Source organism: Ambystoma mexicanum, chromosome 5p, assembly GCF_040938575.1.
Source record: "Ambystoma mexicanum isolate Mex_15411 chromosome 5p, UKY_AmexF1_1, whole genome shotgun sequence".
Classification (NCBI taxonomy): Eukaryota; Metazoa; Chordata; class Amphibia; order Caudata; family Ambystomatidae; genus Ambystoma; species Ambystoma mexicanum.
This window is the reverse complement of record NC_090930.1, coordinates 645,608,294-645,680,382: the sequence shown is the minus strand read 5'-3', so window position 1 is coordinate 645,680,382 and position 72,089 is coordinate 645,608,294.

Below are 72,089 nucleotides of genomic sequence, written 5' to 3'. Positions count from 1 at the left end.
CCACATTGCAACCCGGGGCATAGTGGAGCGCACATTCGGAGTGCTTAAGTCACGCTTTCGCTCCCTTGACCGTTCTGGCGGGCAGCTGTTATATGCTCCCCCAGTAGTGTGCAGGATCATAGTGGCAGCATGTGTCCTGCACAACGTTGCAACACGCCGGGGCCTGGCCGTGGACATGGTGGTGCCCCCACATCCCCAACCACATGCACGCCCGCTGCGCATGGGAGGGGAAAGGGCACGGGGGGAGGCAGCCCGTACACAGCTAGTGGCTAATTGCTTCACATAGAAATCACACCCCTGTGGAGTGCACACTGCCCTGGCACATACCATCTGACAATCAATAATGACTCAACCTGACAATGATCCTGAATGTCTGTTGAATCAACCATCAAAACCATATCAGCCTGAGATTGTTAACCTGGAAGTGTTACAATGTGTGCATCCCTACCTACACAGACACCACCAATGCAGTTTCGTGAAAAAACACATTCATGCAGCTAAAATGAATACCCACTTGCAAAATGCAACATGAGGACAGTGCCATGTCACCCAACCCATCCCCAGCACTGCCACACGACACACCATGCCATGTCATGCTATGTGCGGGTAAACAAAGTAATACCCACAACATGACACAAGTGTCACAAAGTACAGTGTCCCTAATTGAAACTCGCGACACCTGAAATGCTCACAGTAATGCAGGACCAACAACACACTTGAGCAGGTATTTAGCAATAACACTTATCAGCTACTGACCCTCAAAACTACCATTAACATGGCATTACGAATGTAAGAAATTAGTAGTCTCACCACCTGGAAATGCATGCACTCCCACCACTTCCAATTGTACAGTGTTGCCGCCATGTAGAGTTGTAGGTGCACTGCTGCCAACATGGACTCCATCTCCAAAGTAGAGGGCCTTGTGTAGACATGAGGAAAGGACCTGCAAATTAGGAGGTAGACATGGATGATGAGTTACACATCTATGCAACATGCAGTGTACAACACAACAGCAATATGCACTAGGAATGTATACACAGTATTGACTAGACTACCCACACATGTAGTGGGAGTCCAATGTCACCATGTACGTCAATGTCACTTGGGCACACCCTTTGCAAGCCCATGGAAACGGGAAGCAGGAGGGGTGTGTGTGTGACAAAAACCCAAGCATCTGAACCAAATACATGACAAGCCTGCATGTGCCCAGCCACAATGCAGCGTATGCCCACGCGAGCCACACAAGGCAACACACAGTCCCAAAAAAAAAAAAAAAAATCAAAAATGGCCATTAATGGGCTTGGGGGGGTTGGGGAGGCCACCCAGGAGGTCCGAGGACAGGGTGCACACCAAAACCCACCTGTGTGGATCTTGCAAAAAAAAAACACCTCCATGGGCTCATGGCCCACACGGCTACCCTATTGTGGGAGTATCACTGCTGTCGCTATTCTCACCCTGTGCAGCTGCATCTGAAGGTGGTGGCACTATGGGAGGCAGCCCACGCAAGGCCCTAGTCTGTTCCTCCATGGCTGCAAGCATGCATGTGTGGTAGGTCTCGTTCTGGAGGATGAGTGTGCGGAGGTCCCCATGCAACAACTCACGGGATGCCCGGACCTCCGCCCTAGTTGCCTGCATCTCAGCTGAGAGCGTACGGGTGAGACGCTCCAGCTGCTGTTCTGTCCTTCGGTTTGTTGAAGCCTCAAGCTCAACAAGAGTCGTCCTGAGGTGAAGGAGTTCCAGCCTCAGGGCTTCCCTGTGGCCCTGGGACTCTATGGAGATGGCTTCCTGCAGAGTCGCCAGTGCCGCCCGCCTGTCCCTGTTGGACGCCAACATGTCCTCTCTGTGTGACTGGCAGATGGAGTCGGTTGCCTGCTGTAGTCGCTCCATCAGCCTTTCCGGGGGGACAATGGAAGTGGCCACCGTATCCATGGCCTGAGCCATCATCTCTGATGATGCTGCCTGTTGGGTTGCCATACCGTAAATGGATTGCTCCCATGCGGTATTGCCAGGTGGCGTATGGCCACCACGTCGGCGGGCACCACACCTGTCTGGGGCAAGGCGAACTGCACCTTGCTGTGCCGGCAAAGCCTGAGGCTGCAGGACTGCATTCCCCCTCTGATCTGCTGGCCCAGGAACAGGATCAGATGTCGCGGAGTGTGACCCTGCATCCGTAACCACCAAAGGCGTACCTGCCAACACTGACATCCCCATTGAGGGTTCTAACCCTGGTGCAGGTGGGTCGGACAGAACAGAATCCCTCCCAGGAACACTCACCTGCAACGGCACGTAGGTCTCATCATCCGAATCAACACCTGAGTACAGCTTGGGGGAGGTGCAGCCAGAGACACCCCTTGAGAGCACGACCTGCAGCAGTTGTGGGTTCTCACCCACCAACACACCACGTCCCTCACTGGTGGTCGGTCGGCCCTCAGACCCCTCCTGGGTCTGCACCATCTCCACTACCCCAGCAGTATCAGGTGCGTCTTCCCCTGCAAAGACATAAAAGAAAACAAATGGAAACAGGCATTAGCACCATGGCACACAATGAGGGCTGAGAAGCAACAGAACCAGTACTTGATTGACACATGTCCCACATGACTAAAACCCTCCCATGCATGTACCCTCACTGCGTATGAAGGGGAGGCAAATGGCACACATTGATGACACCAAGATGGAAGATGAACACATTTGCTGCATGCTGCCTAGCAGTGGCATCACACATTGGCCTGTGATTGCCAGGTGAAATACACATGCCATCACACAGATGGCATGTACCATTGCTATTGAGTGAAGATGGAGAGGAGGGCAGCACTTATTCATTCAGTACAGTTCCCTCATGTAATAGCTTTTCTAATTCAAACAGGTCTGATTTTTCACCTGGAGCTGCCCGTCCAAAATGGTCCCATTGCACAGGGACATGTCTAAACAAATGATATCCAGGTAACAAAGTCACTCCACTTTACCATAGCCATGTCAGACATGTGACTAGAGGACTGAGAAATGCCTAGTAAAAGTGGTGGAATGCAAACAATCTGCCTGAATGAACAGAGAAAAATAAGAAACAATGTTGTGGCAAGGTGACACTTCAAGGGCAACTGGCGTGCTGTTGGGGTAGATGTCTACTGTTGGCCAAATGCTGCTACGCAGAATGTATTGCATGAAGCACATGGGTGACCCAAACAACTCAGGCGCACACACCCTCACCTGGCACACAAACAGAAGCCCTCATACACACACCATGCACATGGATGACACACACATGCATGTGCATTCACCGGACAATGCCTCATAATCTGGCAGATCTCCCACGCCTTGGATCTGTTCCTCCGTGACATAGGTCCCAGCGACTGACTCATGTGGAGTGAGTTCCATGTCTTCTACTGGAGACCCACCTCCAGTCACTAGAGTTGCGGCATGACTTGAGGCCAGCTTATTCTTTGCCCTGCGCTTTAGGTCATTCCAGCGCTTATAGCAATCATTGGCTGTGCGCCTCACGATTCCAAGGGCAATTACGATGTCCGCAACGGTCTGCCAGTGTGCCTGGCATTGTGCAGGTGTGGTCTTGGATCCTGCAACAATGACCATTTTGTTATCATGTGCGGACACATACTCGACAAGTGCATTCAGTTCGGCATCCGAGAAGCTGGGCTTCCTCGACGGGCCGGACTGTGTAGCCGTGTCTGGGGCATCAGCCTGTGCCAGACGAGCACTCTTCCTCTTCCGCTTGGAAGGTGGTGGTGATCCTGAGTGTCCTACGCCGCTCTGGACACTAGGGGCAGGAGCCCTGGTGGACTCTGTATTAGGAGTGTGGGATTGCACACTCAGCATGGGAGTTGGTGCAGGCATTGGCTCAAGTGTAATGGTGTCAGGGGGAATGTCAGCAGGATGGACTAGGACCGACACTGTCCTGGCTGGGTGTGTGAGAGCTGGGCTGGATGGAGCCGCAGCTGCCCCTGCAGCCTCTCCTCCCTGCCTACTTGGGGCAGCAGATGACCTTGCTGCCCCTGATCCACGTGGCCTGATGACATCAACGTGCACCAGCGCACGTGTCATAGGCCTGCTGACCTGGAAGTCAGCCATGGAGTCAGCCAGGTCTGGTGCCACAATGGGCTGGTCCAACAAGGGCTGAGCATGGATGGTGTCAGCCACATCACCCTCAACCAGGGGGGAGGGGGGGATTATGGGTGCCCTTGACTGGTCCTCCACACATGGGGGGACAGGGTCACCCTGCAGGTAACGACCAAATCCCCTACCGGATCCACCACGGCCACCACTTGTGGCTCGTCCACCTTTGCCACCCTTACGGATTCCTCGCCTCCCAATCATGGCACTGATGTTAATGTGCGTATGGGAGTGGCTGTAAACTATTGTCCTGGGCAATTGGGGGTCAAAGGGGTTGGGTACCAGATGGTAATCATACCCTAGTGCTCTAGCAAGGCTGAATGTGACCCCTGGGGAAAGATGACAGGTCACGCAACGCACAGGAAGCCCAAAAAAAGGAGATAACGTGCACGCAACCCCTCCTAGACCACGTGTGCGGAAAAATAAACCTGCAATACGCCGTGGCACCCAGTAACACAAGAATGAATGTATGCATGTCACACGCAGCCTAGAATGACCTCTGAAGGGGTAGGCTACACACGGAGCAAGCACAGATGTTAGATACGTGCGTGACTCACCGTCTGCCAGGTAAAAGAGCGTGAAAAAGAAGCGCGTGTGTGCGTTGGCAACACCCCCGCCAAAAGAAGAATTGTACGCTCTCTGAGGAGACAGGACAACAGTAGAAGGGAACGCTTTTTGAGGGAACAGGCCCAGGAAAACCAGAAAAAGAGAAAAAAGAGAAAAAGCTGTCAGAGGCAACAGGGAGTACGAACTTGAAACGCCGTGAAGTAAATCGCATGTGAAACGACAAGAAGTACAGATTTCACCCACTCGCTCTCCACGAAAAGCACGTACAAGGAAATGGTGTTCTACACGTCCCTTTTATGCAGGCCCACACGTCCAGTGTCACTTCCGCGTGTACGCGCTAGGGCCATTTCCACCAATTACACGCTTTGACACTCGGACGTGTCTTTCATTTTTTTAACACGCAACATTTCAAACGTGTGCCATATTCAACGTGCACGTGACTTCATAGACGCGCATACGCTGGTGGCCTTTGGGACAATGAATGTACAGACGTGTGATGACGCGCTTACGCGCTAAGGGCCTTTCCTCGAATTACACGCAGACGTGCTGGATTTTCACGTGCAAAATCACTCCGTATCAAGCTGGCCACGCGTTCACACACGGAAGACCACGCTCCTGCCCAGAAGGCCGAATTACTGTTCCCAGAGCCCTGAGCACGCTCCCACCTGCCATCTGCTGCTGCCTGACTGCCTGCTGCCCACGTGCCCTGACATTTGCTGCCTGCACATCAGCCAGGGGTGCTGTTGCTGTGACCACCCCTGCTGGAACCGAAGACTCCCGACTGCTTTTCCATCGCCCCACAGCCCAGCCCCAGGACCCAGTTGCCCACCCACTCCTGCCTCTGGGGTTGCCATGTCGGGCACTGCAACATCTGGCACCTTGGTGTCCTGGTGGAGCATGTCCTGGGGCAGTATGATGCACTCTTCGGAAGGTTGCGCGCCGACAAGGAAGGACGGACTCGGATCTGGATGGACATCGTGACTGCCATCAACGCGGAGGAGGTGGCAGTCCGCGACTACGAACGTGTCAGGAAGCGCTGGGAGGACTTCAGGTCCAGGACCCTCAACAAGGCCCGGCGCCTCCTGAAGGCAGCGGATGCTAAGGGGCGCCGAGGCCACTTGTCGGAAGATCAGATGAGGGTCCTGGAACGCATATCCCCAGCGCTCCACGTCCAGGTCCTTGAGAGGCAGACCGGTCTGGAGTCAAGCGGTAAGTGTACATGCATACTGATTGTAAGCTGTGCGTGTGGTGTGCCAGGAGTGTGCAGGTTGAACATGTATTTTAATGTGGGCAAGTAGGGGGGGGGTGTACAGGGCCGTGAGGGTGACACATGCGAGGGGTCTCATGTGTGACACTTGGATGGTGCTTGTGTGTGTGGGCTTGCATGGCACAGGATGTGGAGGAATGATTGTCAGGTGTGACATGGATGTCGATCGGAACACTGCGACAGTTGGCGGAGGTGTACACATGCATGCAAGTTTGGTGGTGTGTGTGCATGTGTAGTGTACTTCCTATGTTGCATGTGATGTGTGGATGAACTTTGGCTGCTCATGCTGTTGTATGTGAATGGATGGTGCTGGCTGTTGCAATATGGCTATGGTATGGCTCATGTGTGCAAGTTGAAATGACATGTGTGTTGGGGATTGTGATGCCATGTCTGAGGTTTACCAATGCCACTCATGTATAACTGTCATGTGTGTATGGGTCCATTGTACAGTGCCCTGATGCCTGTGTTTTCTTTCTCCCTGTCTGCAGCATCAACTGATGAAGAGGGTGGAGAAGGTGCTGTGGAGCACAGCGGCAGGGGTCGCACCACCAGCCGGAGACGCAAGGCCCGGATCCCCTCCCAGGTTCTGATCTCGTCGGGGAGTGAGGAGTCCGGTGCCGTGTCCCAGGCCGCAGCTGCCGAGGGGAGGTCCAAGAGGCGGAGGTTGGAGTTGGACTCCTCGGCAGCAGAAGGGGCAGCTGGGACCCCACAGTGCCCAACAGAGGAAGATGGCACGGAGTCATCCAGGTTGGTGGGGGGTTTGGAGGAGGAGGAGGCCGTGCAAGCGACAGAGGCAGGGTCTGGAGGTGGGGATTCCACTGGTGCTAGTGGTGCAGTGCAGGATCAGGGACAGGAGGCAGCACAGGCCGCCGCGGAGGTGCCTGTGTGCAATCCTGTCCCTGCTCCTGTCACTGCATCATCTTGCACCAGCGGGGATGCCTACCTCCAGACCCGTTCTCAGGGAGGGGATTGGCTTACAACACCTGGCCTTCCTCTCCCTGCGGATGTGGCTATCCTGCACCAGGTTGAGTCTGTCCAGGGTGGGGTGGCATTGCGTCAACGGGCCATGCGAGCTGACCTGCAGTCTTTTCATGATGATTCTGCACGTCTTCTCGCATGGCTCGTTGACCGCGTTGACCCACCGGGACAGCTCACCAGGACTGGATTCCTCCGTTTCCTGGACCTTGTTCCGACCCCCTCCTCCACAGAACCCCCTATGCCCCAGTCATCCTCCATGCCGTCTTCACACCCATGTGTCACCTGGATGCCCTGTGGAGCTGCCTCCGACCGTGCGGCCAGGCTGGTGGACAACAGATCCCTGCCACAGTCGGGAGTCGGACGTCCAGCAGGGGTGGCCACATCAACGACTGCACCCCAGCTGGAGGAGGATGTGCAGGCACCATCAGACAGGGCACATGGACAGCAGCAGCTGCAGCAGCAGGAGGCTGTAGGTGGGAGCCACGATAGCTCGGGGCCTTCAACATCGGAGGGGCAGCCATTGGCCGGAGGGCAGGAGGACCCTGGACGGGAAGTGTCTTCCGTGTGGCAGCGGTTGGGCCACGCCATAGATGCGGAGCGGCGGCGGGCGGAAGAGGCGCGGCTCACGATGGTCAGGGCGGAGAACTCCATGCGGAGGGCCCTGAGGCGGGCCGAGTGCCTCGAGGCAATCCGCAGGGAGTTGGAGGTGAACATGTCGGCGTCCCTGCGGACCCTCGGGGCCATGGAACAGGACCGCCTCCGGGACATAGACGAGGAGTTCGATGATGCCCTGGCCCGGAACACCACTGAGTGAGCCGCTGGACTGGCCCGCCGCCATTGTATATAGTTATTTAGTGATAGGTTTCCTTTATAGTTTATTTTTATTTGGAGTCGACGGACACTGCTCCACCTTTTGTATATAGTTCCATTTTAGATAGGTTTTTTGGTAGGTTTCATTTCTTCTGTTGGGATGATGGACCCTGAATACTTTGTACATAGTTGGACTTTGCATTTGGATATTTTTTTTACTATGAATATTTTTTTCCATGGAGCAATGGTTTCCTATTTTTTTTTTTCCCTTCATTTCCTTTTTATGGACTTGAACTTTGGAAGACATTTTTTTGGATTATCATTTATTGATTTTATTTTGAAAAGGGACAGCCAGCTTAATTTTGTTTTGTTTTACTTGTGTATTTTGTTTAATTTTGATTGCCATTACTGTTGTTTTTAATACATTATTTTGATTTTTTCATTCTTCAATGTGTGGTTTCATCTCATTGTTTTCATGCATGTCATGATATGGGTTTTCAGGTTCACTTGCAACCATTGTGTGTGTGTGAGACACATGTGTTCATTTACATTTTTTCCATTGGAGTAGTATCATGGGCGCATGTAATACTTGGTTGTGTCTTTGGGCTGTGGTGGCTGGCCATGAGGCCCATGCTTGAGGATTGTCAGGGCCTGTGGGCAGGGGGACATGAGTGGGGGCCTGGTGGAGGCTGCCCCTGCACTGCTGGGTGGTGGGGGTGGTGGTAGACATGGGTGGGGCCCTGGTGGAGGCTGCCCATGGTGGCTGGGGGTGGGGGTGGTGGGAGACATGAGTGTGGTCCTGGTGGAGGCTGCCCCTGCACTGCTGAGGGGTGGGGGTGGTGGTAGACATGGGTGGGAGCCTGGTGGGAGCTGCCCATGGTGGCCGGGGATGTGGGGGTGGTGGGAGACATGAGTGGGGGCCTGGTGGAGGCTGCCCCTGCACTGCTGGTGGGTGGGGGTGGGTGGGAGACATGAGTGGGGGCCTGGTGGAGGCTGCCCCTGCACTGCTGGGGGGGTGGGGTGGTGGTAGACATGGGTGGGAGCCTGGTGGAGGGTACCCCACAGTGCTGGGGGGTGGGGTGGGTGGGAGACATGAGTGGGGGCCTGGTGGAAGCTGCCCCTGCACTGCTGGGGGGTGGGGGTGGTGGTAGACATGGGTGGGAGCCTGGTGGAGGGTGCCCCACAGTGCTGGGGGTGGAGGTGATATGGGACATGAGTGGGGGCCTGGTGGAGGCTGCCCCTGCACTGCTGGGGGGTGGGGGTGGTGGTAGACATGGGTGGGAGCCTGGTGGGGGCTGCCCATGGTGGCTGGGGAGTGGGGGTGGTGGGAGACATGAGTGGGGGCCTGGTGGAGGCTGCCCCACAGTGCTGGGGGTGCGGTGGGTGGGAGACATGAGTGGGGGCCTGGTGGAGGCTGCACCTGCACTGCTGGGGGGGTGGGGTGGTGGTAGACATGGGTGGGAGCCTGGTGGAGGCTGCCCCTGCACTGCTGGGGGGTGGGGGTGGTGGTAGACATGGGTGGGGCCCTGGTGGGGGCTGCCCATGGTGGCTGGGGGGTGGGGGTGGTGGGAGACATGAGTGGGGGCCTGGTGGAGGCTGCCCCTGCACTGCTGGGGGGTGGGGGTGGGTGGGAGACATGAGTGGGGGCCTGGTGGAGGCTGCCCCTGCACTGCTGGGGGGTGGGGGTGGTGGTAGACATGGGTGGGAGCCTGTTGGAGGGTGCCCCACAGTGCTGGGGGGTGGGGTGGGTGGGAGACATGAGTGGGGGCCTGGTGGAGGCTGCCCCTTCACTGCTGGGGGGTGGGGGTGGGTGGGAGACATGAGTGGGGGCCTGGTGGAGGCTGCCCCTGCACTGCTGGGGGGTGGGGGTGGTGGTAGACATGGGTGGGAGCCTGGTGGAGGGTGCCCCACAGTGCTGGGGGTGGGGTGGGTGGGAGACATGAGTGGGGTCCTGGTGGAGGCTGCCCCTGCACTGCTGAGGGGTGGGGGTGGTGGTAGACATGGGTGGGAGCTGCCCATGGTGGCTGGGGATGTGGGGGTGGTGGGAGACATGAGTGGGCGCCTGGTGGAGGCTGCCCCTGCACTGCTGGTGGGTGGGGGTGGGTGGGAGACATGAGTGGGGGCCTGGTGGAGGCTGCCCCTGCACTGCTGGGGGGGTGGGGTGGTGGTAGACATGGGTGGGAGCCTGGTGGAGGGTACCCCACAGTGCTGGGGGGTGGGGTGGGTGGGAGACATGAGTGGGGGCCTGGTGGAAGCTGCCCCTGCACTGCTGGGGGGTGGGGGTGGTGGTAGACATGGGTGGGAGCCTGGTGGAGGGTGCCCCACAGTGCTGGGGGTGGGGGTGATAGGGGACATGAGTGGGGGCCTGGTGGAGGCTGCCCCTGCACTGCTGGGGGGTGGGGGTGGTGGTAGACATGGGTGGGAGCCTGGTGGGGGCTGCCCATGGTGGCTGGGGAGTGGGGGTGGTGGGAGACATGAGTGGGGGCCTGGTGGAGGCTGCCCCACAGTGCTGGGGGGTGCGGTGGGTGGGAGACATGAGTGGGGGCCTGGTGGAGGCTGCACCTGCACTGCTGGGGGGGTGGGGTGGTGGTAGACATGGGTGGGAGCCTGGTGGAGGCTGCCCCTGCACTGCTGGGGGGTGGGGGTGGTGGTAGACATGGGTGGGGCCCTGGTGGGGGCTGCCCATGGTGGCTGGGGGGTGGGGGTGGTGGGAGACATGAGTGGGGGCCTGGTGGAGGCTGCCCCTGCACTGCTGGGGGGTGGGGGTGGGTGGGAGACATGAGTGGGGGCCTGGTGGAGGCTGCCCCTGCACTGCTGGGGGGTGGGGGTGGTGGTAGACATGGGTGGGAGCCTGTTGGAGGGTGCCCCACAGTGCTGGTGGGTGGGGTGGGTGGGAGACATGAGTGGGGGCCTGGTGGAGGCTGCCCCTGCACTGCTGGGGGGTGGGGGTGGGTGGGAGACATGAGTGGGGGCCTGGTGGAGGCTGCCCCTGCACTGCTGGGGGGTGGGGGTGGTGGTAGACATGGGTGGGAACCTGGTGGAGGGTGCCCCACAGTGCTGGGGGTGGGGTGGGTGGGAGACATGAGTGGGGCCTGGTGGAGGCTGCCCCTGCACTGCTGGGGGGTGGGGGTGGTGCTAGACATGGGTGGGAGCCTGGTGGAGGGTGCCCCACAGTGCTGGGTGGTGGGGGTAATAGGGGACATGAGTGGGGGCCTGGTGGCTGCTGCCCCTGCACTGCTGGGGGGTGGGGTGGTGGTATACATGGGTGGGGCCCTGGTGGAGGCTGCCCATGGTGGCTGGGGGGTGGGGGTGGTGGGAGACATGAGTGGGGGCCTGGTGGAGGCTGCCCCTGCACTGCTGGGGGGTGGGGGTAGTGGTAGACATGGGTGGGAGCCTGGTGGGGGCTGCCCATGGTGGCTGGGGGGTGGGGGTGGTGGTAGACATGGGTGGGAGCCTGCTGGGGGCTGCCCATGGTGGCTGGGGGGTGGGGGTGGTGGGAGACATGAGTGGGGGCCTGGTGGAGGCTGCCCCTGCACTGCTGGGGGTGGGGGTGATAGGGGACATGAGTGGGGGCCTGGTGGAGGGTGCCCCACACTGCTGGGGGAGGTGGGGGGTGGGAGACATGAGTGGGGGCCTGGTGGAGGCTGCCCCTGCACTGCTGGGGGGTGGTGGTAGACATGGGTGGGAGCCTGGTGGGGGCTGTCCATGGTGGCTGGGGGGTGGGGTGGTGGGAGACATGAGTGGGGGCCTGGTGGAGGCTGCCCCACAGTGCTGGGGGGTGGGGGTGGTGGTAGACATGGGTGGGAGCCTGGTGGGGGCTGCCCATGGTGGCTGGGGGGTGGAGGTGGTGGGAGACATGAGTGGGGGCCTGGTGGAGGCTGCCCCTGCACTGCTGGCGGGTGGGGGTGGTGGTAGACATGGGTGGGAGCCTGATGGAGGGTGTCCCACAGTGCTGGGGGGTGGGGTGGGTGGGAGACATGAGTGGGGGCCTGGTGGAGGCTGCCCCTGCACTGCTGGGGGGTGGGGGTGGTGGTAGACATGAGTGGGAGCCTGGTGGAGGCTGCCCCTGCACTGCTGGGGGGTGGGGGTGGTGGTAGACATGGGTGGGGCCCTGGTGGGGGCTGCCCATGGTGGCTGGGGGGTGGGGGTGGTGGGAGACATGAGTGGGGGCCTGGTGGAGGCTGCCCCTGCACTGCTGGGGGGTGGGGATGAGTGGGAGACATGAGTGGGGGCCTGGTGGAGGCTGCCCCTGCACTGCTGGGGGGTGGGGGTGGTGGTAGACATGGGTGGGAGCCTGGTGGAGGGTGTCCCACAGTGCTGGGGGGTGGGGTGGGTGGGAGACATGAGTGGGGGCCTGGTGGAGGCTGCCCCTGCACAGCTGGGGGGTGGGGGTGGGTGGGAGACATGAGTGGGGGCCTGGTGGAGGCTGCCCCTGCACTGCTGGGGGGTGGGAGTGGTGGTAGACATGGGTGGGAGCCTGGTGGAGTGTGCCCCACAGTGCTGGGGGGTGGGGTGGGTGGGAGACATGAGTGGGGGCCTGGTGGAGGCTGCCCCTGCACTGCTGGGGGGTGGGGTGGTGGTAGACATGGGTGGGAGCCTGGTGGAGGGTGCCCCACAGTGCTGGGGGGTGGGGGTGATAGGGGACATGAGTGGGGGCCTGGTGGAGGCTGCCCCTGCACTGCTGGGGGGTGGGGGTGGTGGTAGACATGGGTGGGGCCCTGGTGGAGGCTGCCCATGGTGGCTGGGGGGTGCGGGTGGTGGGAGACATGAGTTGGGGCCTGCTGGAGGCTGCCCCTGCACTGCTGGGGGGTGGGGGTGGTGGTAGACATGGGTGGGAGCCTGGTGGAGGCTGCCCCTGCACTGCTGGGGGGTGGGGGTGGTGGTAGACATGGGTGGGAGCCTGGTGGAGGGTGCCCCACAGTGCTGGGGGGTGGGGGTGATAGGGGACATGAGTGGGGGCCTGGTGAAGGGTGCCCCACACTGCTGGGGGGGGTGGGGGGTGGGAGACATGAGCAGGTGTGCAGGGTAGTCCCCTGTTTTTTGGGCTGCCTGCAGGGGCCGTGGAGGGTGTACAGGGAACACCTGTGGGGACCCACCCAGCCTAATCGCATGTGTAACTTCCTGCGCAACCCTGTAATACACGTACCCAGCCAAATCACGTGTGATAATTCCCGTGCACCCCTGTAATACACGTACCCAGCCAAATCGCGTGTGATGATTCCCGCGTACCCCTGTAATACACGTACCCTGGCTAATCGCGTGTAAAACTTCACACGTACCCCTGTAATACACGTACCCTGGCTAATCGCGTGTAAAACTTCACGCGTACCCCTGTAATACACGTACCCTGCCAAATCACGTGTGATAATTCCCGCGCACCCCTGTAATACACGTACCCTGGCTAATCGCGTGTAAAACTTCACGCGTACCCCTGTAATACACGTACCCTGGCTAATCGCGTGTGAAACTTCACGCGTACCCCTGTAATACACGTACCCTGGCTAATCGCGTGTAAAACTTCCCGCGTACCCCTGTAATACACTTACCCTGGCTAATCGCAAGTAAAACTTCCCACGTACCCCTGATAGAAACATTACCCGCTTTGCGTTCCTTGTTTGGCAGCCCTGTAAACTGGTCCAGGGTTAGCGCAGCCCTTTGCGATGATTTAGCAATTTTGATGGCTTTTCCTTTCGCGAGGGCGTTCTTGGGGGGGTTACTGGCGCTGCTGCAGGGTCGCTGCGATACTCTGCCCACGGCTGGTTTGGGAGCCTGAAATCCATGAATGCGCTGTGCGCTGAAATCGGTTTTAGCGCACGCGCCTGGCGCAGGCAATCGCACGCGGACACTCTGCGCCAGCCGCTTGCGACACTTTCTGCGAAATTCTATGAATTACCCTGTTAGTTTTAAAGGCTAGTGGGACAGGACCTTTACTACAATTACCCTTCCAGGTGAGGAATGGAACACCATCCAGGTGATATTAGACTGTAGGTACAGCATTTCCCTGGAAGTCCTTGTTCTTAGGTAGAGTTATATCTTATTGTAAAGTTGTGTGTGTGCGCCTTCCAAAACTAAATATATCCAAAATCACTGGATTTCAGCCTAAACCAATGAAAGAAACTAAAAGATGAATTGAAATTATTTGTGAAATTACAAAATAACTTTCCTTGTGTGGCTTAAACACCTGCACTCCTAACTCTGTAATGAAGTCACTCAGGAACTCATCACACGGCTGGTGGTAATGCAGCGCAATTACTGCCGAGCGCAAATAGCATTACCATTGGGTTGTGCAGCGGAATTAGCGTTTCATCACAACCTAGCATGAACGTGCCCCTGATTCCGGCAGTAACGCTTATAGCACCTGTCACTAACAGCGCAAGAATAAGAGGTAGCTCCAAGTAAGCAACGCTAATAGCGCTACTGCCAATGAACCCAGCGCTATTAGCGCTGGCGGCAAATGTCTCTCCGCCAGAGCGGGAAGCATCGCAGCACCCAGTTTGAAAAACAGAACCCTTTAACTATCTCCACTTCCTGCAGCCATCCACCACTGCAAAACATCAAAAATGTCTCAGGAGAGGCTAAGAGGCAAGGGTGGCCGAACATCGCCACAGAAAGCCCATATTTAGCGTTGGTGAGCTTATGGTCCTCACAGATGTGATAGTGGCCCACTGTGTGGAGCTGTATGGAGCCAGTCTAATTAAGACCCGTGGACAACAGCAGACAGCAATATGGCACAACATCGCCCAGGAGGTCACAGCAGTTGGCAGTGTACCCCGTGATGATGAGGACTGCTGTAAAAGGTGGAAGGACCTCAGGGTACGGGTGCTGGGACTGCTGTCCCAACAGCGCTGTTGACAGAAGGAGGCATTGCCGAGCCACTGGTCCTCACTGAATGGGAGGAGAAATGCAGTACAGTGTTTGGCCGTGAGGGGATTGAGGGAGTCGGCAGTGCAGAGGCGGGAGCCAGCAGTCAGGAGGCAGGAGATGAGTGAACGCCCCAAATGCATGCGCAAATGCACAACCCAGCATAAGAAAGCCCTGTGGACAAGGACAGAGGTCAGCAGAATCTGGGTAGAAGCTGCGCATGGAGACAGAGCAGGGTAATGGGGCGGCACATCAGTCACCCCCAGAACAGCTATGGGCCAGGGCAGCAAGGGCACCTTTAAGTGCCACTTCAGCAGGAAGGGCAGGCAAGTGAACCAAAAAAATGCCATGTGCACCTCACCCTTACAGGCGCACCTTGTGTTAGCGGGATTAAGGTGCAACCCTTTCCTCTGATGCCGGATGAGCTCCTCTGTATCCCATGGCCTCGAGGCCATTTGTATCCCCCCACTGCCACCATCTAAGAAGGTAATCCCTCTCGCACTGAAGAATTCTTTTGATGTGCATTTGTTGCCCTGCAACCTGCAGCATTGTGTGTTTTGGGTGCATGATACCATGTTGTGGACCCACACCAGGCCTTTCCCAACATGGCCGACATCTTTGTTCACCTTGTTTCACTTTGCCTGCTCACCAGTGATTGGGCCCTTCTGCTCTTATCTCCACCAATCAGGTGAGCCGGCAGGCGAATGCTGGCCATCCTCCAAGGCCCACAATCTGTGGCCCCTTTCTTTTCCCTGTCCGTTGCCTGGCCAGGTATGTGGGCCCTACCCTACACCCCCCCACCCATGTGCACATGGAGGCTGAGTCTGAACGCCATATGCAAATTGGATCAGCTATCAGTTCCATGAAGGTCAGTTACTGTGGGAGATTTTGTCTTATTGGGGTAAATTCAGGATTTGCCGGTATTTTCTTTACATACTATTTTGGTATTAAATTGGCAGTAAACTGGACTTACGTTTGGAGTGGGTTTGGTATTACTCTATTTTGGTGATTATATATTGTTAGCTTGTGTTGGTGGTAATTTTAGTGGTATCTGACTTTTTTTTATACTACAACTCCATCATAAAACAAACATTTCCTTTCTATTAGAATGTCTTTTAGTAGCCTGTAGAGAGCCCCCAGACTTATGACACTTCAGAGAACCCAATGAGTGTATTCAGAATGCCACCTATGGTTTATGGCTGGTATTACTGTCTTATGTACATACAGTAATCTATGTGTCTAATCTGACACTCCTTTTTTCAGCATGCAAAGAAGGAATCACTCACAACACTTCCACACCTTCCTACCTTGCAGATATTTATTCACTTTCCATTGCTTGCTATTTCACATACAGTGGTAAATTGGCAAATGTGCTATCGCTCTGATATAAACATCACCTATGTGATTCCCCTATATAGAAATGATTTACAGATGCATGAATGACACCAAAGTCTCAGTCTTTGTTTTTGGTACACTCTGTATTAAATGACAATTATAAACAGCAATACATTTTACCACATGATTATTACAGCATCACCTGCAAAATATAAAAGAGAACAGTAACAAACACGCATGTTGCAAAACGAATTTAGGTTTAAACACTTTGAAAATAGAGAAAAACAAACATACAGGGCCTCATTACACGTTGTGCGCTAAAAATCTCAAATTACCGTCATGGCGCTCTTAACGTGTCCGCCCTCGCAAGAGGGCGCTAATAGCGTACCATTACGAGTACACGGACACAAGCATAGCGTCATGCCGGTAATGACCCTACCGCCATGCCGCTAAAGTCCCCAAAAAGTCTCTTACCGGCTTCGACGAAAGTGCAGATAGCTCCTCCGCCCTCATGCTGCATGCAAATAGCGGTCACCGCTATTAGCGGTGACCATTAAATTGCAGAACCGGAAACAGCGTCATCGCACAGGAACTTGAAAGAGCACGGCGGCCATCTTTAAAAACACAATCCATTGCCATCCTCTACCCCCTGGACCTGTTCTGAGCAGTTTGCAGTAGGAAATCAACAGGGACACCCTCGAAATGCCTAAGGTTGTAAAAAAAAACACTGACCGGCAGCGGAAGGAAAAATTTACCACAGAGGAGCTATTAATGCTCACCCAGACCCTAGCTGACAATGCCGCCGTGGTCTTTGCCAGCGACATGCGGCGGGAGACACTCATCAAAAAGAAGGCAATCTGGGCTGAAGTCGCCTTGAAAGTCAGTGCTGTCGGCACCACCACCCGCAATGTGCATGAGTACAGAAAGAGGTGGGATGATCTCAGACTCCGGGTGAGAAGCATCCTTGCAGAAAACCACAACATTGCCACAGCAGGTGGATCTGGTTCGCCCATAAAACTGAAAGAATGGGAGGAGACCTGCGCCAACCTCATTGGAGTGGAATCAATAGAGGGAGTCGGGACAATGGAGCATGGCGTGGCAACCACTTCAGATGGAGGTGAGTGTACACATGAAAGCATGCAATGTGAATCTACTGGTCCCCCCAAATGTGAGCCCAGAATCACCTCATGGATGGCAAAACATCCACACATGCATACAACCCTGGCCATGTCAGTGTCAGACACAAACACACACACATGCACGCATCACCAGAGACAAGTGCCACACACAACCATGCATGGATGAGCCACTGAACTGACACATCACCTGCATCCTTAACAATGAAGTCCAAATGCCCACAACTGCATTATTGATGTATACTGCATTAAGTACATAGAACTGTAACCATTGCCATCCCCCTTCTTGTCCCTGACAGGCTCACATACAGACAGTGAGGATGCTGGCAATGCATCTCAGGCACCCCCTGCGAGTAAGAAAACAAGAGCAAAGGACACAGAGGACACCCCACAACATCAAAGGGCAAAGGTAGAAGGGTCCAGATGCAGAGTGTCAAACATCGGTGGAGCGCCACTGCCAAGACACAAGTTGCCAGACCACCAACAACTGCCCCACCTCCGGAGGTTAACCTACCACCACAGATCCCAGCCACAGAGGGCCCACCCTCAGCTGCAGCTAGTTCCGCAGGAGAGGCGGCAGCCACTGCACCACTATCAGATGTGGAGGATACAACCGAATTCCACATGGAGATGCACACCCCAACCCCCCCTGGAAACCCCGAACCATCACCACAGCAGACACCTGGGTCTAATGTCACTGGCGAGGACAACATGGGAGCTTTTAGTAGCCCCCCGGTGGGTTCATCTGTTGACCTGGTTGCATCAGAGGGCACAGCAGCCACACCACCAGAACCCAACACTGCCCTCGACCTGGCCAGCATCAGCCAGCGGCAACAGGAAAAACCTGTGCTGGTTGGGCAGCATGTGGAGGAGGCTGCCCGTCTCAGGGCAGAGATTATGGAGACAGCAAGGCACTCCAGGGAGGGGATGGGGAGATTGTCCGACTTAGGGAGGTCCTCACACGGATAGCGGACGCAATGGACCGCCACTTCCCACCACCACCACCAGGACAGTCAGCCACTTCCTCATCCGCCAGTTCGAGGCAGACAAGCCCCCTCTGCCACTCCCCACGCACCACCAGGCGCACGTCTAGGCAGCCTCCCAATGCTGGTGTTGGCAATGGCCAATAGGGAGTGCATGGTCAAGCTTCCGCGTGCATGGCTGGATGGAAACATTGTGGCAGACACATGAGGAACTGTTGTGGGGGGTGGGTGGAGGGGTGTTATGGGACTGTTGTGGGGGGTGGGGGGAAGGGTGTTATGGGACTGTTGTGGGGGGTGGGGGAAGGGTGTTATGGGACTGTTGTGGGGGGTGGGGGGAAGGGTGTTATGGGACTGTTGTGAGGGGTGAGAGAAGGGTGTTATGGGACTGTTGTGGGGTGTGGGGAGAAGGGTGTTATGGGACTGTTGTGGGGGGTGGGGGGAAGGGTGGTGGGATGTTTGGGGACATGCACATTTTCTTCTTTACGTTCCTTAATACACTGGTGTTTGATCAAAACACAGGCTTGGACTTCTTCATTGTGTATGTGTACTTTATTGACGACAGGGTCCATTGTGCGCTTCCAAACAGACACCAGTGCATTACTACCCATATCCATGTGACAGTACGAAACCATGTTACTCAGAATCTTTGGTTGATCAGATGCTGTTCACAGCACGTCCATCCTGGCCATCCCCTCTGGCATGACCTGCATCCCCTTCACCTCCGTCCTCATCACCATCATCATCCTCATCAGGTGCTTCTATTTCAACGTCAGGGGGCAGTGGCACATTCCGTCTGATACAAATATTGTGCAGCAAGACACATGCCATGGTGATCTTGGCCACCTTCTCATGGCCATACAGGAGAGCGCCACCAGACCTGCTAATGCATCTAAACCGTGTCTTCAAAAGGCCAAAAGTCTGCTCGATCACGATGCGGGTACGGGTATGTGCACGATTGTATTCCTCTTTGCGCCTGTTCTGTGGGTTCCGTACAGGGGTGCAGAGCCACCTCTTCAGGGGATAGCCGGCATCACCTGTATGGGGGGACGAATGGGGTCCTGTTACTGTTCACCTCAAGAGCGGCCTGTTCATATCACACAAATTGACTTTGCATTGTGATTGAAGCACACAATTAACAGCATACATGCAAATTGTCTGTGTGACTGCAATGTGCAAAGGTGAGCTCAACCCTGCAAGTAGACATGCCCCGTTAATGCCTCCAACAGTAATTGACATGTCCTGAGTGAGGCCAGGTCTTAGGTGTCCCTCAGCTCAGGCAGATTTGGTACCACACTGTTGGTGTACTGCCATTCCAACATTGATGTTGCCATGCTGAGAGGCATAACTTCAGTGGTGCTATAGGTGCGTGGTGCAATGCTATGGCTAGGGGTGATCCCTTTGCATGCATTCAAGGGCACATTGCATTATTGATGTTGTGCTGGGCTAATTCTGTATGACTATCTTGACGGCATGTATGACATTTGTGTATTTTGTGGCATGGAATGTTGTGCAATGTGGATGTGGATGGTCATCTATGTTGTGTAGCTTATACTTTCATGTCCGTTCATCTCAAGTACATTGCGGCCTTCCCAGATGGACATTGGCGTACATCTGTATGTGCATTTGTCCGACGGACGACAAGCTACGCCCATTTCGAGTATGTATCTCCCCCCAATCACACCCAGTTGCAGTATGTATCTCTCCCCCCCAATCACACCCAGTTGGAGAATGTATCTCTCCCCCCCCAATCACACCCAGTGGGAGTATGTATCTCTCCCCCCCAATCACACCCAGTTGGAGTAAGTATCTCTCCCCCCCCCAATCACACTGCCATGTGCTTGCCCTGCTACTCACCAAGTAGCCATGAACGTTGTCCGGCTTGTCGCTCCATGTAGCGTGGGATAGTTGAGTTTCGCAGGACCATGGAATCATGGGTTGATCCGGGAAATCGGGCACAGCAATGTGTGATTATCTTGTTGGCGTCACATACCATTTGGACATTGATGGAGTGGAATTGCTTCCTGTTTCGGTAGACTACTTCATTGTGACGTGGGACCACCAATTCCACATGGGTAGAGTCGATGGCCCCGATGCAACTTGAGATGCCTGCCAGTGAATAGAACCCAACTTTGGTGTTTGCAATCTCCTGGGCAGTCCGTGGCATGAATATGTGCTCAGGTGCATGCTTCAGGAGGGCATTGAGTACCTGGTTCAGCGTGCGTGAGAATACTGGTTGTGAGATGCCATGCATCTGCCCCACTGTATGCTGGTAGGTGCCTGTGGTCAGGAAGTGGAGCACAGTCACCACCTTGAGTAGAGGGGGGATGGCAGTTCGGATGTCTATGAGGCTCACAATGTCGTTGTGTATCATGTCCACGATGCTGGTGATGGTATCCCGGTCCAGATGGTACAGGGTGTGTATCTACTCAGGGGTTAGGTTAAATGGACTGGCTCTGATCCTGGGGATTGGTGGGTGCCTCTGTGGTATGATTAGGTGCTGTGGTGGTGCTTGCTGTGCCTGTCTTGCCCTCCTCCTCCTGCGTCTCCTCTGTGCTGCCTGTTGTTGTTGCTGCTGCGCTGCAATCATGTCCTCCAGCCCATGTAATGCTGCTAGTATTGGGACCATCTTGGTGTGTGAAGGGGTGTGGTGTGCTCCTTTTGTGCTGCCACAGCCTCCATTGCCTCCACCTGTGCTGATTGTATCCACCTGTGGCAGGTGGGAACACTGCTCTGTTCTCTTAACGGGTGGTTCGCGATGCCGGTATTAGCGCCATGGCGCCGTGCCGCTATTGGCATGTCCGCTTGCCTTGTGATGCTGTGCTATTAGCGGCATGGCGTTATTTACAGGATGGAGGGTTGCGCGCAAGCGGACTGCCCGCTATTAGTGGCACTGTACTTAGCGGTGCCGCTAATAGCGGTGAGCCGGGTCGTAATTCGCATGGGGATTTAACGTTACCGGTATTCCATTACCGGTAATGTTAAATCCCTACCGCCTACCATGTAATGAGGCCCACAGTATTTTTCTTTTTCCTAAACTCCCTGCACTACCAATAAATTGCATCAACTCACATTCGTTCAGCTTTCCTCACTTGGCACTAACTCACAACGTTCAGTGAAATCTGAAGTCACCATATGACCTTGCTGTTTTTGCAAACCCAGTGCCAAACTCCTTTCGTATGTGTGTGGAGCTGCCAGCTCTCTAGACTCGTAGCTAGCGCTCGCACCCAACTGGAATTCCTAAGCTGTAGCAACATCCGTCTTTTCGCCCAGCACAAACTGAACCCTCCCTCCTGTTCATTCCTTAAGAAAATTCTAAGTCAGCCCTCTGTTGATGTGGCTTATCCACCTACAACCCCTACCAATCAGAACAAGAATGTGCCCTGTACCAGCCTTAGTTTTTCAAGACAATGAAGATTTAATTTGCAAAACAACTGTTTCTGTTTTACTTTTCCTGCTGGTGTATATTTCTGCTCTCCACAAGAGAAAAAAAAAACACTCACATAAACTGAGTCCATCTCTTCATGGAAAAATGAATTTCAAACTGTGCACGTAAAACATAGAATGCATTTCATTGTGCACCAAAAACTGCATTATAATGTAATAAGTTGAAATTAGTATATAAGTAATGGAGTTAGTACAAGGTTAATCAGTTATGCATTTCTAATGCAGTTTGCACACATGAAAACATCTAATTTATAAAACTGTTCTGACAACTTTGCCTGCTGGCTGTTACTGAAATAATGTCTGTAATTTGAAAAACTGGGCCTGGCTGCATTTCCATGCTGCATGTTGCATGCTGGCAATAAAACCCCATATATATCCTTACATATACCCTCCTTTTTCCGACAATTCTGGCTAACAAACCCATAATTGGAGGAAACCTTTTAAAATGTACATCTCTCTTTTTCCATTATATGAATCATAATTGAAATAATAGCATCTTCATAAAATGAACATTTCAAAATTTCATAACAAACCATTGCTTAATAATTAACAAAAGTAAAACAAATCCCAACTGGGCCCATTAGTCCTCATACAGATGTGCATGTATAAAGGAATATCGTACACGTATATTTGCAACCGAAGTGTCCATGTATGTTTGAATGTCTTTTGAATCATAGAGGGTAATTCAAGGAATAAATGTGCACCGAAATTTGTGGCGCAAGTTGGCACAAGCGTGATGAAGCTAGCGCACGCGTGTGAATCACACGCGTGCGATTCATGGAAAGCCTTGCACGTGTTTTACCTGGGATGTGTGCCAAATCTGCGCTAACCTTACACATCACTGCAACTTTCCAAACGCGTGCGCCACAGGAACGGGGAAAGCGCACAACTTCTTGCGCACACACCTAAAAAGGGGGTGGAACACGGAGAATGAGGAACAAGGCATGAAAATGTAGGCGTAACGTAGGAAGTACCGCTGGGAAATACACGCAACGCCCACACGCTAGTGAACAACATGTATTCATGGAATCGAATAGGGAAAACACGCGCAAGTCAAAACACATGCACAAATACGTCTGCCACACAAAAGCAGGCTGAAGCACTCCCGCACAGCATAAAGGTGCGCACAAACAACAAACAAGCATATACAGCTACGATGAATGTCCCATTCCTCGCAGTAGTGATCATGGGACACCGCAGGGGGAGGAGACTAGCCGGGCCCTGCATTCTTTTGACCAGGACCAGCCTTTTTGGGATGCCTGATGACCAGGTCTATGGCAGGTATAGGTATCCACCTCATATCATCCTAGACCTGGTCACTGAGTGGGAGGATGAACTCACATCACCCACCCTGTGCTCCATGCATTGAGTCCCTTGGAGAAGGTGCTTAATGTACTGCATTTTTAGGCCACTGGGTAATTTCAGTGGACAACTGCCATAGTCAGGGGCGTCTCACAGCCCACACAGTCATGTTGCCTACACCAGGTGTTGGCAATCATCACTGTGGCCCCCACAGTCCGCAGGCACATATACATGCCCAGAACACCCACAGAAAAGCAGGCGGTGGTCCTGGACTTCTAATGGGTGGCACACTTCCCCAAAGTGCTTGGTGCCATAGATTGCACCCATGTGGCCCTACGTCCACCTAGAGCCACTGAAAACATCTACCACAACCCCAAGCACTGGCATTCCATGAATGTGCAGGTTGTATGCGATGCCAAGGGAATCATCACCACTGTCCATGCAAACTATCCAGGGTCCACCCATGACAGTTTCATATACAGAATGTCTGCCCTGATCCGGGCCCTGGAAGCTGGAAAGTATGGTGAAACATGGCTCATAGGTTAGTACAAATGCCTCTGCACATGCATGCACACAGACAAATACACAAACCCAACTAATGACAACCATCATCACCTCCCCATGGACAGTGCCTACCCTCTGAGCACCCACATGATGACGCCAATACGGAACCCCACCACACCACCCCATGTAAGATACAACACAGCTCATATTGCAACCAGGCCATAGTGGAGCGCACATTCAGAGTGCTCAAGTCACACTTACGCTCCCTTGACCGCTCTGGCGGCCAGCTACTATATGCACCCCCAGTAGTGTGCATGATCATTGTGGTAGCATGTGCCCTGCACAACGTTGCAGCACGGCGGGGGGTACTGGTGGACATGGTGGTGCCCCCAATCCCCAACCACATGCACAGGTGCTGCTCATGAGAGGGGAAAGGGTACGTGGTGAGGCAGTCCGGACCCAGCTTGTGGACACATTTTTCACCTAAACCCCCATCCCTGTAGACTGCACACAGGCTTGGCACATACCAGGTGACAATCGATGATGACAAAGAGACAGTCAATTGTCACAACCTTAGCACCCTGAGAATGTTTTCACGGAAGAGCTACATTGTGTGCATGCCTAGCTACTTAAACATAACCAATCTGGTCTGACCAAAAGGAATATATGCAAGGTGCATATCCCACCACCCCCTGCAAAGTAGGCCATGTAAATCACTGGTATGTCACCTAAACCCTCCGAACACCCATGACTCATGTCCTCCATGCCATGTTATGGCATGCAACCGCTTAACAGCCAACCAAATGCAAAACACATGATACTATTGTCATTAAGTGCAATGTGAGAAAAGTAAACAGGCATGAGACATTCACACCTGACATGGAACCTGATGAACTCACTTTGCAAAAATCTCCCACACATACAAAAGCGTCATTATGAGTATGGCGGTATGCCATAGACGTTGTCGGTACGTCACTGGCACCGTCTATACCATACCGCCATATTACGAGTAACTCTGGCGGGGGACGGGCTGTGTGGTGGTCACCACAGCTGCACCTGAAGCTACCACTACCTGTGGGCCCGTGTCAGCACATGTTACTTACTGTCGGGTTACAAGGGTGCCAGGGTCAGATGCAACAGCAGCATCACCTGGAGCCGCAGGGGGTGGTGGCATGGGTGCACCAGCACTTGGCTGGACATCCTGCCCCTGTGGTGCACCCCTGCCTCTTCCCTCTCTACAGCCACCTTGGCCACCCTGGACTCCACATACTCCCTGGTCACCCCGGCCATGTGGTCGACCAATCCCAACCCCGGCAGGACGCCCAGCTGAGCCCCCTTAACCTTTGGTCCCTTCACAACCATGGCACGGATGTACTAATGCCAATGGGAGCTGCACGGAACATTTGTCCTGGTCAATTGGGGTGAAGGGGGCAGGGTACGTGATGGCAGATGCATCCCTGTGCTCCTGCAAGGCTGCCTGTGGACCCTGGGGATAAATGACGTTCACACAACGCTCAGGCACCCCAAAAATACAAGAAAAATGTATATGCAACCCCTGTAGCCCACGCAGTATGCTGTGGCACCCAGGAACACAAAAAAGCATACAAGATTAAGACGCGGGCTACTATGACCACAATAAATGGGGTATGCGACAAACAGGGGCACCCGCAGTGGGAAAAATAGCATGCAATAGCATGCGTGACTCACCATCTGCATGGAAAAGAAATATGCGTAGGAACTGTAACCGCTATGAAGTAATCGCGTGTGAACCCCAAAGTAGGAAAAACACACATGTCGGTCTCCACTGAAAGCACGTACAGTGTGCTGCAAACCCGCGCGGACAATTAACACTTGCAGAAGGAAACGCCTGTTACTTCACTTACACGCTTATGCACTAAGGCCCTTTCCTCGAATTACAAGCTGATGTGCTGTTTTTTTCACGTGCCAATTCACTGCGTCAAGCTGGCCACACAACAACACATGGAAGACCATGCTCCTGCCTAGAAGGCCATTTTCCTGCCTCCCAGAGCCCCGGGGAGCCTCCTACAAGCCATCTGCTGCTGCCTGCCTGCTGCAAACAGTGCCCTGCCATTTGGTGCCTGCACATCAGCCATCTGCATGGGTCCAGTTGCTGTGATCACCCCTGCTGGAACAGGAGACTCCCGACTGGTATTCCATCGCTCCACAGCCCAGCCCCAGGACCCAGTTGCCCACCCACACCTGCCTTGGGGGATGCCATGTCCGACACAACACCATCCGGCACCAATGGCAACCCCCAGCAGGGAGGCAGAGGGCTGTCAGCTTCAGTGCTAATGAAGTTTGCATCCTGGTGGAGCAAGTCCTGGGGCATTATGATGCCCTCTTTACACCATCATGCGCCGACAAGGAAGGATGGAAGAGGATCTGGATGGACATAGTGGGTGCCATCAATGTGGAGGGGGTGGCACCCCAGAACATCAAACACGTCCAGAAGCACTGGAAGGACTATAAGTCCAGGAACCTCAAGAAGGCCTGGCACCTCTTGGATGCAGCGGATGCAGTGGGGTACTGGGCCCACCTTACCACCCAGCAGATGAGGGTCCTGGAGCACATTCGCCCAGTGCTTCATCACCAGATCCTCATGATGCAGGCCCGTCTGGAGTCGAGCGCTAAGTGCCCATGCATTACAGTTTAAAACAGTGCATGTTGCAGTTTGGTGGTAGTTAGCTAATTGGCTGCATGTGTGACATAGGTCATGTATGGATGTGTGTGTGCAGGGACATGATGGTGCTGCATGTGAGTCCAGTCAGGTGTGACCCACATGGATGGTGTATGTGTCACAATGCATCATGCAGAGCAGCATGTGGAATGCACACATGTATGCATGCCTGTGTCTGTACTTGGACATGTTTGTGGTGTGAGAGATGGGTGCTGCTGTCATGGACGTGCATGGTGTACATGTCCGTGTTTCTGAATAGTGTGTGAGTGACAGTTAAATGCCATGGATGCATGACACATGTCCGTGACGATGTTTTGATGCACTGATACAGCCTAGTCATCCTTGTATCCACAGTGTCTTGGGGTATACAGGGCCAGATGCATGACCCTCCGGTAATGTGTGTGCATGTCTCATGATGCATGTGAGTTTCAGCTCACCATTGGGTGTTTCTACGGTGCCTTGGACATCGATGCAAATGTTTGTTGCATGTGCCATGCCTGTTCTTACATGTGTGTTGCCTGCACCGACCCATGTGTTGTGGAGGGACATGATGGAAGTGACGTTTGACACTGCCACTCATGTGCTATTGCTTTGTGTCTAGGGGACTATTGTACAGTACCCTGATGCTTGTGTTCAATGTCTCCCTTTACACAGCAGCGAGTGAAGAAGAGGACGGAGACAGCGCTGTGGAGGAAAGCGGCATGGATGCCTCCACCAGCCGGCGATGCAAGGCCCAGTTACCCTCCCAGGAAATTCCATCATCCGGGAGAAAGGGGAATGGTGCCACGTCTGCCACTATGGCTGCAGCGGAAGGGGCGGGTGAGCCCCCACAGGGGCTTGCAATGGCGGAAGATGGTGTGGAGCCATCCAGGTTGGTGGTGTGTACAGAGGAGGAGGAGCCAACTTCAGAGCCGCACATGGGGCCTGGTGGGGGTGGTACCACTGGTGCAAGTGTTGCAGTCCAGGGGCAGGGGCAGGAGGCAGCACAGGTCGCTGTGGAGGAGCCTGTCCATGTCACTGTTCCTGACACTGTGACTGCATCACTATGCACCAGCAGGGATGCCCCATCCCAGGCCTGTCCGCAGGTAGGGGGGAGGTCCATGTCATCCGGCCCTCCTCTACCTGCGGACGTGGGGAGCCGTGACAGGATTCAGTCCATCCTGATTGGTGTCACATTGCGCACACATGTCATTTGTGATGATGTGCGTGCTTCCTGGGGGGACCACGCACGTCACCACGAAGAGATGTGCGCCAACATTGCCCAGTTGGTACGGCTCATGGTCAGGGGTTTCCTCCATGTGTCACTCTGTCTTGTGGCCCTCTCCTCCTCTGTGCACACTATACGCCAGTCGTTTTCCATGCCGTCTTCTGGCCCAGATGCCACCATGGCCCCCTGTGCACCTGCCCCAACCAAAGCAGCCAGGCTGGTGGAGATCCCATCCCTGCCAAAGTCGGGAGTCGGAGCTCCAGCAGAGGTGGTCACCCCAGCAACTGGACCCCTGGCAACGGACGATGTGCAGGCACATACAAGCAAGGCACCTACACAACGGCCCCGGATGTTGCCATCTACCTGGAGGCAGTCGTGGTGGCAGCGGCAGGCAGCAGAAAGGTTTCGGCAGGCTCAGCATAGGAGGCATGTGGCCTCGGGGCCCTCTACATCATCAGGGCAGGCATCGGCCGGCGGGCAGGAGGACCCCGGACTGGGAGTGTCTTCCGTGTGGCAGCGGTTGGGCCAGTGAATAGGTGCAGAGCGGCGGCAGGCGGAGAGGGCAAAGCTCACAATGGTCAGGGCAGAGAACTCCATGCACAGAGCATTGAGGTGGGCTGAGTGCCTCGAGGCAACTCACAGGGAGTTGGAGGAGGCCATGGCTGCATCCCTGCGAGACCTTGAGGACAGGGAAGAGGCCCACCTCCGGAACATCGACGTGGAGTTCGATGATGCCCTGGCCCGGGACATCAAAAAGTGAGCCGTCAGACTAGCCTGCTGCCTTTGTATATAGTTATTTAGGTTTAGGTTTCATTTGGTTCTTATTATTTGGAGTTCACAGACTTTGCTCCACTTTTTGTATATAGTTGTATTTTAGATAGGGTTTTAGGTAGGTTTCCTTTTGTTTTGGGATAATGGACACTTCAGACTTTTGTTTTCAATATTACAGACATGTACATACCTTATTTATTTTTTATTTTCACATGGAGTAATGTTTTTTATGCTTTTCATCTTTGTATTTATTTCTATGGACTTTGTGAATGGACAACTTTTATTTTTTCATGTTTTGGATTTACATTTTTTCTTGGATTTCACTTTCTTTTTCATATTGCATTCATTATTTCTTTATTTGCATGTGTGATTTTCATATTGTCATTTGTTTTTATTTTTAATACATTTCATTATTCTTCATTCGTGGTTTGGTCTACTATGATTTATTTTGCGCTTGTCTCCATGAGCATTGGCTCAGTCATGTGTTGCCACTGTGTGGCTCTGTAGGACATTTGTTTATGGGCATGCTGGTTCTTTTCAGACTATCATGGAATGGGTAAATTAGTAGGGAGTGGGTGCAGTGGATCGTTGGGTGTTTGTACTGGGGGTGGGGGTGTGGGATTTGGGTTGGCATTAGGGCCATGGTTCTGTATTGTTATGACGTGGTGTTTGGGGGGACATGAGTCGGGCCTTCTGGAAAGGTGCCTGTCAATTGGGGTTGGACATGAGTCGGGCCTGTTGGCAGGTGCCTATCTATTGGGAGGGACATGAGTCGGGCCTGCTGCCAAGTGCCTGTCAATTTGGGGGGGGCATGAGTCGGGGCCTGCTGGCAGGTGCCTGTCAATGGGGAGTGGGGACATGAGTCGGGGCCTGCTGGCAGGTGCCCATCAATGGGGGATGGGTGCCAGGGACATGAGTCCGGGCTCCAAAGTGCATGGTGCCATGTGGCCTGCCTGCAGGGCATGGGGAGGGTGGATGTGCTGCCTGCAGGGCATGGTCAGGGTGGATGGACTGCCTGCGGGGCATGGGGAGGGTGGATGAGCTACGTGCGGAGAAAGGTCAGAGTGGATGGGCTGCCTGCGGGGCATGGTCAGAGTGGATGGGCCACCTGTAAGGCATGGGGAGGGTGGATGGGCTGTCTGCAGGGCATGGTCAGGGTGGATGGTCTGCCTGCGGGGCATGGGGAGGGTGGATGGGCTGCCTGCGGGGCATGTTCACGGTGGATGGTCTGCCTGCGGGGCATGAGGAGGGTGGATGGGCTGCCTGTGGGGCATGGTCAGGGTGGATGGTCTGCCTGTGGGGCATGTTGAGGGTGGATGGGCTGCCTGCGGGGCATGGTCAGGGTGGATGGTCTGCATGTGGGGCATGGGGAGGGTGGATGGGCTGCCTGCAGGGCATGGTCAGGATGGGTGGGCTGCCTGCGGGGCATGGGGAGGGTGGATGAGCTACGTGCGGGGAATGGTCAGAGTGGATGGGCTGCCTGCGGGGCATGGTCAGAGTGGATGGGCTGCCTGCAAGGCATGGGGAGGGTGGATGGGCTGTCAGCGGGGTATGGTCAGGGTGGATGGTCTGCCTGCGGGGCATGGGGAGGGTGGATGGGCTGCCTGTGGGGCAGGGTCAGGGTGGATGGCCTGCCTGTGGGGCATGTGGATGGTGGATGGGCTGCCTGCGGGGCATGGTCAGTGTGGATGAGACCATCCATGCCTGTGGGGCATGGGAAGGGTGGATGGGCTGCCTGCAGGGCATGGTCAGGGTGGATGGTCTGCCTGCGGGGCATGGGGAGGGTGGATGGGCTGCCTGTGGGGCATGGAGAGGGGTATAGGATGACCCCTGTGGCGTGGTCTGGTAGCAGGGGGTGCATGTGGCTTTTCACCACACTGCTGGGGGTACGGGAGTGAGAATTACACGCGATTTTGCTGAGTGGGGTACGCGTATTCCAGGGGTGCGCAGGGAGTTTTACACACGATTTAGCTGCCGCGAGCAGGGTACGTGTATTCTGAGAGGTGCGCGGGAGGTTTTACATGCAATTTCGCTGGCGCGAGTGGGGTACGCCTATTCCAGGGGTGCGCGAAGATTGACACGCGATTTCGCTGGTGTGACCGGGATATGCATATTGTGAGGGGTGCGTGGGAAGTTTTACACGTGATTTCGCTGGCACGAGCGGGGTACGCGTATTCCAGGGGTGCAGAGGGAGTTGTACATGCGATTTCGCTGGTGCGAGCGGGTTATGCGTATTCCGAGGTGTTCGCGGGACGTTTTACATTCGATTTTACTGGCGCGAGCGGGGTACGTGTATTCCAGCGTTGTGTGGGGAATTTTACACGCGATTTAGCTGGCGCGAGTGGGAAATGCATATTCAAGGGGTGCGCGGGGAGTTTTACACACGATTTCGCTGGCGCAAGCGGGGAACGTGTATTCCGAAGGGTGCGCGGGGCGTTTTACACGCAATTTCACTGGTGCGAGCAGGGTACGCGTATTCCAGGGTGCGCAGGGAGTTTTACACGCAATTTCGCTGGCACGAGCGGGGTACACGTATTCCAAGTGGTGCGTGGGAAGTTTTACATGCGCTTTCGCTGGCATGAGCGGGGTATGCGTATTCCAGGGGTACGCAGGGAGTTTTACACGCAATTTCGCATGCGCGACCGGGGTACGCGTATTCCAGGGGTCCGCATGGAGTTTTACATGCGATTTTGCTGGCGCGAGCGGATTACGCGTATTTCGAGGGGTGCACGTGAAGTTTTACATGCGATTTTGCTGGCACAAGTGGGGTACACGTATTCCAGGGGTGCGCAAGGAGTTTTACACACAATGTTGCTGGCACGTGAGGGCTGTGTGGCGTTATTAGCATGTTTTTGTGGTTGGGGGGCTGTATGCTGGTCCACTGGCCTTTGCGCCATGTAGGGGATTTGTGCAATGTTTTTGGCACATGGGCAGGGTTGGGGACGTAACTGGCACACTGCAGGGTCGCTGAACCACTCTGCACCACGGCTGATTATGGATATAAGTATCCATCAATACGCTGTGCTTGAAAATGGGCTTTGGTACACCCAGCCAGCGCACATTGGCGCAAGCTCCCTCTCTGCGCTGCCCGCGTGCTCTGGTTCTGCACTAAATTCTATGAATTACCCCCAATGTCTTTATATTTGTGTGAAATCAACATTTCTCATACATGAAAACAAAATAATAAAATAAAATAAATAGGTAAAATTTAAGATAACTAACTAAAACAATTAAAATAACAAATGTGTGAGTCTCCATTACTCCCATTTTCAGTCACATAGGATAATACTATGCTTCCAGCAACGCTGCAGAATTAAGTTTAACTCACTACTGTTCCCTTGATGGCATTCACTATCTTCATGACCACACCTCTGAGATGTCCTGATCACCGAATTTCCATTATATCATCCGTTCGTGGAATTCTTTCATCCTGGCGCTCTTGGGTGTTTTTCCCACAGAAATTATTTCTTTTGACAACCCAGTCTCTTTGTCTTCACCTCCATACTTTGGTCTGGAGGTATTATTTGGGCTTCCTCCTGTGGACTCCAGGAACTCCAGGATCCAGCATCTCTCGCGTCCTCTGGTACTGCGACCTCTGACCCCTACCAATATGTCAGTTAGTTGTTTCTAAATCAAATAGAAAATGAACAGATTAAGTACATAGCACAATACAAATTTTACCCTTTCTAATACCTTGCTAAGAACAAAAATGTGGCCAAAAACATTATGATCTCTTACTTCCAAATACCTGCAATTAAGCAGATGTGAGAGAGACAACAATAATATTTACATTATACATTATTATACATCACAACAATTTTCATGCAAAATACTTTAGCATATTGTACCATAGTAAGTTAACCTGATTCAGCACCTTCCATCACTGCATATTGCCACACTTTTTCCAAATGTGGTACTTTCATGTGCATGCATCTTCACACTAAACAATATATTCTCATGGTGTGAGACATATCCCACCCTATCATTAGGTCACGTGTATTATCAAATAGTCAACTGCATCTTTCTTTTTCATGTAATCAGTGCACTTAACCTGTCTCTACCTGCTCAAGTCTCCTGACTTCTTTTTTCGGTTGACAGGGCTTAATTTGGTTAACATGAACAAATTGTTCTGTCACCATTTCACCCTCTGTCTTTAATCTTTTATAGACTACCGGGACACTTTATCCACTATTCCAAAGTGAAATTGCCATGCCGCAAGAAATTTTGAGTTTTTATGTTTACCTTTCCCAAAATGAAACTTATATAACCGATCACCTATTTTATACTCTTTCACAGATGTCTTTTTATCGTAATATGACTTTGCACTGTCAGCAGCTCTTTCCAAATTTCTCTGCACAAATGCAAATGCATGTTGTAATTGCTTTCTCAGTTCTTCCACATATTTGTGAACTCTAGATGCACTCACAAGTGTCTGCTCATGTGTCCTTTATGATAAATGTTATGGCAGTACCATTTTCCTTCCTGTCAACACCTCATGAGGACTGATACCTGTCGCTGTAGCAGGAGTCAATGTAAGTGCCATCAATACTAAAGGTAATCGTAAATTCCAACTAGAACCTGCCTCCGCTACAAACTTCTTTAGTATCTCCACGACAGATATGTTGCAACGTTCAACATTCCCAGAAGAGGCAGGCCGATATGCGATATGCAATTTCCTTTTTACCCCCAATATCTGCCACACCTTGCTCATTAAAGTGCTTGTGAAATGACTTCTTCTGTCAGACTTTATTTTTTGTGGTTATCAGAATCTTGAAAATATGTGATTTATCAGCAATGTAGCTGCTGTTTGCACACTACAATCTGGTGCCGGAATACATTCTTCCCATTTCGACATCAAACATACCACTGTCAAAAGATAATGGTTTCCCCTACTCGATCTCTTTACAGGCCCTACATAGTCGATTTGTAAATCCGACCATGGAAGAGTTAAACCTCTTTTCATCAATGGAGCTCTATGCATTGGTGAAGCAGGTTTAAATTGTGCACATACCAGACACCCCCTGGTATATAATTCCACATATTGGGACATGTGTGGCCAGTAAGCATAATCTTTCAGTATCTCTAAAGATTTTTGTGAACCTCTGTGTCCTACAGTTATTGCATCATGTGCATGGTATAAAATTCGCCCTCTGAATGAAAGTGGTACCACCCACTGTATCTGCCCTGTTATGGATTCCCTGATCATAAGACCATCCTGTAGTTTAATTCATGTTTTGTTCTTTAATAACACTCTTAACTCTTCTTTTCCTGTACAATCATTTTCAGTGAAAGGATTTTGTTCGGGGTCCATCAACTAATTATAATAGACCCCCAATACTGGGTCATCTTTTTGTGCCTTAATCAGATCCTGATCTGGTGTATTATGACTCTATTGCACTATAGGTTGTTCAATTTCGTTTGGAGCTTTAGAGCATGTAACTGCATCTATTTGTATTTCACTAATTAAGTGTTCAATGGGCAACAATTCTCCCATAACAGCCCCAATCTTGGCAAATTGATCTGTTTTTATCATTTCCCTCCTTATCCTCTCCTGGAGTTTTCAAATGTTCACGAATTTTCCTCTAGTATACTGTGGTTCTAGGTCAAAGTTTGGAATGCATAGGATCGAATGACCAAAGGGTCGAATCAAAAGGACCGAAAACCAAAGGGTCGAAATTCTTTTTTTTGTGTGGTAAAAACAACTTTTTTTTCCAAAACTGAAACCCCAAAAAAAAATATATAGAAAAATAATAATTCGACCCTTCTGTTTTAGGTCAAATTGAGTAGACCCTTTGGCATTCGATCCTTTTGTATTCGGTACTTTAACTGGACACTGTATACTGTTAAATCATTCTCTGACACTAATTTGTCTATAGCTTGTATCAAAACTTAAAAAATGTGAGGAATCCGTTTTGAGGTACTTATCACTTAGAACTCTGCGCCCTCTTTATCTTGTACTACAGTTTAAAAGGTCGCATGGAACTAGGGTAACAATGGAGTCTTTGATTCCTCTACTCCATTAGGAAAAGACAAAGAAGAAGTTGGTTACCCTTGAGAAGTGCTCCTGCGCCCGGAAGAAATAATTGAGAAATCCATTAATTGGAAAAAATCACACGACTTCAATTTGAGATTGATATTTGTCGATTTATCTTAAAAGATGTTGCCCTATGGTGATAACACGTGTTTCGACGTATCCAACGTCTTTTTCAAATCAGGGCTTTATAATTCATGTACAATCAATTTAAAGAACAATTAGCAAAAAATAAAAAATACAAAATACAAAGTAGATATTCATTATGGGCACATGATCACAGTTATTTACACCCAACCAACACATGATTTTTATCAATGATTCGATAATATAATTGTTGTTCTTCTTTTTTCTTTCTCTGTGTTTTTTTTCTCTGAATCCCACAAACCTCCTATCCCTCTCCCCTCCCGAACATGGCCATCTTTTTATTTTTCGATTCTTTCTTTAATTTATGAATGAATTAACAATGACTTTCAATGGTTGCTTTTGAATTTTCATGGTTCAAATGAATATCTACTTTGTATTTTGTATTTTTTATTTTTTGCTAATTGTTCTTTAAATTGATTGTACATGAATTATAAAGCCCTGATTTGAAAAAGGCGTTGGATACGTCGAAACACGTGTTATCACCATAGGGCAACATCTTTTAAGATAAATCGACAAATATCAATCTCAAATTGAAGTCGTGTGATTTTTTCCAATTAATGGATTTCTCAATTATTTCTTCCGGGCGCAGGAGCACTTCTCAAGGGTAACCAACTTCTTCTATAGCTTGTATCATTTTCATTGTTTTAGGGTCTTTTTGTTATATGTGAGCATGCCGCTTCCTTTCCAGCCAGGCAAATATTCTACAAAGCTATTTCGTGCATAATCAGAATCAGTCACCAGGATAATTCCACTGAATTTGTTATCAACTGCAGTAGTGATTGCTTTATAAATGGCTGCTAACTCTACTACTTGGCTACTTCTAGCCCCAATCCTCATTCCTATACTATGTATGTCCTCACATCTCAACCAGACATTTCCTATCCCTGACACCAATTGTTTATTGCTGTCATTTTCAATGTGAAAAACACATCCATTGACATATGCAATTGGTAATTCCTTGCATGTATTTTCATCACAAGCTTTGTGTGGTGATTGTTCAAACTCCACCTCTACTTCATCTGATACACATTCAGCTGCACAGTCATGTAAATCTGATAACCCTTGAACAACTTGAGGAGAATCATCTCCGGTTCCGGAAGCACCTCAAGACCTTCCTCTTTGCTTCTGCCTTCACCCCCCCTCTCCCCTGCTGATCTGCTCTCTCTTGGCACTGTGCGCCTGGCCACCCTCTGTCCCCTGGGCCCAGGTACCTGCTCACCCCGCCACTCTCCTGTACTGCCTCGTGGCCACCCCTTGCACTGGGGACTGTATCTGTACCCATACACCCCCCACCCATATTTTCTCCTTTTTCTGCACTTATCAGACTTACTCAGTCTGCTGCCTTAAACACAGCACTTGCCACTTGCTTGGCTGCACTACCACTGTTTATTGCCTCCATTTTCTTTTATTTTGTATTTATTATTTATCTGCTCTCCTCTGCTCTGCACTTTCCACTTTCCCCCTTCCATGCACTTTTCCCCCTTTTCCCTTTCCCATGCACATGCACGTTCTCATTGTCACTGGGCCTAGTAAGATTGGTTTTGTTGTTCTCCCATATTCCCCTCCCTTGCCTAGTTGTGCTCTGAAACATCTGTGTACGAGCGCGATACAAATAAAATATCATATCATATCATAATTGGGCTCATTTTATCCCGGCCATATTTCACTTCTACAGATAAGCCCTGCAATGCCAATGTCCATGAAGTAATTCTGGACTGTGCTAGATTGCCTGATCTAATCCTTTTACTTTGTAAAAACTGCAATGGTTGATGATTTGTCTCAATGATTACCTTCTCCCCTTGGACAATGGGACAAAAATGTTGCAATGCCCATACAGTGGTCAGAAGAGCCTTTTCACATTCACTGAATTTAATTTCAACCTGAGAAAATGCTTTACTTGCATAAGTAATAGTTTTATGGTTCAAATAATGTTTTTGACATAAAACTACTGACATACAATGCTCAGTGAATCCTATTTCTATAAAGACATCTTTGTTCTTTAAGGGAGAGGCCAACCATGGTGCCTTTATGAGGCATTCTTTCAATTTAGCAACTGCCTCAGATTGTTCCTTTTCCCATTTCCAGGGCATATTAAAATTCAATAATTTAGTCAATGGTTGAGTGATTTCATCTTAATTTGCAATACATTTCCTGTTATATCCCGTCATTCCTAATAAACCTTTTAAACCTTTCATGTTGCTAGGATCGTGCAATGTCTGTACTGCCTCCACCTTTTTCTTTTGTGGATTTAACCCATGTTCAGTTACTTCATGACCTAGGAAATTCACCTTTTTCTTGCACCATTGGGCTTTCTGTAATGATACTTTGGCACCCTCCTTTTGCAATTGGTCAAGTACATGTCTAATTTCATCAAAATGACTTTTAAAGTTTTCATTTTTTATCAGGACATCATCTACATAGACTATGGTCCCTCTTTCCGCTGCATCTGGCATAGCTTTTCTCAAAAATATGCCAAATTTACTCCCACTATTGACCTACCCAAATGGTGTTCTGGACCAAGCGTATTGCGTTTTATCAAACGAAAATGCAAATAAATTCTGAATGTCTTCTGCCAACGGCACACATCAATACCCAGATGTGAGATCTAATGTGGTAAATACCTTTGACCCATGCACTTGAGCAAGGCCTTGATCAATGAATGGCAGTGGCCATCTAGACACTGGTACTCTTTTATTTAATTTCCTCAGGTCTGCACACATACGCCATTGACCATTTGGCTTTAATACACCCAAAATGGGAGTGTTGGAGGTACTATGAATGGGTCTGATAATTCCCCTAGACTCCAAGTTTTAATTATATCTGCCAATGACTCTAGGCATGCCAGTGGCAATCGATATTGGCGCACAAATACTGGATTCCTACCACACCCCTCTGGTAATGTGGCAACATGTAAATCAGTTAGTCCGCAATCACATGCATCTTTGGCAAAAACGTCCTTAAATTCCATAAATATTTTTCTCAATTCATTCTTATCCTCTTCGCTATCACAGGCATCTGCTAATAGAATCTGCTCCTCTACCATTTTTGAAAATTCTGGGAAATCCTCCAATGGAAGAACCTCTGTGTTTTCTTCCAACTGTGTGGCTATACCTGTCTGCAAAGCTGCTACTTTTAAATATTTTGGCATATCAGCCTCCATTTCAATGTGCTGATTTCGTGTTTCGTTTTCATTTAAGTCAAATACTATACAATTCTCCTGGTGACAGCACACTGTCTCATTGGAATCTTAAGGGTACACAGATTGAATTTTGAACATCCCTTTGGGTTGAGAATCCAGGTATTCTGGCAACACACCCTGTGCATCTACATATCTCTCAGGAATATTACCAATCACCATATTGTTGAAATCTGCAGTATAATATGATGTTTGTATGGCCATTCCTAGCAAAGAATTCTCTTCTAAATGAACATATTGATATCCTTTATTAACCACCATAATGTTGACGGACCCTTCCCCAACATCTATCAATGGGGTATATTCATAATCCAGCCCTTGCTGTTTCATGGATTCATTCAAGCACACAAATGCATCAGAATCCTTCATTTGCTGTCCATTCTTGTGCTTTAGTGTTATAGCAACCTGCTTGGTGAATGCAGGAACAGTAATATCCTTCTTCACATGTGGTTCAATTACATATGGCACCAATTGTGCACAATAATAAGCCTTTCTTTTGTCTACAAATTTGGGTGCAGGCACGCCTAGGCGGGGCCATATTTTATGGTTAAGGAAATCTAACACCATGCACATCCTGTGTTTAATATCATTACCCAGATAAAAATCATTTTGTATTCCACTCACTATCCACACATTGTGGTAAATAGTTTTTTGTCCAACATTAATCTTTAGCATGCACCTTCATGCAGTTCGATTTTCAAAATCGGGATTGCCCAAACCAGAAATGTATTGTTTTTTAATTCAAAATTTCGGGATCTCCTCCCTTTCCATTATTCTCTGCAGTAGTTTCTCATTAATAAAACTACTTCCTGTTCAAGCACCAACGTGGCTTTTATCATTTTAGAATGTCCATTTATACCAATGTGAATCCATGGCTGCTCATCTTCCATATTTATTTTGGCAAGAGTGGTGATGTGTTTTTCTGTGTCTGCGTTAGGGATGGTGTTCTGTTTGCACTTCTTCTCTTTTAAATAGAAGTGCAATGCGTGTTCATCTATTTCAGTTTGCCATTTCTTCCTAGGGTCCAAATAAATCTGCACAGATTGTTTTTCTTTTTCAATTTGCATTTTGTCCTGACACATCAAAATATTGGTGACACTCAGAACACAGCTATTCTGGAGGTACACCTCTACTGCATCATTCGATTTGGCAACAGTATGGCATTCATTTATGCTGCTGTTTTGTGACTTTATTTTCTTAGACCTTAATGGTTTCTTGGTTAAAGACCACAGGAACCCATTTACCCCATCAATGAGAGGGGACAATCTTTTCAAGCAATCTGTTCCCATCAAGAATGGAATTTCACAAATAGATGTGATCAATACTTCCTGTTTCATTCTGTGTTTTCCTATCTTTATGTCAACTTCAGTGACGCCCTCGATAGGTACCTCCTCACCGTTAAAGTTATGTACCGGCCCTTCACTCTGTCTCACTTTGATTTGATTCTGTGGAGATCTCCCTTCATTGATACTTTTTACCAATTCTTTTGACATAATTGTGGCCTGTGCGCCTGTTTCAATCATTGCAAATGTATTGTACATCTCTTCCACAGTACTGGGTTGCATAATATCTGTCTTCAACTCTTCTAATACACACAAAAAGTGCACATATTTTACAAATTTCAAGATTCACTTTTCTCAGACCCTTCTCACTCTTGGCTAAGCACATCAGTAAATGAAAGGAGATCTTTCCCTACTTTCTGTCCATTTCCATTTGAGAAACCTTACTCATCTCCCCATGTTCAGTGGTCATTTGGAGTGTGGTCACTGTTCGCCCTTCCATCCGAGGATCATCAGAGTTCACACTGCAATTCTCTGACTGAACATGTGTATAAACATCTCCTGATAAGTTGTTATTTTCTAATTCTGGGAATTTATGGGTATTTAGTATGATACCAGTCTTTTTAATTTCTTCAAAAATCTGTGGCTCAAAGAACTCTTCAGTTGATTGATCTGTACCCTCCTTTTTAGTACGTATTCTTCCTGTCTGTATTTTATTAGCATCTTGATTGTCTAGGAAGGGTGTTCTAACATTCACATGTACTCCCTCATCAATTATTTTGTCCGTGCATGAGTTGTCTTTCTTAAATCTGTCTCTTTGTTCCTTTGGAATTTCATGTTCTTCTCTTTTTCCTTTTTCATTTGGACACATTTCCAACATTTGATTCAACAGCAGGTTAAACCAAACCACTTTTTTAGATGTGTTTGCAATTTTTGCCTCATGTTCATTTGCAGGTATTTTCATTTTTAAATCATTAAACAGCTCAGGGTCATTATGCAAAACCTGATCAGGGGAATCTGTCTTTTTATCATTGCAGGTGTCATGAATATTTAGTCACTTATTATCAGAAGCCACCAGGTCACTTCTATGATCTTCTGCCCCCTCATTTGATGACTGCTTTTGAGCTGTACAGAGTTTTCCTATGTGTTCAGCCAACATTTTTACTTGGGTGTCGAGACACTGGAATCTTTCCATTTCTCTAGAATCTTCTCTTTGCGGCCTATGCTGATACTGGTTGTTCTCCCTGTGGTTAAATCTATTCTGGTATCTCTCAGGAAAGTGATTCCTATTTGAATTGTTTCTGAACTCTTGATTCATGTGGGGCGGGGAGCAGGGTGTACCTATTCTTTGATTGTAATCCCCTGGTGGCGGTGATTGATTGTTTTGACGTGGAGCATAGTTCATATTCTGTCTCGTGTCCTGTCTCTCATTTTGTGTATACTGTCCCCTATTCAGATTCCCATTTTCAGTAAATCGATCCACATACCGGGGTCTGTCCTGGTTACCATATATCATGGTGTTGGGGTCAAATCTGCTCTGCGTCCCCAATGTCTGGCAGGGACTATTACTTCTTTGATCTTGATTTTGGCTCTGATTATTGTTCATGCCATGTCGGATCGATATCCTGCCCGGGGACTGTCTCCTAAGTACCTAGGACTAATGTAACTTTCCTTATTACTAGGATCATGTAACTGAAACATCAGTGCCGAGGGCGGCAACCTCTGTGGCGTACCCCTCTGTTTGGATGTCATATTGTTTTTGCGTGGACTTTGAGCAGACTCAAGTGACATTTTAGCCAACCTGATCTCCATTACTGTTGCCGAGGATTCTTTAGATTTTGATCATGTTTCTTTCATTTTATAAGCCTCTCTACCCTGACAGTATAGCACTTCATATAGTTTTGTACTTTGGTGCACAATCCATTCAAGGGACTTCTCATGCTCAAATTCGCGGACTAACTGTGATATAATGTCTTCCTGCAAACCATAAAAATAGGCAGTTTTAAACTCATTGGAATTGGGATCAAAAGATACATCAAAATGAGAAAAAAGCTCTTTTGAAGTCTTGAAGAAATTGGCGAGGGGACGTATTTGGCCCAGCTGTAATCGTGTATGCAACTTTCTTTGCCTCTTGTAATGACTGGAATGGAGAAAAATGACACCTAATCTCTTTTTCAAATTCTGTCCATGACATGTTCTGCTGTTCATTTAATCCCCTGATGATGCTCGCTGTGGGGGCATGCAGAGTTAAGTGAAAATAATGTCTGTATTTTTCCTTAGGTATGTGTAGGGTTTTAAATATGTCATGCACCGCTTCTACGTGGTCCTCTATACAGCACTCCCCTCCTTTTTTGAACGGTTTGATCAGGGCCTTGATTGACTCCATTATCTTGATAAGACTACTTGGCGCTATGTTTGGGATTGCACTACTTTGTGGTTCAACCCTTGTCTTAGGTGTATGGGATTGGAGGCAACCTCCAATGGGTGTGTGAAATCCCCCAAAGGTGCTGCAACCAAGCACAGACACTGGCACACCCACTGGCACACTATCTCCCCGTGTAGAGAAGGAATTCACCTCAATCCTATTGAATGTGGTGCCCTGTCATTTGTCCTGGGACCTGAAAGTGCATATCTGCTGTTCCGAATCCTTGCACTTTTTAAGGAGTCGATCTGCCTCCTTACGCAAGTAATTGTTTTCATCACCCATCTTATTAATCACATTTTGCATATCGCTCATTTGCATTTGATATTCATTAAACTCTTTGTCTCACTTGTCTCTTGATTGAAACATTTTAGCTATCTCTTGTTCAATAGTCTGAAGCTCACCTTCTTTCTCTAAACTCTCTTTTGTAAAACTTGTATTTCTAAAATAGCCTTGTGTTTATTTTGTCTAATGTGACCTACCAAACCTTTCAAGTGTTTTAATTCTTGCTCACTCTCCTAAAAAATGTTTTCCTTTGAGACAATTGAGTGTCAAATTATTCACACTTTGATTGCATGTTCTTTTGATATACCTCCAGTTCTGCTCTTAACTTTTTCTCATGTACACTAGTTCCATCTAATTTGACTTTTAATCTGCTAATTAGCTTGGCACCATTTTCTTGCATTTGCAGAGACCTATTTAGAATAAACCATACTTCTCTATAAGCAAAGAGAAGGCATGACAGTAGAAGATCTCACTTTCTTTTAAGGGGTTCCTCTAAAGCACCTATCATGCTCTTCATAGTACGATTAAACCTCTCTAGTAGTCCATTTGGCTGTGGATGCTTGGCTGTAGAGAATGTGTAAGTGACACCACAGTTTTTCCACATGGCTTACATGTAGCGGGACATAAAATTGGATCCCCTGTCAGATATAATTTCCTTAGGAAATGCTACTCTGGTAAAAATACCAAGTAGAGCCTTAGACATAGCCTGAGCGGTAACAGTCCTCATAGGTATTGCTTCAGGGTACCTAGTAGCATAGTCTACCACAACCAGGATAAACCTGTTCCCTGAAGATGTGAGAGGGTCAAGGTGATCAACAATGTCGATGCCCACCCTCTCTAAAGGAACTCCCACCACTGGTAGAGGCACCGCGGGTGCCACATTCTTGGCTCCACTCTTGCCAGAGGTTTGGCAAGTATGAAGGCTCCTACAGAATTCGTCATCTTTTGAACCCATTTTAGGCCAGTAGAAGTATAGGGAGAGCCTTTCCTTGGTCTTTTTGAAACTCAAATGACCAGCCAAAGGTATCAGATGGGCCAACTGTAGGAACTGGTGTCTGTTTTCTAGGGGCACTACAAGTCTTTTGAAGTCCCCAGGGATAGACTCAGTCTGTTCACTGTAGAAGAGGCCATCTTCCCAATGCAACCTATGCTTCCCAGGCTCTTGCCCATCGAGCTGAGAAGCTGCATGTGGGCGAAGAACTTCAAGAGTAGAACACTCTCTTTGTCCTCTGCTGAAGTCTGCCCTGTTAGGTCCACCTTCTGCCAGTAAAGACTGCAGCTCAGGATGGTCAACAGGGTCTAGATCTCCAACTAAAACAATGTCTTCCTCCAGATATGACTCTTCAGAAACTGGATCAACCAAACAGGGTTGTTCCTCACACTCTGCCTCAGCAGGTGGAGGAGTCACAGGTGTGACTTTTGACAATCTTGGGGATGTCCTTGTTGGTAGCACAGGGGTGCTATCTGTCTTTTTCTAGGAGGTCTTGTGTTTCCCCTTGGCCTCCTTCTTTCCAGAAATAGCAGTGAGCAACTCCTGTGGACTAGGAGTGGACATTGCCTCTATCAACTCCTCTGGAGAGCCTCTCAAGGTCCTCTCCCTTGCAGGCCTATTGAGCTCCTGTTTCCTTTTACTGGGAGGCCTGGGGGTAGTAGACACAACTCCAAGAGTTTTCAGGTCATTACCCAACAGGACTCTCCCAGGCACTTCACTCTGTACACTAACAGGTATCTTGACAGTCATGTCATTGCACTGGATGAGAGCTGGTAACTTGGGAAGCATTTGCACAGGGCCTCCAGCTAACTTGGTTAGGCGTGTGGGTACGTTAGCAAAGTCCTCCACCTTGAAAAATGTTTCATCAACCACAGTTATGCTGGTTTCAGTGATTGTGATGGCAGGGGTCTCCAGGCCATTCACAAGAACACTATCTTTATAATAATCTTTAGTATTATCTGGGATGGAATTATAGAAATCTAAATTGTGTTGTTCCCACAAACCCAGGGACACTAAAGAAACACTAGCTGAGACTCTCATGGGTTCATCAGCAGGTAGGTGAACATTTCCACTTGCCATAGGTATTTCTTATTCTGGGGAGAAGGCTAAGGAGACAGTGTGGACCCCTGAATGTTTACCCTTACATCTGGGATCCCCTTTCACATGGTCAGTTGACCCACAAACATAAAATTTCCCAAATATTTTGATGAATGGGGGCTTGTTCTGACCTCCATCTGGTTTGGGTCCAGATGGTGAACTAGCATGATTTGGTTTCCCTTGTGGCTTATCCTTATTGTTTTGTTTGGGGCCCTCTTTTGGATTGGAGGTATTAGAATTCTCCTTGTTATATTTCTTTGGCTGCTTTCCCTCATCCTTCTTCTGAGTTGCACCAGAATCCTTGTGAGTAGCCCTGTTGGCAACCCACAAGTCAGCAGCCTTAGCTAACTTCTTTGTATCTATCTCATTAGAATCAGCCAAGTGCTGTCTGAGCTCAGGAGAGCAGGCATCATAAATTGACTCCAACATAACAAGATGTATCATACCTTTATAAGTGTTTACTCTGTAACCCTTAACCCAACCATCTAAGTTTTTCAAACATTCACATACCCAGGTAGCCCAAGGGGTACCATCATGCTTTTTGAGGGTCCTAAACCTCTTAAGGTACTGGGAAGGGGTCTTCCCAAATCTAGCAATTAAAGCTAGCTAGTATCACACACTCCCAATCCATCCGATCCACATCCCCCAACTCCATCACAACATCAGATGCAACAGTGGGTAGCCTATAGAAGAGCCAAGGAAGCAACTGTTTCCCTGTAATGTCTTGAATCCCATGGTAATATTCGAACATTGCCAAACAATCCAAAATTCAAGCTTAGCCTCATACATACCAACAATTTCTTTAGGCATACAGGGTCTCTTAGGACTGGAAGACGTAGAAGACTCTGGGAGGGAATCATTTTCCAAAGACAACCTTTTCATTTCTAAGCCATGATTCAACTCCATTTCTCTGAGCTTAAGTTCTTGATGCTTTTGTTCAGTTTGAGTATTTATACGTTTAAATTCCAATTCAAGCCTCATCTTTTCTAGAGCAAAGAATTCAGGACTGAGTGTAGGACCTGTAGGGGTCCCAGTGGACAAAGGTTGAGGTTGTTCAGCAGGCAGAGGAGCAGTGAGGCCTACATTGTGAGACACATCTGCCTCATATAACTCATCAATTGATACATTATCATCCTCATAATTTTCCATTTGCTGAGGGGTTAGGTATTTCAGACCCACCCTCCAGACTTTGTTTCTCTAAAAATCTTTCAATCATTTCTGACTTTTTGCCTTTAAATGACAGATTCCTATCTCTACACAGATTTTTGTAACTAAGGAGGGACTCCTGACTGCAGCTTTCCATATCAGACATGATTAATAATTGCTTTTTAGTGATGTTTAGCCTTGTGGTTAGTTGATCCAAGGTAATAGCAGCACTCTAAGTGTAATCACTATACCTGATCCCACTGCTTCCACCAGTGTTAGGCAGAATAATATGCAGTACCCTTTGGGAACACCACACACAATTAAGGCTACAAGTGACAGTACAAATTCATCTTTGGTACAAGCCCGTACTACACAGTAAAGTGGTAGCGATAGCTGAGCAGCCAGACTTATCTCAAGAGTAAAGTGAGCAGAATCAATAGTTACACAAAGAACCGCAGTTACTATGGTTCAAACAAACACTGACTCAAGGTTTCTGAGTAGATGAATATGCATGTATTTACAAATCAGTTCTACAACAATTCACTAAAGTAAATCAGTATAAAACTCACACTCTTAATATACTACACACCACCCAATAGATTCTGGACAAGTTAAGCTCAAAATGAAATGTGAGCAGAATGGCACTCCAGCAATTTAAAAGGCAGGGAAAGACAAGGTTAGACAAAGATTAAGCAGCACCAACAAGTAAGTAAGCAGGGCAATCTTGAAAAGGCTATTACGGTGAGGAAATCAAATCAAAAGGCCTGTGCCAAAGTCAATGGACCAGAGTCTTTGCAGAGGATCACACAGTTCAGAGTAGTTCGCGGTTAAGTCTTTGCCAAGAGTTCGGAACGAAGTTGGTCGCAAGAAAAGTTACTTTAAAGAATAGAGAAGGACAAGCCCTCAGAGAAGCGAAAGATTTCAAACACTTTCACCGCGGTCGGACGGAACAAACAACTGGGTTAGAACAGTACCTTAAATGAAGAAGAAGGCTGTAGCTGAGGCAGAAGTTCCTGTTAGGTCCTGCAGGCTCACGGTTTCTGAAGTGATTGTCGGACTAACACAAAGTAGGAAGACTGGAGGGTCCTGCACTGCCCAGGGAAGAAAGCAGGAGCAGAGCAAAGTAACAAATAAAATGTGTGCTCCTTAAAACCCAGGCAGGGTCCGGTCCTCCTGGCTATCTGGTTCACTTTAGCTGTGCACAGCAAATTCGACCAGAGGAGGGAGGCCTGGCTTGCAGTTTGGTGAACTGGTTGGTCCCACCAGCTCAAGGAGAGTAGATTCTTGCAGATATTCCCTGTCATCGAAGTTTAGAGATTCGGACCCACAGCAGGGCTTCACCGGGGCTTCAGTCGAGGTAGAGGCCCTCCTCTGTCAGCTTCTCTTTGGTTCTCTCGATCCAGTGGCGACTTTGCCTTCTCAGTCCCAGAGACCTGCTTTTTATGCAGTTTTTCCCTATTCACTCAACCTGGCTGTCAATGACACAGCAGGGTGGCTGTCTCGGCAGGACAGTCACCACAACCATTCATACAGAGTGCAACATGGGTCTCCAAGGAGACCCTGTGCAGGGAGTCTCAAACTCCTCCCTCACATCCTGTCCTCCTCAGATATCCAGGCGCCTAAGGAGGGCTTCGGTGCAGAAGCCCATCAAAGGACGGAGAACAAGGAACCAAACCCGGTTTGGCGCACAGAGTAAAACACGAGAAAGACCTTTACAAAAAAAAATGGCGAATAAACCCAGCCGGAACCAAATAAAAGTAAATGGGGTTCAGCGGATTTAAGTTGGAGGCTATTAACTTAGCCTAAAACAGTACTAAGGCTATTTAAATAGACAGCAGTACGAAACAAAGGGAAGATACCACTGCCACCAGACAAATCTTAAAGAAAAGGGAGCTAAATAATGTTCCATGAGAACAGACAAAAAGGGATCCCTATTAACCCTTTCCAGAACTCTATGTAAGATAGTTTGTGCTGGGTCTGTGAATTTAAAAAGACTAATAAAGTCAATGGTAACTTTACATGTTCTGGGAAACAGTAGTCAGTCCCAGAAAATGGAGTTTGAAGTGGGAAGTCTGAAAAAGACAACCCTGTGTCACTGCACTGAGGGTGCTTTGTAACACACAGTAAAAAGATGATGCCTATGGAGTTGGTGAGGCTCCACAGTCTATGAACATAAAACATTGTAAACACACACAGCAAAACACATGTACAAGTGGGAAAAAAGGCTCACACTCTTACCAGGTGAGAAAATAAAATCCTAGAAATCCAGCAAAACTGCTGAGGGACTCAGTAGGTAAGGGAAATTAGCCATTCTGGTGAATTCTCCCTTACAGCAACCAAAGTAGCATTCCATGCCATAGCAGACATGCCAAACGTCGTAGGTGCGATAGACTGAATGCATGTAGAGCTGGTGGTGCGGCATGCCGTTGAGCAGTTATACTACAACAGGAGCAGTTACATTCGACAAACGTCCAAATGTGTGATGCCAGCAAAATCATCACACACTACTGTGCCCGATACCCTGGGTCAACACACGATGCACAGGTCCTGCAGAACTCAACGCTGCCCCGCTACATGGACCGACATGCGGGACCCTATACATGGCTGTTGGGTGAGTGTGACCACAGGTGCAGACACATTGATGATGGGGTGGGTGATTTGCCAACACTCGGAATCTTGCTGATGGATGGGCCATGTGGGGTAAAATCAGGGGGTGGGGGTAATGTGCCAGCACTTGGAATCTGCCTGATGGGTGAGCTATGTTGGCCGTGTGTACATTACACAGCATACTGCAATCCTGGAGCACTGGTGCACATGGCTAGTATTGAATCCCTGAAAATCATGCCTGAACAGAATAGACCCAAACATGTTTGATAAACGATACAAATCATCACCGGTACCCTCTCTCTTGCCAACATGCAGGTGGCGTTGGGTATGCACTGATGGGCTGGCTGCTGACCCCAATCAGACGTCCACCTAACCGACATGAAGAGGCATACAATCATTCACATACAAGGACTTGCGTCACAATAGAACAGACCTTTGGCCTACTGAAGAGTCGCTTTTGCAGCATAAGCCGGTCTGGGGTGCCCTCATCTATGGTCCCGAGACAGTGGGGCATATTGTGATTGCTTGTGCAATACGGCACAACATGTACATCCGTCGTAATGTGCCCTGCCCCCGGACGTGGATATGTTGTCACAGGACGATGATGACGATGATCATGATGTGGATGTTGGACACCCTCAGCATCACCATGGCCATGTTATTTTTGAAGGATGATCCACACATGGAAATGTTTGATTGCCACACTGTATGCGTTGCATTGTGTTACATTAAATAATCATACACCCCTGGAATAATGTACAGACAACTGTATTGCTTTCAAACACAATTGTATTAATGGCTGGTGAACTATGCACAAAATGTGAGATGTTGGACATGGATCTCAGTCCAAACAAGATGGTTACAACTCCCGATAATAACGAAACCCCAACAATTCCCCAAAACACACTTCCCCTTTAATGCCCATTTGCGCTCACCCACCCCACAAAGTGAAAAACAACGTCCAATGTCAAATGAGAAATGCCGACAACATCCCTTCAACAACAGGTTCCCACTGCAAGGCACTGTAGTGAAAGGCCTACTTCCGCCCCCTCTTTGGAGCTGGTGGTTGGGTACCCATTGGACAGGTCAGCCTTAATGGGCGGTGCAAGGGGCTGCCATGTGTCGAAGGGCTGGGTGTAGCACTAGCTGACTCGACTGTCGGCGTTATAATGTGCCGCTGTTCGGCGATGGCCGTAACTAGGAGGTTAATGGAATCTGCCATTGAGGACATTATTTCGTTGCCCTCACGTACCCTTCTGGCCAGTTGGTACAATGCCTCAGTTGCCCGGCACAGCATCCTTACAGTCTTTCTCATGTTGTCCTGAATGGTCTGCCTTGTGAGTTCTGCCTCAGTGAGGTACCGGTTCAGGAGTACATGCATCGCCTCCTGGCACGCCTCGGTCCGGGTGAGGCGGGCTTCATTGTTGTGAATGTGCACCATTCTGGCAAGGGGCATGGGTGATGGGCTGCATGGGGCTGATGGGCTGAACCTAGGTACTGGCTCATGGTGCTCATTCTCATTGTCACCAGGTCCGGTCTCCTCCATGCTGCTTGGTACAGCTGTGACACATTGTGTGCTACGCTTGTCTGGTGTGTCTGAATCCTCAAGTTCGGGCATACTCTGTATGGGCGAAATGGGATCGCCATGCATGCTCATTGCTGTGGAATGATGCAGGTCCTCAATTTCAATCGGCGGTGATGCTGCTTCCTTATCTTGTGTAGCCTTACTCATGCCCTGTGTTGTGGTGCGGCGTGGTGGGTCGGACACTGATTCAGGGCTGTGCTGCGGCTGCCACCTGCCTGAAGGTGTCTTTGCATGCCTCTTGAGGCTGACAGTGTGTGCAAGGGTGGCTGGGGGGACGTGACGTGAGGCTCTGGACATTGGTTGGCCGTCGATGCGTGCTGTTTCCTGGCTGCATGCTGGTGCCTGGCTGCTCTCAGTCTTTTTGTGGCAGTGCCGCCATACAGCGGTGGTTGGGGTAGTTGGAAATTCTCCATCGCTGCCGGATGAAGTGACTGTGGGCGACAATTTAGGGGTACTTCATTGTTGTGCTATGAACCATGCAACAGCCATCACACTTAGTTCAATTTACAGTGATGAACATCCTTTGTTCATGGTGGGGGCAGTGTGTAGCAGCACCCATGTGCAGGGGTTGAGCAGTGTTGCTACATCATGATGTGTACACAATTTGGTATGTCAGATGGGTTGTTGTTGTGTTCGGCCATTGATGTTGTGTATATGCAACCCTGGTCTGTGTATTTGTGTAGTCTGAATGTGAGGGAGTGGGGGTATGTGTGTGTAGGTTGGGTCATTGGGGTGTCGTCAGCTACAGAGGGGACACTGGATGGGCACATTGGGATGTTTGCAATGGTGCATGCATTGTGTTCAGGTGTTGTTGGAGCCATGCTGACACATGGCACAGGGGCCATGTTGGCCTCGGTGGAATGTGTTGACGCATGCAGACGGTGGGTCTGTCTGCATGGCATGGGACATGTGTTGTGAGCCTGTGGTGCTTGTGGACAGTCTCCATGGTGGGAAGATGTATTGTTTTGAGGGTCTGGTCAGTTTCTTGCATGATCAGGGGACGGAGTGGCTATGGGATGTTAGTAATGGAAACTCACCTGCATCTCCAGATGTTGTGATCCATGCTCAGCATCACCCACACCCTCGATGCTGGACATGTTCAGGATGGAGGCACATCTTTCCTCTCAGAGGTGGAGTTTGAGGGGAGAATGTGGTCCGCCACCAGTGGCTTGCCCCTGGCTGCGCTCAGCAGACAATAGGTTTCACACTCTGAGACGCAGGTAGTCCCGGAGTTTGCGGCAGTCCCTTATGGTCCTATGCACGGTGTCTTGTTAGCCACTCCTTTTTGCACAGTTGTGTAGGCCTACACAGGTCCACTCCAAATACCTCGTCAGCATTGTCTACCAGGGTGTCAGCATGCATGTTTAATTCCAGCTCACTAAATCTAGGTTTGCGGCGGTGAACGTTCCCCCGGTAGCAGAAATGTCCCTTTGTGGTCTTCAACTTCCAGCTCGTGTGTTTGAAGGATTACAATGGATTGTATTTTTAAAGATGGCCGCGGGTGCATTTCCCGTTCTGACGTGATGATGTAGTTTCCGGTACCGGTATACCAGTGCCGGTATTTGTGGGTTGGTGATGCTTGTGCCGGTGGCAAGGGCATTGATGGTGCCATTGTGTGGGTTTTTGGATGCTTTAGCAGTATGCAGGCGCTGTCATTACCGGCATGCCGTTTGTTACTGTATATCATGCTCGGAATCAGACGTTGATTCTGAACTGAAGGCATGCCGGTAACGTTAGCTACGGCATGCCGTTATTGTGGATTTCCTACTGGCGATTTCGTAATGAGGGCCATAGTCTGTATAATGTCCTGATAAACACTTATAAGTGAAGGTTAGTAATCAAAATTCGATCCTTGCCTATATTGAGAGCCAATTGAGACTTCTCCTTGCATCAGAGACATGGTCATACTTTCTACGTCTCAAAATGGCTCTGACTGTACTGTTCTGCATCACTTGCAGTCTAGCCATCTCACCCTTCCCAATCCTTACCAATAAGCTGCTGCAGCAGACAATCTTCGAGCATATAATCTCTCTGGGCACTATATCACAGCTTCTTTGGGACAGATAGGGAGAGATATGGCGCAGGAGTCTAATGTAATATGCAACTGAGGAGACAAGACTACTCACCTGGGCCTTCATGGACAGGGTTTAGTCGAAAATGACTCCCAGCGTCTTTATTTTATCCTTGGTCATAATTTTGCAACCAGTGATTGAAAGCTTTGATATTCTTTTTATTTATTTTTAAATGTTTTTATTGGCATTTAGATTATAAATTGATATTGCACTGCTCAATTTTCAATCCCTGCCACATATATGTTATACACAAATTAACAACAACAAATAACTTTATGATAACAACTTTACAATCTAGGGCTAGAACCATTAAGCATAAGTTCGGTTTTATCATGGTTGAGTGCCAACCCACTCATACACATCCATTCCTGGATGAGGTTATAGGTCTTGTTCACCACTTTAACATCTTCCTGGTACTCCCCTGTCAGTGGGATAAGGCACTGAGTGTCGTCTTCATAATTTGAGAAGCATATCTTGTTCTCCTCCGGGAACTGGAAAAGCTGCAGCGTAAAAATGTTGTATACAATTGGCAACAAACAGGCACTCTGTTGCTACAGACTCTCATTGTTCTATTACCCAAGAAGGATTGCATCCATACTATTGCCTGGACACTAAAATTAGCAATTTCATGTAATTTTTAAAAAAGTATTGAATGGTCCACTAAATCAAAAACCTCAGACAAATCTAGGGCCATCAGCAACATAGTCTGTCCTTCATTTAGTTCTTCCAACATATTAGACTTGAAATCTAAAAGAGCTGATTCTGTGCTAAAACCTGCCTGAAAACCTGATTGACAATTGTTCAGAATATTGTGATTCTTCATATGTTCCAGCACTTGTTCATAGGCCACCCTGTCCAGTATCTTAAGAAGGAAAGGGAAGTTTGTTATTGGTCTAAAATGTGTTGGAATTGTGGGGTTTAGACCCTGTTTTTTTAAAAGAGGGGTGATCCAAGCACCATTCAAGCGAGTAGGAACACAGCCTTCCTTCAAAGAGGCCTTAATAATTCTCATGATTGAACTAATAAGTAATTCGGACCTTGGTTTAATTGGCGTGGCTGGAAATATAGCTCCCTTGCATGGAGAAGGTTTGAGTTTGCTCAGAATATCTCTAAGCCCAATTTCTGAAATACATCTAAAATAAAAAGAATGGGATCTTCACGCTTGTGTATTATTTGGTTTCTCTAGTTCTTTAAGAATTTTAAAGATTTCCTTAGACTCTGTGCTGCATCAATTCATGAGTTATACATGGCTTTCTTTGCCATGAGGACGGTTCCTTTATATTTCTTTGCTGATGCTAGATTCCTGAGTTTATCTTGCTCAGCCTGTGATGCTTTAAATTAATAAAAATTGTTCCTTTTACGTAGTTTTTCTGTAAACCAGGCATTCTGAATATTACTGATCACTTTCCTAGATTTTAGCGGAGCTAATGTGTTTGTCTCTTCCTCCAAGGTGTCTAAAAGCATATTAGTCATCTCGCCTGTAGTCTCCAAATGTGACATATGAACTGTGAGCGGAGCCATCCACTCTTGGATAGTCTCGGGTTTTAGCCTCCTACAATTTTGTTTAGCGGCCATCTTTCTAAGTTGACACTCTAGAGTGATGTTAGATTCAATAAAGAAGTGGTCTGACCAGGGATAGGGAGAGAAGTTAGCTTTACTCATCATCACATTAAAGGAAGCTAACCACTCAAGCATATTACCCATGCTATGAGTAGGTTCCTCAATGTGCTGTATAAAACTCATATTAACCATACACCTTTCTAATTCAAGTGCTGCAGAATCTCTTTGATCTGCTTTCCAAAGGTTTAAATCTCCCAATATCATCCATTTGGAAGAACATTTAAGCAGTGATAGGATCAAACTGTTCAGCTCATGCACAAGGTCTGCCATTGCCATAGGGGGGTGGTAGATGAGCATTATATTAAGAGTTTTGGAGGCATCTATCCTGACTCTACGCCAGACTGTTTCACACCCTTTCGGACCCTTCACCTCAGATTCCCATACGTCTTGGCAATTCTTAAAAATAAATGCGACACCCCCTCCTCCTTGGTTAATCCTATTAACATTTCTTATGGCATAATCTTTTGGGGTAGCAAGTAGAGTAGATGGTCCAACAGCTTCAAGGAGCCCTGTTTCTGTCAACACACAGATGTCTATATTATGATAACTAATGTAGTCCGACATCTCAAGTGCATGCTTAACCAGAGATCTTGTATTCATTAATAGAATGTTGAGCATGCTGTTGTCCCTTATTATGGGCAGTGGTCCCTGGTCGTATACATACTACCGACTTGAGTGTACTTCAAACTCCCCTAAACGGGAGGCGTCCTCTCCTGTACGATTCCTAACTTAAGAGAGTCTGAGGTATCTAAGAGTATGCTCTGGGCTTACCCTTCTGTCGAAGATCCTCTGACAGACAACACTGATGCGTGTGACAAGGACCAGCAAAGACTGGCTAGTTGCAGTCACGCCGGCGCTGTTGCACCTGCTGGCCAACAAAAGGAGTTCTGAACTACAACTACACTGGAAGTTGTAGTTCCTCAACCAGCAATTCAGGTGAGTGCTCTGATTACTGCCACAATGCTGACACCATGCATGTCAAGGTATCGAGTGTTTGTACCAGAGGATGCTGGTCCATGAGGTATTTGTCATTATTAGAAACAGCAATGGATTTTATTTCTAGCGAGGAGGGCATAGGAATGCTAATGTTGATCGTACTGTCTGACGGCACAGTATCGTTCTGTGTGCTATAGTACCCTAGAAGTTGACTTTCATCCCCTGTATCATTCATCTTTAAAAAGTCAGTAAACATTGAAACCGCCAGGCAAAATAAAAGGGAATATCCAATCACGGTTCTATAAAAATAAATATATTTTAATAAAACGTTCATCTGTACGTAGAATGAATAGAGAGTCCTGTACTAACACCCACCCAACGGAAGAACAGAGAAGATGCAACTGACTGGAGAAATTAGCACTGTGAGTGTAGAAGTGAAGATCCAGAGTTGATAAATAAATCACTAGCCACAAAAAGGATATCTTTGATGAAAACAGGAACAATCATGACCTAACTCCTCTCTAGGGTCCAATTGGATTGAGGAGCTAGCTCAGAGATACCAGTACTTGGATTTAGTTATTGATGGGCTGACAAAGTCAGGTGTCGATGTGTGTATATAAAGCTCAGTTTGGGCATGCTGGATCATGTGAGCCCAAGCAGCAAGCAGTCATGAGTAGGGGCAAAGGCGGGTGCTGTGTGCGGTAGGAGGGTAGCTCTCAACAATGCAGGTCAGGGCAGGCCCAGGTATACTTCACAGTAAGCCAGGTCGAGTCAGGTTTTTTTACCCTGGGAGGGGTTGATGAGCGATGCTCCAGTGGTTTGAGTCAGTGGTCAACGGTCTGCAAAGTGGTGATCGTGGGTGTGTCGATGTGTGATCTATGAGGCAGCAGTTCAAGGGGCCAAGCTGTGGTTGTAAACCCTGGTTAGTGTCTCTGTGTGACTCTGCAGTGATTCAGTTTGGGTTCAGGCATTGAGCAGTCACTTCGGCCAAGCAGGTGATAAGCTTTAGGTAAGACATGATGCAGTGTTGAGCTGGTTGAAAGTGCAAGCAAGTTTGGAAGTGGTGGAGGAGCGCAGCAACCAGCACCATCAACTTCCGTTTTGTTCAAGGTGCAGTGAACATGCAGCAACCACTTCAGTGTGGTAGAACAGGCAGCTTTGGCTGACCTGGTGCTCCGGTTTCTGCAAGGCTAACCCAGGGGATTCAAGGGTAGGATGGAACATTCAGGGTCTGCTGTACCAGCTCAGGATATTCCGGTGCAGAGTGGTAGCACCTAATCCACAGCAGACGTCACTCCCAGGGTGCCCTGGGAGTAGGTAGGGAACAGACCTTTCTTTTGTCTTGGATGATTCCTTCTTCACCTCAGTCTGAGGGCTTTGAAAAGTGCCAAAAGGAAGTTCAGTGAGATCTTCAGAATGAATCTGCATCCTTAGAGGCGTGAGAGGGTATGAGTGGATCTGGAGAAGTGACCCCTTCTTTTAAAAGCCAAAGTGCTCAGGTGAGTGGAATAATGCTAGCCTGCTTTACTGGCCCAAAACCTCCTCTTAAATAGAGTGAACTTTGCCTGTCTGATGTCAAACCCAAAGTGCTTTGCTCCAGAGGAATTGGATGGGACATGGAAGAGAGAGAGGGACTGTGAGAATCACAATGGTGAAAGTCTTCTTCCATTGACCAAAGCCCTCCTGCCTATAATAACCCCCCCTTCCATTCTCCCTGATAGCATAGACGTTATGAGATGGAATACCCTGGTGTGAGGCTACTACTTTAGCTTAGCATGGGTGTGCAATTTTGATGCCTAGGCCCAACACAGCTGCCTCTGATGCAGTGTGTTAGCTGCCCTCAAAGAGGGATCAAAGAGGAGGCCCGGCCCTCCAGGTTCGTGTCCTGCAATTTAGCAGTCTACAGGCTGCTGAAAAGAATGCATATCACCTTCCACAGTAGAGCTGACTCACTGGAGCTTACACTTGTACAATATTAATTGGAATGTGGCAGTCGTGATCATAGGCAGTACCATGCCTACACTCAGGCATAGCTTTATTTTAGAGATTATCCAGCCACCATCATTGGCTACTTATGTTCATCGTTGTTTGGGTACAGGGGTGCATATCTTAAATGCCGCCCCTGCACGGTAGAGACTTTTCTGTCACTATTGCTGTCACATGGGTATGTGTGACCTCTGGATCCACACGGTGCCATGGGTAGAACAGGCTCTGAGACTCAGGATGCTGATGCAGCAGGCCACAGATACATACTATGCTTTTGGCATGGAGCTGGAAATGGGGGAATCTGATCAACATAGCACCCTTTCTGAGATGGAATTAACCTGTATCATTTTATTATTCAATACAAATCAAAAACGCCACGTCTTTGCACCTTTGCCAGATGTCAGTTCCTCACATGTATTCCTTGTTTTCTCTCTTCAGTCATTTGAAGATAAATGCTTAGTTTTTCCTAATTCAATTGAGGGATACAAACTGCAAAATCCACCCTAGCCCTTTAGCATTGTGGCATGCATTTTCAAACTCAATCCTTTTATTCTTGGCTTACCACTTTGTAATTGTTGTTCTGTGAGTGGCCCATGGCTTTCTCCAGAAGATGCCTGAGTCCCATCAGACTTCTTGTGCAATTTTAACAAGTAGCTCTATTTGGTAAAGTTCTCCTTCTAACAATTGCTTATAAATGTCCATCTTTTCACAGTGGATGGTTGCTTGGACTGCTTTAAAAGTTAAAAGCAAATCCAAACCTCAGCAAATGTGTCCGAAAGAAAAAAGCTTTCTGAATCACGCCCATAATGTCTTGTTTCTTGTCAATGTACACGTTTGCACAGAATCAAGCAAAGGTGCAATCGGAGACAACTCGCATGATCTACTAAATGTTTTTCAATGAGATTGTGCAATTGAAAAAGGCTTTTGTAAGTAAGGCCCAATGGGTTTTGTGTTTCATCATAGAAGATGTATTTGATTAAATCAAATGTCGCATTTATGTGCAATGTCTCTACCCAGTGCTTGATCAGTGAAAATATATGTTTCGCAACCAAACAACACTATGTCGAATTATGGGTTTAAGTTATTGAATCTCTTTCTGAAGAGACAAAGTGCAAGGAAGAGGCATTGTTAAGTGTTTGAAGTTCTGGTGAAAGCAGGTATGGTGGCAGCCAAATTGTACAAATATGGCAACTCCTCAGGGTCAGAGGCGTTAACTGTTGCTGAGGAACACTGCAGGAAATCCAACAACCAAATCCCAATTTATTTTTGGTCACCCTTTTGTCACCCTTGAGGGAATGTTCCCACCCTCCCATTCTCCAAATGTGTGATTCATTGAGAGGTTCATAAGAGAAAGCGCACGAAGCACAAACATGTTCTGCTCTAGGGGGGGATATGTGAAACATGTTACAATAAGAATGGCAACCTTTGGTGAAAGGCAGGCAGTAAGTGTGTCTCTGTGGACAGTTGGTGAATGCGTGTTACAAGTAAAATATTCATTACTGGAGTCTAGCTGTGGAATCTCTCTAGAGTGCCACCATTTTAGTAGCAAGTGCTGCCTTCCTAGGGCGGCTCTTCCACATAAGCTTCACTCATTTAATGTTTAAGGGCTGGTTTCAGTCCTTGTAATCCCAAATCAAGTTGTTGCACCATGTTTATTTCGCAGGCCAGTGTTTTGCCTGACTTTACCCTCCGCACTGTTTTTAAAATTCGCATTGCTACCTCCTTTAACAGTGCCACAAACGACAGCTATCCGAAACAGGTGTGAATTTCCTAACACAAACTCGTGTTTCACGTTCTCGTTTTAATGCTGGAGCTGGCACAACTCACTGGAGGAGTTAGCACTCTTTATATTCCTGTCATGTCCGGTACAGTCACAGTTAACCCAGCGTGACGAGCAGACCTTGTCACGCTGAATACAGCCAAAAAGGCTCAGGTGCGGAAACACTGCTGCATCAGGCAGAAAGTGAAAGCGAAATAAAGAAGTTAAAGAAGGGGTATATTTAGGCTGCTGTGTACCCAAAGACAGGAAAACCGGTGAAGAGCATGGGATTTATTTCTTGCATAGAGAAAAGAAAGAAGGGAGAAAATAGAGCAGCTAGTGAAAATCTGTGAGTCCTTTAACAACGTGTACAACTGAGGGTGCCTGATTGCAGCAAAATGTCGGCGAGTGAGGAAAGAGACAGTCAGAGGGGAACAATTGATGCATCTGATGAGGAAGGGCCCAGTGTAGCGACATTTCATCGACCTGGCCCTTTTGACATCGTTGATTAACAAACCCTGGGAAGAGATGGGAGAGATGGCTACGAAGATTTGAGAATTACATGGCTGCCTATCATGAAAAGGCTCCAGACAAGTTTGCCAGGAGATTACTTATCAACTTGGTCGCTGATGATGTTGAAGATCTCATCCTCACATTCCCACCTGAAGAAGTCAAAACATATGAGGGGCACAAGGAGGCACTATGCACATATTTTGATCCTCAGCGCAACATAGACAGCTAAGGCAACTTGTCAAATGTCTGGTGAGTCCATAGACGCATTTGCGACTCGATTGCACAAGTTGGTGTCTCATTGTGACTTTCATGAATTCTCAAATGGTGAGGCCATTAGGTTAAGGATCATCGCAGGGTGCTTTTCATCCATTTTCAGAAAATAATTAGTCTGGGAACCATTTCCTCTTGCCACCATTCTACAAATTGCGCAGACGGAAGCAAGAGCAGACTCACAAACTAAGCAGATAGAAAATAGCAAGGGACCAGTGAAAGAGCAAGCACATTTAATTAGTCAAGGTGGCCCACGGAGAAGGCATGGCAGAGCCGGAAAGTGTTACAAGTGAGGCCTGCCCTTTCCCCACAAGGAAGGTACCCCAATGCCCTGCTTTTGAACAGAAGCCACCACCTGCGGCAGGACAATCATAAGGGGAGAGTGTGCAATGCACAGTCAAACAGGGCACAAGGAGGAGGTCATAGCAGGACTCAACCAGAGCACAACCCATGTTCCCAAGGACTAAAGAGAGACACCTACGCAAGAAGAGAAGTAGTCAGCCATGTTCGGCACATCACCAGATGGTCACCGTTGCCCCAGCCAGAGCAAGAGAGAATTCATCATGAATATTCATATATGAAGACTGACGTGATGACTTCCCCAGAAGGGGATATCAACGTCAAAGTAGGGCAACACAAAGTTTGTCATTGACATGGGAGCCACACTGAATATGATGTGCATCTCAGAATTTTGCAAGATGGCACATACGCCAGAATTGGAACCATTGGACCTAGAGATAGTTCAGTGGGCTGTCTGGGGGCCAGTTTGGAACCATGGAACGTTCTCAATACAATTGAACTACAAAGGGAGACTGGCAACGGCAGAGCTGCATGTTCTTCAAGGAGAAGTGCCAGGCAACAACCTGCTAGGCCGACCCACGGCCCTCAAAATGAAGATTGCTGCAGTAATGTACATGATGCAGCATGAAGTCCCAATGAAGCAACGATGTTCAGAAATCTTCAAAGGAATTGGGTGCCTGAAGGGAGAGCCAGGCACCCTTCACATTGACGGTCAATGCCTCCAGTGTTGCAACATCCCCGGCGGATAGCCATTCACGTGCAACCGCAAGTATAGAAAGAGATTAAGTGCCTGTTAAAGGAGGTCATCATGGAACTCGCATTTGGAAGCAGTACCCAAGCAAGCGTCCTTAGAGAGGATTCACCTATGCGTGGACATGTGCTAAGCCAACAAAGCAATTCAATGAGAGAGAGACCCTGGCATGCATCTGGATGACATGATTAGCGTGCTCAATGGAGTTAAGGTCCGAAACTTGATCTATATTAGGGATAACACCAGATACAGCTAGATGAACAATCATGCTACATAACCACTATTGCAACCCACAAAGGCTTATTTCGGTATAAGCGGCTAAGCTTTGGGATATCGTTGGTGGCTGAAATTTTCAAGGCGATCATTAGGAAGTTAATTTGTCACATAAAGAATTGTTGAATACAGTGAAGATATTTTGGTCTTTGGAGTTGCGTGTGAATAACATTATTGGGTGCTACATCAGGTGTGCACAGCTCTCTTTCAAGTGAGGGGTGACATTAAATGCTGACAAGTGCACATTTCACAAAAAGAACCTTAAGTTCTTTGAACATGTGTTCTGGCACGAGGGGATGAGTCTGGATCCAGGGAAAGTAACTGCATTTGAAAATATCTCACCTCCGCAATATGTGAGTGATGTACGGTCATTTCTGGGAATGGCTAGCTATTGCAGCAGATACCTGAAGGATTTTGCTCCCATAAGTGCACTGTTGAGAGAACTCACCAAGCTCGGGAACGAATTTCAGTGGGACCAAGCATGCAAAAAGGCGTTTGTACAGATCAAAAGAGACATGCATGGCCTATTTCAACCTAGCTAAATGTACTGAATTGACAGTGGACCCAAGACCGGTAGGTCTGGGAGCCATCCTGGCAAAGCACAAACCCGGCAGGGACAGTGCCAGCGCCACCGTCATATATGCCTCAAAAAGTCTGACAGAAAATACTTCCAGCTGGAAAAAGAGGGGTGTGCAAACATTTTCAGATGTTCTTACTGGGAAAACCATTCACAGTAGTGACAGATCACCAAACATTGGTCACGATCTATGGAAACCCTCAGTGCAAGATGCCACCTAGGATTGAAAATTGGGGGTTGAGAATGCAGGACTTCAATTTCACCATCATTAAAAAACCGGGGAAAGAATACAATCCAGTGGATTTCATGTCCCGGCACACGCTTGCAAAACAAGACCATGATCCATCCATGATGGAGGAATACATCAATATCCTCACTCAGCAAGGACCCCCAAATTTGCTTACGACGGCCAGGGTGAGCGACCACATCATGAGGGACAGCATACTGCAGCATGTGAAGGAGCTCATTACATCACGAATATGGAGAACCAGTGAGCTAGGATCCGCACAAGGAAGCCAAGAGATGTGGAAGCAAGAAATGCAAGCATTCAGACAGGTGAAAGATGACCTGTCAGTCACAGATGAAGGTCTTGTGATGCACGGGAGGCAGATCATCAGACCCATGGATCTGAGACAGCAAGTAGTGGAGCTGGCACATGAGGGGTATCAATGCATAGTTACTTCCTCAGGATCGACACAATGGTAGAAGACACTGCAAAGAAATAACACCTGTGCCAGTGCGCGTAGTAGCCCCATGGACCCATGATGTTGTGGTTGACTTTTTTGGACTGTTTGGTGGGGGAAAGTACTGTGTGGTGCTAATGGACAAATTCTCTTGGTTCCCCTTGTACAGATGATCCCGTCCACGTCAGCCAGTACCGTAATCCCAGAATTAGAAATCATATTCTCTGTATGGGGCATTCCTGATCCCCTGAAGTCGGAAAATGGGAATCCATTTAGCAGTCTGGCGTTTGCTTGATTTATGAGCCACATGGGCATACGCCACCTGAAAATCACACCACTGTGGCCGCAGGCGAACGGAATGATCGAGATATTCATGGGGAGCTTGAAGAAAGTACTGCAACAAAACGAGCTGAGTCTGATGTCACTAAACCAGCATGCTGCGGGGATACCGAAACTTGCCACATGGGACAACGGGAAGATACCCCTCAGAGTTGGTGATCCAAAGAAAGGTGAAGGCAGGACTGCCCCACAGAGAAGAGCTCTGGGAGACAGACCTTGCAAACGCTCCAGGTGGAGGATTCAACTAGGAAACTTGGGATGAAAAGATATGCTGACGAGAAGCCCGGAGCACAGTCGTCTATGCTGCAACCTGGGGACAAGTTCCTCGTGTGTCGAAAACAAGGACAGAAATCAGAGTCCAGATTTGATCCTGGTCATCTAGTCATCATGCAAATCAAGGGACCTATTTTGATAGCCCGATCTCTGGGCAGGGTGATCACACAATATGTGTCACAGTTCAGGCTCTACCGAGAGGGACAGAAGGGGCCTAAGGAAGAGAAGATGGGAGAGGATGTTCGTCACAAAAGATCTGAGAGTGACGAGACAGCAGCGACTGAGAGTGGGCCACTCATGAAGAGGTCTACAAGACCGAGGCAATGTATTACAAGGCCTGTGAGACTGATCAAATAAATATGAGGCCAACTATGAGTAACAGGATTTTGTTTTCGCCCAAGAGGGGGAGATGACGTGTCTGGAATGGACAGAGTTAACCCGGTGTGATGAGCAGACCACCTCACGCCGAATAGATCCAATAAGACTTGATAATCTCTGCCACGTTGGGCAGAAAGTGAAAGCGAAATAAAGAAGTTAGAAGCACTTTCTCTGGCTCTGTGTCCCTCATTTAGATGCCGCTGCACGTTGGGGGTGCAAAGGGGAATATTTAGGCTATTGTGTGCCCAAAGACAGGAACATTCCCATGTCTATGTCCGGTCCTGACTGGGCTTTATGGAAATCTGCCCCAGCAAGGTCTTAAGAGCACTGTAATTTTTCATTTTCTGAGAAGACGTTGGCTTCACAACAGGCTTCTACACTCCGGGGTCCTGATTACACGAATCACATATGTGCAGGGCAATTGCATACAGTTGCAGAGTTGCCAGTACAAAGACATTTTGCATCGGATGTCCTGCACACGTGTCAGTGCTATGTTGGGTGGCACTGATGTAAAAACTAGAAATCTTGTTTCTGTTTAGTGCAAAGATAACATTGCCAAAGTCTGGAAAATGTGAAGGTGTTACAAAAACTAAACCTCTATGAAAAATAAAGGAACCATTTGAAAACAAAAGAACATCACAAAGATTCGCAATGTGCCCGTGATCCAGTGAGCCTATTAAGGAATACATGTTATGAGAACATGTTGCTACTCGTTTTGGATAATGATCCTCCTTTGGCTGGGCACATTTTAGAATTCAAGAGGTATTTAGAGGTATATTTCATTAACAGTGAATTATAATAATAAATAATATTGCGATTGAATAATATATCCTTTCACTTCCGTGGAGCAGCTATCTGCTTTAAACCTAAATATGAATTTATGCGCTGTCCTTTGGCTATGACAGCAGTACATCAACCGACATTTTAGGGGATCTGTTCCTTTCCATGAACCAGTTAGGGGCGCTCTCTTTCATCCAGAGTAGCCTTTGATGTGTTTTATCTTCTTGGGCTTTAACTGCGGACGGCAATTTCCATTTCCAGACTCAGTGCACACATATTATTACCTCGTTTACAACATGCAACTTTTAAAGAGTGTGGGCGACTGCAACTACCCCTTTCTCTTTAATATCCCTCTGTATACTTCTTGCATCGTGGTGGTGGCAGGAATATGAAAAAGCCATTACCACAATGAGTGCTTCACCAGATGTGCGCTTAGAGCTAATAACGAACATACTGCTGGGGCTTCCAGTTGCCTCATTCCATTAGAGTCCAGCTTCATTATTAATGTTGTAGCGCATTTATTTAGAAATGTACTGATGGTTTGCAATTTATGCTGTAATTGTGTGCTTCAGAATAGCAGCCAAATATATAATAGAAGCTAATTACAGCAATATGTCACTGATATGGCGTTGTGTGATTTCCCTTGATCTTAGCTTTTTGTCACAATCAGGAGGAACCATGTAACCATGTATACGGTGCACATTTTACATACATAATAATCCAAACAACTATAACGACCGACTTTATTACAAAGTTGACTTTATTTGTAATAGACTTTATTTGGGTTAATGCAGTGATACGATTTGCGGAGACACTCTCTGGTAAAACACTTGTAACAGAAAATAAAAGTAGGCAAGCACACACCGAATTGTGGCAAATTGTTCTATTGATTAGTCAATGCTAAGGCTCTCGCTTAAATGCCAGTAGCCTCATCATTCATCAGCCAAAATCCCTGCAGTTGATATCAGTAATAGCCCAGGAACAAAGCATTTCGTAGAGTCTCTGCATTCACATGTTTCTCTATTGTATCCCAAAGTGTTTAAGAAGGACATAGGCTCATAAAGAAGTTGCATAGAAACTGGGATAATAAAGTATTGCCAACACTGTTGCTACAGAGTAGAGAGAGAGTAAAGCCGTGCCAGAGACCTGACCTTGTGGTTGGCATGGCAACTTGCAATGCTGTGTCATGATCGACTGACGCACTTAATGTTATTTCTTGTTCCATTATGCTGATGTGATCAACAGTGGCTTGTTTTACACATTTTCTCCCAATCAGAAGTACTGTAGCATTTCACAAGTTTGTGCCACTTTGAAAGCTGGAACCGCAGACTGATTTTCTTTTCAGAACAACCCACTGCACTGTTGGGCTCGCGCCAACGAGGAGAGGTGTTTTTCGTTCATACGCTTGCAGCGTCTGTCCTGCATGTTGGCTTGCCCCCGCTTTCCATAGGGAAGATTTCATCCACCCATGGGGTGCGTTTCTAAATTAGGGAGGAGGTGTGATGTAATTGGGCCACCTCAGTATATTATATCAGTGATCTCCTGCCTGTTTCTCTCCTGCCCATGCGGCTTTCTGGGAGCGGTGTATACTTCTCCTCAGGCCGCTTATGGACAAGGTCAGTTGACCACGCATCTATCCTGTTATCTCCTAGATACCTCTTGACACCCTCCCCTCCTCTTTAGTTTCATCATCCCTAATTGGTGGGAATATGAAAACCATAGAAGGGAAAAAGTTGATTAAAGGGGAAGTTCGCTCAAAAATGTTATTGTCCCAATCGTTCGTGCATGTATTTTTAAGCATATTGTAACCTATCTTAAAAGGATTTCCTATGCATCTTACCTTAGATTTCACATTCAAATACAACGGCTTGGGCACCGCCATTTTGTGCTAATCTTATCCGTTGAAGCATCGCCCTAAATTCAAGTGCCATTGCGGCAAGAATACTGATTGCCCGCCTCTCAAACTGACAACATTAGTCCAAACGATATGCTGCCCCTATTTTCATGACGTTCGTGGCCAGAGTAGCCAAATGTGCCCCATCATCACCCACGCCATAAAGTTACTTTATGCAAGACCAGGAAGATAAACACACACACATCATCTCACATCATGTTACTTTTCTTTCTTGTCCCAAATAGGAGATCAAAACATTTATTTTTAAGAAACCATTGATAGCTCAGTGGCAACACTCTCGCCTCTGGGTATTAAACGCGTTATAAAAAAACAATCATAATAGTACTTTTATTTTGCAAAGAACGCTCACAAGAGAAGATCAAGTCCATGAAATGAATGCTACGTCTTTGAAATACAAGGTATAGCTAGCGAATATCACATGCTTCCAATTTTCTTTATAACTTCCTCATGATATGCCAATTGCGATCAGTGATCGATCAATCCCAGTACTCCAATTCTTGTGTGTCCTTATGTTAAACCAGCAAAACTTTCTAATGATGCTCATGGTGTTCCATTCGTAAGAAGATATGGATTATTTCGCTTCAGCACATTGTAACATCGTAAACGCTGATAGGTTGCGCCCTATTGCTTGCACTGCCAAAGGGCAGATTGGTCCCCGGTCGGTCGTCCCACATAAGAGTAATCAAATAAGCACTATTTACGATTATCTGTCAATGTTGAATGAAGAATCCATCCGACAGTAGCTGGAAACTATGGCATACACAGAACAGTACAATATAGCTGTGTAGATAATAGAATAAATGAATCTATTTTAGTAGCCGTTCTGTAATCAAATACAACAATTTACCATATAATTCAGAATTGGATGAAACCTAATCATAAACAGAAACCACACAGAATGAACACAACAATATATTGGTGGGGAAGGCCAGTAAGCAATACGTCCCAAAAAAGCATACCTGTATTCACTCCTCTATAAACTATACACAAGTAAAAATAATTACTGGACAGATGAACCGTAAGTTACGCACTCACTTTTTTATAGTGCGCGGTATAAATATCATTCAGCATAACATAACGTACTATGTCAATTCTTTTGGTCAAATCCCACATTAACAAGTCGCAGAATTAGTCATTATGCATACAGCACACGTGCCATTTTTAATAGCACAAATTTGTATAGTTGAGTTTACATAATTTCAGGTAGTTCCATTCTCTCACCATGCTGAGTAACTCCTCCAAACAACAGATTGCAGAAATGGAAACTACATTTTCATATGTCCACATTCAATATAGTAAATATTATAATTTTTTGTGGTTATTCGACATATTGTGTCCTTCAAACAGTTGCTGACTTTCGCTCAAGGACAAATAATAGCAGCTCACTGCTTTCAGTGATTTAAGCCAGAGATGGGTAGGTTTCGATTTTGCAAAAGAATGCCACAAAAAAAAAGAAAACATGGACAAGACGCTGCTTTGGGGAAGTGGTTCAGAAAACCAAGGACAGTTACAAACACCTATGTTAATAATATTTTTGCTACAGGAATGTAAGAACAATCCAGAAAATTATGTGTTGCTGTTACCTCCAGGGATATATAATCTCTGTAAGAAAATTAAATCAAAACCCCACCTCTCCCTCATCCAGCACTGTTTCATGGCACAGAGCATACCCCTACCCCTAGTGTTCTATATACCAACTGCCCATTGTTACTATGTCCCTGTTCCACTATTGAATCATTTGTTTGCTACTTACACTTATGGCATATATTGCATGGCTCTTACTATAATTCATGCATGTCCCTTTCTGCTCCCTTGCGCACCTGAAGCTGCCCTCTCTACCATCATGTGAGACAGGGTGACATTTCATGCTCATACTTAATAGGTCTCCAGTGTGTATCATTATCAAGGTGAACATTTGTACCACACATTCTAAAACTAAATTCTATTTCAAAGCACCAAATGCCAAAATGGGAATGGCGGTTTGTGAAAAATAATTCTGAAACAGTAAGTTACATTCATGCTCCGACTAGGCCTTGTGGCAATCGTCCGTTCTAGTGCCTAGGGGTTGGAAGGAGGAGCTTATGGGTGTATAAGCACTGGAGGAGGGTGTTAAGATGGATTTCCAAACTCTAACTTGATGGGCAGAGGATTAGGAGGCCACCCTCGGTTCAGTGAAACACAGGAAATTTCAGGACAAGCCAGACCAATCTAGGTAGCTTTGCAGACAGTCAAGACCAAGTCTCAGTACAGGTGAGAGTGGTTGGAATCCCAAAATGAGCACAGACAGTAACACACCACAAATTACTCTAAGACAAGTGTATATGAAAGATATCTCTAGATTTATTGTAGACCGGACCAGTAAATACAAAAAAACATTAGTTATGCGAAAACAGTTACCACACAAACTACTCTACTATACAGGATATATACAATACATTTCCTGATGCGACAAATGAGGAAAACACAGCCACAACCTGTAAAGAGAAGGGTTGGTTAACACATTAGGAGCATTAGAGTCATTCCCTAACTTTCTAGTGCATCCCTAAGAAGTGGGGAGCCTTGTGCTCAACAGTACAGTTGTGCATAAAAGCGCACATTCATGCAGCTAAAGCAAAACGCAGGTCTTCTTGGGAAGGCTGTAGCAAGTCAGGAAGGACCTTGAGGTGATGAAGAATTGGTTCCCACTATTCGAGTAGGATGTGCCTTTGGCAGCAGAACAATTTTCAAAAGGTAAGACTAGCTAGGGAGCACAGGCTAACCCAGCCAAGATCTAATACCTTTATGGGATATTCATACATAAAAGGGCTCAGTTGTGCCTGGGGGAAACCGGAAAGTGATGCAAGTACTCACCGACCCCCGGCACAGTCTGGACCAAATTTTGTCAGTTTAGTCATGGTTGCTAATAGGTTTGTGTAGTATTGCCTCAGAGGATGGGCATGGGAACCTGTGGGAATCATGAGGATTAGAACAGTGGTAACTGTGGCAGTTAGGTCATTTCCGGTGTAGGGAAAGCAGTGTAGAAGGGTACAGTTTTTACCAGTTTGTGGAACTGTAGAAGCTGCTCCAGAGGTCTGAGAGGGGCATGGATTTTTTGGGGTAGACAGGCACTTGCAGGGTAGAGAGACATGCAACCCACTCTAAGATTGGAGAAGTATTTGACTGTCATAGACTAGGAATTAGAGGAGCGTACAGCTGTATGAGGGTACTATTTAGGGGAGGAAAGTAGGAGATTGTGTGGTCTCAGGACCAAGAACGGTTTGTGATTATTGGTGAAGGTCTTGATTTTGATCCATAAAGCCAACTGGATCCATAGGATAGATTTAGGGGCCGATTCATGGAACAAACGTGCGCCAAAAATCTTGGCGCAAGCAGGCGCAAACAGGCACAAGCATGAAAAAACAGGCGCACGCGCACACATGCGATCCATGGAAGTCCCTGCACGTGTTTTCCTTGGGATGTGTGCCAAACCTGAGCGTGGCGCACACAGGCACACACGTCATTGCAACAGCTCAAACGCTGTGCGCAACGCGCACAGGGAAAGCGCACAACGTCCACGCACACACTAAAAAGGGGGTGGGAAACGGGGCAAAACACGCGGAATGGGGAACAACGCGTGAAAAAGAAGGTGTAACTGGGGAAGTACTGCTGGGAAGTACACGGAACGCCCACACACACGCAAACCACATGTATTCATGGAATCGAATAGGGAAAACCCGCGCACGGGCAAAGACACGCACAGGCCTAAACACGTCCGCCACACGAAGGCAGGCGGTAGCGTCCCTGCGGATTACAAAAGTGTGCGCAAATAAAAAGCACGTATATACAGCTATGATGATTGTCCCATACTGTGGCCCCCTAGGATAAATGACGTGCACGCAACACACAGGCACCCCATAAAAAGAAGAAAAAGAGACAAGAGCCCCCTAGTAGACCACGAGCGTGCAAAAATGTGTGGCAGCCAGGAGCCCAAAAGAAACATACGCGATCAACAGGCAGGCCAGTATGGCGGTAAAAAAAGGTGTACGCGACAAGACGGACACCCGCTGTGTGAAAAATAGCGTGTGCGTGTATTTCGGGGGTGCGCGGGAAGTTTCACATGCGATAGGCCCTGTGTGAGTGGGGTACGTGTATTACTGGGGTTCACGGGAAGTTTAACATGCGAAAGGGCCCTGTGCGAGTGGGGTACGTGTATTACTGGGGTGCGCGGGAAGTTTTACACGTGATTGGCCCTGTGCGAGTGGGGTACATGTATTACTGGGCTTCCCGGGTAGTTTCACACGCGATTGGCCCTGGGCGAGCGTGATATCACTCACCGTCTGCCTTGTGTGTAGAAGAACGCATAGCCAACACCCACCCGCTGTGAAGTAATAGCGTGTGAACCCCAACGGCTGGAAAACACACGCACGCACCCCACGAAAAGCACGTACAGAGCAATGGAAAGCCACGTGGGATCTTCAACCCGTGCCATGGCAACGCCCGTGCGCGATATGTCACAGACACGCTCACGCGCTAAGGGCCTGTGGTCCAATGAAATTGCGTACGTGTGCTGACACGCTTACGCGCTAAGGGCCTTTTCTCGGATTTCACACTGATGTGCACTTTTTTCATCACGTGCCAATTCACTCCGTATCAAGCTGGCCACGCGTACACACACGGAAGACCACGCTCCTGCCCTGAAGGCCATTTTGCTGCCCCCCAGAGCCCCGAGCACGCTCCCACCTGCCATCTGCTGCTGCCTGACTGCCTGCTGCCCACGTGCCCTGCTATTTGGTGCCTGCACGTCAGCCAGGGTTCCAGTTGCTGTGTCCACCCCTGCTGGAACAGAAGACTCCCGACTGGGATACCATCACTCCACAGCCCAGCCCCAGGACCCAGTTGCCCACCCACGCCTTCCTCGGGGGTCGCCATGTCGGAGCAAACACCATCTGAGACCACTGACGACCCCCAGCCAGAGAGGCAGAGGGCCACCAGCTTCAGTGTGAAGGAAGTTGGTGTCTTGGTGGAGCATGTCATGGGGCATTATGATGCCCTCTTCGGAACATCACGCGCCAACAAGGAAGGACGGGAGAGGATCTGGGATGACGTAGTGGTTGCCATCAACGCGGAGGGGGTGGCAACCCGCGACATCAAGCACGTCAAGAAGTGCTGGGAGGACTTCAGGTCCAGGACCCTCCATAAGGCCCGGCGCCTCGCGGAGGGGGGCTGGGTCAGCATGAGTGACGTCCAGATGAGGGTCCTGGAACATATATGCCCAGCGCTCCATGCCCAGATCCTTCAGAGGAAGACCCGTCTGGAGTTGAGCGGTAAGTGGCCAAGCATTGGTGTGCGAGACATGGCATGTTGCAGTGTGCTCGTAGTCTGATACTTGCCTGTATGTGTGACATGGGCCATGTATGGATGTGTGTGTGCAGGGACATCATGGTCATGCATGTGAGACCAGTAATGTGCGAACCACATGGTTGGTGCATGAGTTCCAATGCTACATGGGGAGCTGTATGGCAAATGCACACATGAAAGCATGCCAGTGTCTGTTCTTGCACATGGTGGGGGTGTGAGGGATGGGTGCTGCTGTCATGTACATGTATGGTGCACATGTGTGTGTGTCTGAGAAGTGTGACTGTGACTTCGATACGCCATGGATTCATGACACATGTCCGTGATGATGTGTAGATTCACTCATGCAGTGCGGTCACCGTTGTATGCACTGTGTCTATCCACTGTGTCTGTGGTGGACAAGGCATGATGCATGACCCTCTGGTGATGTGTGTGCATGAGATCAGTGTGAGCCAGGATGCATGTGAGTTTGAAGGCAACATTTTGATTAATAGAGGCCCTTGTACATGGATTCTGATGTTGATTGCAGGCGCCATGCCTGTTTATGCATGTGTGTTGCGTGCATACACCCATGTGTTGTGGAGGGACAGGATGGAAGTGACGTTAGACACTGCCACTCATGTGTTATTGCTTCCTGTCTAGAGGAATATTGTACTGTACCCTGATGCTTGTGTTCTATGTCTCCCTCTACGCAGCGTCAAGTGAAGAAGAGGGCGGAGACGGCGCTGTGGAGCCAAGCGGCGGGGATGCCTCCACTGGGCGGCGACGCAAGGCCCAGCCACCCTCCCAGGACTTGCCATCATCCGGGAGCGAGGGGGCTGGTGCTGCGTCTGCCACTACGGCTGTGGAGGAAGGGCCAGGTGAGCCACCACAGGGCTTGCAATGGCAGAAGATGGTACGGAGACATCCAGGTTGGTGGTCTCCACAGAGGAGGAGGAGCCCGCTACTGAGCCGCACATGGGGCCTGTTGGGGGTAGTACCATTGGTGCAAGTGGTGCAGTCCAGGGCCAGGGTCAGGAGGCAGCACAGGTCACCACGGAGGGGCCTGTGCATGTCCCTGTCCTTGACCCTGTGACTGCACCACCATGCACCAGCAGGGAGGCCCCGTCCCAGGCCCGTCCGCAGGTAGGGGAGAGTGCCATGTCATCTGCCGCTCCACTACCTGCGGATGAGGGGTCCCATGAATGTATGGGCTCCGTCCTGATTGGTGTCGCGTTGCGCACGCGTGACATTCGTGATGAGGTGCCTTCTTCCTGGGCAGAGAACGCACGCCATCACGAAGAGCAGCGTCGCGATGTGGCACTGTTGGGAGGGGCCCTGGTTGGTGGGTTCCTACATGTGACGCGCACTCTGGCGGACCTCTCCTCATCTGTGGAGACTATGCGCCAGTCATTCTCCCTGCCGTCTTCCAGCCCAGATTCCACCAGGGCCCCCTGTGGACCTGGCCTGACCAACACAGCCAGCTTGGTGGAGATCCCATCCCTGCCACAGTCAGGAGTCGGCGGTCCAGCAGGGGTGGACACCACAACTGGAGATCAGCTGATGGAGGATGCGCAGACATCATCGGACAGGGCACATGGACAGCAGCAGCAGCAGCAGCAGCAGGAGCAGGCTCTAGGTGGGAGCAATGATGACTCGGGGCAATCGACATCAGGGGAGCAGGCATCGGCCAGAGGGCAGGAGGACCCTGGAATAGATGTGTCTTCTGTGTGGCTGCGGTTGGGCCAGCGTATAGGTGAGGAGCGGCAGCGGGCGGAAGAGGCGTGGCTCACCATGGTCAGGGCGGAGTTCTCCATGCGTCGGGCATTGAGGCGGGCAGAGTGCCTCGAGTCGACTTGCAGGGAGTTGGAACAGGCCATGAGTGCCTCCCTGCAAGACCTCGGGGCCAGGGCAGAGGCCTGCCTCCGGGACATCGACATGGAGTTCGATGATGCCCTGGCCCGGGACACCACAGAGTGAGCCGCAGGACTTGCCCACTGCCATTATATATAGTTAGATAGTGTTAGGTTTCCTTTCCTTTTTTTTTTTATTTTGGTTGCGCTTGGACAATGCACCATGTTTTTGTATATAGTTTTTTATTAGGTAGTATTTTTGGTAGGTTTCATTTCATCAGTTGGGCTCATGGACCCTGGATTGTTCATTGTCATCTGCCTCTCCACTACCTGCGGATGAGGGGTCCCATGAACGTATGGGCTCCGTCCTGATTGGTGTCGCGTTGCGCACGCGTGACAGTCGTGATGACGTGCCTTCTTCCTGGGCAGAGAACGCACGCCATCATGAAGAGCAGCGTCGCGATGTGGCACTGTTGGGAGGGGCCCTGGTTGGTGGGTTCCTACATGTGACGCGCACTCTGGCGGACCTCTCCTCCTCTGTGGAGACTATGCGCCAGTCGTTCTCCCTGCCGTCTTCCGGCCCAGATTCCACCAGGGCCCCCTGTGGACCTGGCCTGACCAACACAGCCAGCTTGGTGGAGATCCCATCCCTGCCACAGTCAGGAGTCGGCGGTCCAGCAGGGGTGGACACCACAACTGGAGATCAGCTGATGGAGGATGTGCAG